Consider the following 72,089-nt stretch of genomic DNA (forward strand, 5'->3'; position numbering starts at 1 on the left):
ATATTATGAATGGTAGTATGCGTTAACTGTCAATTGTGGTAGAAACATATGCATATTATGTTTGAATCATGTATCTGAATGTAACGTGCCAAAATAGGAACACACACACACATTATCTATTTCATTAATTGATAGTGCATTATAACGCGAGGTACACGGGCAACTACAAAACTCGCGCATGCCATGTCGATGGTGGTTATAAGGCATCATCAGCTTACATGTTTTACAAAAATGTTAAGAAAAGCATGTAAAACACATGTTACACACGTGTAATACACGAATGTCGGGTTCGGCCAGGATTTTATAATTGTGATGTTTTAAAAGAAACATAAAATATGATTTAGGACTGACACATATTTACATTCTGAACGGTGTATGGATAGGCACGTTTACGATGTTATGCACTATGAGGACGCACATGAAACGTACACTGACTAAGTGCAACACGAAGCATTAAAGGATGTATGGGAGTTTCACAAAACGTATAAGTAACACAACACGCGTGTGAAAAATGAAAAATATACGCGCACATAAACAAACTGTATAGATGTCAGACTACACGCGTGTAACACATGTATAAAACTAAACAACACGAATGTACATGTCAACGCGTAAATGTTAATACATCGCATGCACATTACGAACACACGAAAAACGAATGGACCATGTCTATGTATGTAAACAAATGTGCAGATGTCGGACTACACGCGTGTAACATGCGTATAAATCGAACGACACGAATATATGTGTCAAATTGTGTGTAAATGTTATACATCGCGTACACATTACGAACATACGATAAAGAGCGAAACATATTTATCTATGCAATGCACATGCGCAATCTTCAAAACACAAAACGCAACACTAAAATAACACGCACATGTATTACATTCGTTTAGTTTTTTTTTCAAAACGGTCAATGTACATGTATTAATAACAAAATGTTATAAAGCATAATACGCAACCAAATGTACTATGCGCTTATTGAGTATATGTAATGATGTTACGCGCATACATAATGAAAAAAAACAAGCACGAAGTCAGGAAGAAGCCATACGGGCTGACCGCTTGACATAACGTTTAACCACATGATCAGACGTTAACCCTATCGCAGAGGTATCATGTTCAGACACATCAGCAGCGGGAGCCTAAACGAGTTGAAAACCCATAATTATCATCATATGTGTTAAACATGCGTTTAACATATTCTCATGTTTCAAACTCTACATGCATAACAGATATGAATTCTTTATGCACATCAGGTTTCCAATATGTTGTGCCATTTGGCGTCAAGTAAACAGTGATCGACATGCCTCCAGCAATATTAAACATAAAAAAAACAAATTTAAAATATGTATACATTATCAAAAAATATAAAAAATTACAAAACACATGAAGTACGTGTTATATGTTAGCACGCATATCAAACGTTGTTGCACACTTATCAAATCGTTAAAAAGCGATTGGAACACGCATAGGAAAATTAGTGTTTAATACACACACATTATTATAATACATAATGTGTGTGCAGCACTGGCACACGTATCAGATCGTCCAAAGCGTGTAGAGCATGTGTAACAGGATCGTGTTAAATTCATATAAGATATTTGAATGTACAACTGCATATAATTTATAAACATTATTAGAATGTGTGTAATAATATACATTATTATAAGCTATTATGCACAGACTATGTGCACCACACGTATCATACACGTTAATGGACATCACGATAAGTACATGTAACAGATAATCAGTCGGTATATTTAGCATAATTAAACGTAACAAAAGCATTATCATATAGTTTGCACAGTGTGCGTGCGGCACGCGTATAAGAACAGTTAGCACGAGCAGGACATGTCACACCCCGACCAATGAAGGCGGAAACGTCGAGGCGCAACATGATTGCTCATTGCACAATGACACTATAAAGTTACAATATTTAAACAACTCATTTAAATCCATATCATCATAAATAACACGACAATTGTTCATACAAAATGCCAAATAGATAGATAAACAAATAACTTGTTCTTTCATTTTCTAATATCCTAAAGCCAAGATGATAAGTTTCTTCAAGTAATCCAATCAAGCTAACATCAAACCTGTAACATTGCATAAAATAGAGTTTGTTAACACAAAGGTTGGTGAGCAATTTTCATAGTTTTGGACAATAAGTATATAGTATGAAATCCACAACTAGTATATGAAAACAATAAATAATAGCAACAATTTAAATAATAAAACCGTCAATAAGAATAAATTGACGAACCGTCAATAAGAATACATTGACGACAATAATGAAATCGTCAATAAGAATACATTGACGACACCTTTTCTATATGGGGATACCATATATACTCGGAATTAACGTATGATCATACTTTGATGAGGCTACCCGCCTTAGCATTCAAGAATTTGCACATAATCATGTAAAGCATATAACACCAAATCGAGCATTTATTTAAGTAAACATATACAATAAGTGTTGTGGTTTAAGACTCAAGTATAAATCATTTGAATTTGAATAAGTATGCAATGCCACCACAAAAACGAAAGATGGGAAAACGGGGGGGGGGGGGGTGAAAAAGTACTCACATTAACAAGTAACTTGAAAGATAGTGTCGTGAATAATCGGAGAGATCGGTTTAACGAGCAAGACCTATATTAAACGGGTCTTGTGTTAGTAGGTAGTCTTTGAAGGGTTTAAAATAAAATACATGACAAATAAAGTAAATAAATAAAGTTTAGGATTTAAAATGTAAATATTTGAGAAATTAAATAAACGAGTTTTGTTAAATAAGTTTACTCGAAACCGGGTCTCGGTATTCTATTCATTAGTTTTTTTTCTTTTTTTACTCAACCTATGTTAAGTAATAATGTGGGTTAAAATGCAATATTGCAAAACCCTTGGTTATAAGAATACCAAAACGAGGTTTAAACGAGTGTTCGGGTTTGTCGGTTCGAGACTTGATAATTGACCAAGCTCAAAGTTAACTTCTCAAAATAATAAATGTTATGAGATAACTCAATAAAATCAAAATAGACTTAACCAAGTATGTAGTTCTATTGTGAAGAACCTTAACATTCGTTAAGCGAGTATACGATTTTATCGGTCCGAACTTGTTATAAGATCAAGTTGGTTACCGACATGCCAAGTATGTTTAGAAATTAACTAAAATTGATTTAAAATATAATCTTGAAGAAAAATATTAGTCTTGGTGGCTAAAAACACCCACTTGTGTGTCTTAAGCGAGTGAACTCGGTTTAGTTCGGTTTTTGCTTCGGTCCTTGACTCGGAATAAGACCAAGGAACTTGTAAAATAACTTATAAATAATAATACTCAAGTTTTACATTCAAAAAGTTAACAATAAAGCTTTTAAACGAAAGTTCGGTTTTTGGTTCGGTTCTCAACTCAGGATGAAACCGAGGCTAGTCACCACATACCCAATACCATGGAACTTGACAAATATGAACAATAAACTAAAATATGCAGAAGTTAAGCAAATATAACAAGTTATATGGTTAGATTTGTTAAATATATAAACAAGGACCATAAAGTCCTCCATGTAACCTTGCCTTACTAGCCCGACATTTCAACCTGCTGAGACCGGAGAAATGAAAGACCGAAGGTAAACAAAGAGTGTATATTATGTATATGTTGTAACATCAAGCTTTAAGTATCGAGAAGTTAGTTAAAATGAAAGATTAGCTTAGTTTGACCTTGAGAGTCAAACTATGAAGAACAACCTTAGAATTCAAGAATTTGAGAGAGAAATGAGGAAATAAGCAAACACAAATGAAGAAGATGGGTGTGTATATATAGGGTAAGTTGAATGGGTCTTTCATAAAGGGTGTTTAATGAAAATGGGTTGGTTATAGACCCAAGAAAGCACAAACTACAAATGGGTCTTTCAAGTCTTCATTTTGGTAGTTTTAGTCCATAGAGTTTGTTTTGAGCATTTTGGGAGCATTTTAAGAACTGAAAAGGGTGTTTTTTTTAGATCCAACAACTATAAAACAGATATATAACATAAAATTCATCATTTTGATAATATCGAAAAGTTCAGGATACATAACGGGTCGGGTGTGACATTCGTCAATTTCGGGTCTTGTTTGTATTCGTTTTTGTATTTGTTTATTATGTAAACCGACCCGATTTGTAAACCGAAGCTTATGTTATAATCAAAATGATGGATTTATGTTACAATATTGTTTCACACTTGTTGGGTCTTGAATTCATCCTATTTTTATTTTTATTTATTTATTTATTTATTTATTTATTTTTTTGTTGTTTTGTGTTTTTGTCTTGATCCATTTTGCATGAAAACTCTTGTGTCTCACACCCATATTTGACCACCAACATTACCCTATATATACACCACCTTTCTTCTTCATTTTCCCTTGCTACAACTCCAAAAAAAAAAAACTCTCTCAAACATCAAAAATTCAAGGTTATATTCTTAAGTGTTCTTGAAGGATTTTCGTCTTTCATCTTAATTATTTTATGTAGCCTTATTAATATTTGTTTATGGTTGTGCAACATATATATAATATACACCCTTTGTTTACCTTTGGTAGTTACTTCTCCGATTCCGGTCGGTGAGGTTTCGGACCCCATAAGGCAAGGCTTCATGGAGTACTTCGTGTCCTTGATATATATACATCTATATCACTTGTTCATACATATTAATCTTGCTTATTTTAGTTTGTTGGTCATGTTTACAAGTTCCATGGTTATGGGTTTTTAAAAGTCTATGCTTCGGTTTAACCGTAAATAGCTCTAAACCGTAAACCGAACTTTGTTACTAGTTTTGTTTGTTTAAACATACTTAGTGTTAGATCTAAGTTTCTAAAATCATTTTTACAAATTCTATGGTTATGGGTTTGTAGAATCTTACCTCGGTCTTAACCCGAAACACGATCCGAACCGAAAACCGAACTTTTGTTTAAAGACTTTATTGTTAACTTTTGGTATTTTTTTTATTTGTACATTATTATACAAGTTCTTTAGTGTTTGGACATGTGGAAACCATCTATGAACTTGTTGTGAGATGGAAACCGAACCAAACCGATTCTTGCTCGCTTAAGACACACAAGTGTGTTTTTTTTAGCCATCAAGACTTGTATATTTCTTTAAAAATAGTTACAAATTGATTTTTAAATATTTTCTTAAGTACTTGGAAATGTTGGATCCAACTTGATCTCATAACAAAGTTTGGACCAACAAAACCGAACACTCACTTAACGTGCGTTGTTAGTTCTGAAACAATGGAACTACTTACTTGGTTAAGTCTTATTAAATTTTACTGAGTTATCTCATAACATTCAATATTTTGGAAAGTTGACTTTGGGTTTGACCAATTATCAAGACCCGAACCGACAACCCGAACACTCGATAAAAAAAAACCGTTTAGTATCTTTATTCCAAAGGGATTTGCATTTTTGCATTTTATCCACCTTATTACTTAACATAGGTTGAGTAAATATTAAGGTTAGATACTTTAACCCGGTTTCGAGCAAACTTACATTTTTAAAGGGTTATTATTATAAATTCTTAAATAGTTACATTTTAAAACCTTGAACTTTAATTATTTACATTTCTCAACATTTATTTTGTTTAAATACCTTCAAGACAACCTTTCTAAATTCAAGACTTCTTTTTTTTAGGCATTGTGCGTTAAACTCGTCGTTCTGACAAATCTCCAAATTATCATCTTTCAAGTTTACTATTTGAAGGTGAGTACTTCATACCCTATTTTCCATCTTTTATTTTGGGGGTGACATTTCATACTTATTCAACAAAATGCTTTATATTTGAATCTTAAACCACAAACGTAGTTGTATACTTTACCTAAATAATTGCCCGATTTGGTGTTCTATGTGTGACAATCGTCAATTTCAGGTTAACTCCGTTAACTCCGTTAACTCAACTCCGTCAATTCAAACTTAAAGGTCACTGAATCTATAACGCACACCTCATTACATTTAAACTATGGTTTAAATGACGCTTAACACTTACTACATGTGTAGTCTTTCGGGAATTGCACCGAAACGCAAACGAGTTGACGCTAACCATTGGTGAATAAACGAAAACCGTCAAAACAATAATTATGTGATAATTATGTGCTAGGCTTATGTGTTATGTGATAACATGTTATATAACGTTAACTCAATGTGCAAACTAAGTTAATTAAGTTAGAAAAGTAACATTTGGAAGTGGAGGGACCTAGATGTAACATGATTATTATTAATAATATTATAAAACCCTAGCCTCTCTTTCTCTTCTCTCCCTCTAGACCGATCGGCCCTCCCTCCTATCCCTTTGGCAGCCGTCGACTTCATACACACACATACAATCAAGATTTTTCAAGTTTAATCGAAGATTAAGGTGCTAGGAAGGTATAAACAACTATCCTATGTATTTTACATGCTTAATTTTGAGTTTGAATGGGTTAATTATAAACCCTAAAATCTGGAAATTTCATATATTGTGTTCATATGATCTTTGTTTGATTTGATGATGTATTGATGATGATTTGATAACTAGAATTGATATTGTTACATGTTAATTGTTGTGTCTTTGATTTGAGTTCAAACAAAAACCCTAATCATGTATGTAATGTGTAATTGATGTGCATGGATAGTGATTATGATGTTTAGAATGTTATATGAATGATTTGTGGTCCATAGATAGTTAAATTGTTGAGTTTGGATGCAAACAGTTTCTGGACAGACTGTGTTGTTGATTTTTGATTGACTATAACGGGGTGCAAATGTGAAAATTGGTTGAGATTATTGATACTACAGTAAACTAGATTGAGTCTAGTTTCTATAGAATATAAATTTGCAATTTTTGGACGTGTAAAAGTTAACCTTTATGATTTTACAAAAACGTTGTGCAAAGCTGAGTTGTTAGACCTGCTGTTAGGTTGTTTTGTAAATGTTATATCTCATGAAATACGAGACCAATTGGGTTGGTTCCACTTCTGAAAGTTGACTTGTTGAGTTAGGAACCTAACCCAAGTGGTCTTGCATTTATTGGATTTTTCGTTTAACGGAAATTTCAAATAACATTCTGTTGCGCATGAATTTGACTGTTATGAGTTTGCTGTAATGATTTGATTATTGGGAGAAACCTATGTGGAATAAAAATATAATAAAATATGTTCTGGAAACCTAGGACATATATGCTTTTGTGATGATTTTTGGTAAATTAATTGTGATGCTATGATCGGTGGGATAGACTAGTTTTTCAAGTAGAAATTCTGTCGTTAAGAAACTAGTTGCTGAATTTTGTGAAAGTTGCATGAAACAACGTGATTGCTAATTTATTATCGTGTTTTGACCAAATTGCCCTTGAGGGGAATAATTGCTAATTGATTGTCATGATTTGACCAAATTGCCCTCGTGGGGAATAATTGCTAGTTAATTGTTATGTGTTGACCAAATTACCCTTACGGGGAGTAATTGCTAGTGATGTACATTATGAATACATGACACGTAAATAATTGCTCACACATGTAACGTATCACAAATACACTTGTTAAAGTCACACACGATTCACAAACGAAACACGAAACATGTTGTGTGCATAGGTATTATGTGCCGGGTCTAGAGACTCGATAATATTCCGACACTTAGAAAAATCTCTTTGTTGTTTTAGAACGCTAGAGAGAGTTTTTCTGTGACGCGCATCTTGGTGAATTATTTTGGGAATACTTCGCAAACAGTGAGTTTCACTTACCCCTTTAAACTGTTTTAAACGCTTTTCACTTGGGGGAGATAACATACTCCGATAAACGCATTTAAGATTTTGTTAGTAAATTATATATCACTTGCAAAGGCTAAGTGGCAAACGAAACATTTGAAGTCCTACACATCGAACCGGTTAATATTTGGAATAGCGAGTCACTGTTGAGTAGTACTACTGGGTTTGACAAACCCCACCCAACGCTAAACTCGACTGGAGGTCGAGCGGGTGTAATTTTGGCTAACACGTACCATGGTCTGGATGACCTGGTGACAAGGCACTTGATAAACAGTCAGCTTCGGTGTCGAACACTTAGCAATACTTGCTTTATAGGCTAGCTACCTATAGATATATAATTGATTTAACATTATCTGGTAACGCAAACGCAAAACGCTTAACGCAAAACGCTGAACGCAAAACGCTAAACGCTTTATTTTATACAAACTTGTGAACTCACCAACCCCGTGTTGACACTTTTAGTATGTTATTCTCAGGTAGCCGAGGCGGGCGCGCGGTATAGGATCATGTATGGTTTTTGAACATTCTGATATGCAAACATGTTTTAACTATTATTACTTGGGTTTTTAAGTCGTCCTGCGTGACGCAACATTGGTTTCTATGGTTTTACGCTTCCGCATTTAATTACTCGTAAACGTTTTCATGGTTTTAAAACTTTGTTTTTATGGTTTGATTATAACTGATGATTCTGATCCTGTTAGTTCACACCCTCTGACGGTAAAACTCCGTTAGTGGATTTTGAGGGTGTGACACTATGCTTATATGCCTATGTGTTTATCGCTTTTGGTTGGTGGAACTATAAAATCCTAGACTATTTGGCATCCCCTTATAGCAAGGTGTCGTTAACGTAATGCAATTAACGATAATTATAAAATCCTAGACTATCTGGCATCCCCTTATAGCTAGGTCTCGCTAATGTGTTTAGCGATATCTATTTATCCAAATTACCACTTTTATTTATCGTTTCGTATACAAGTTTTGTGGCTATCTTTATTATATACTAATATGATTAAACTTATGAATTGCTCACCGACCTTTGTATTGACAAACTTTATTTTATGAAATGTTGCAGGTTTGCATCTTGGTTGATTTATGATTGTGAAGAAAACGACATCAAAGACCTTAGGATATTAGTAAAAATGAACAATATCAATTTGCCATATTTTGTGATATCTTGTTTATGGTTATTTTATGGATAATTGTTATGTGATATTTTCGATGTTGTGAAATGTAATGAGTTTATTAAATACTGTCACTTTAATTAGTGTCATGTGCTTATGGACAATCGTTACACCTCGGCATGTTCCGCCGCCTTTGGTCGGGGTGTGACATCGGGTTTACATTAAGAATACAAGTATAAAATAACCCGAAATTAACAAATGTCACAATATCCCATACTTTAGGAAATTTCGTCCTGAAATTAAGATGTTGTAAAAAAATGTGGATATTTCTCCTTCATCGAGTCTTCTCATTCCCATGTAAACTCCGCGCCACGCCGTGATTCCCATCGAACTTTAACTAACTTGATGCGACTTCGCTTGGTTTTCTTTTCGTTGCGGTTCATGATTTCAACGAGTCGTTTAACCATGATCATTGATTCATTGACATGTACTTCATCGAGAGGTATATGGAGATTACCTTCGGCTAAGCACTTCTTGAGATTTGAAACATGAATGGTCGGATGAACACCGGTGAGTTCTTCCAGTAGTTCGAGGCGGTAGGCTACTTTTCCGACTCGCTCAATAATCTTGAATGGGCCTACGAAACGGGGAGCTAGTTTTCCTTTCTTTCCAAAACGAAACTCCTTTCCAAGGGGATACCTTGAGAAGGACGAGATCGTCGACATTGAATTCGATCTGTTTTCGCCATTTGTCGGCGTAGCTCTTTTGTCGACTTCTAGCGGTAAGTAGGTTATTGCGGATTTGGTCGATACGGTCGGTGGCTTCTTGGACTATTTCGGGTCCGGTAATTTGAGCTTCACCGATTTCATTCCAACTAATCGGGGAACGACATTTGCGACCGTAGAGAGCTTCGAAAGGAGGCATACCGATGCTAGAATGGAAACTGTTATTGTAATAGAATTCAATATAAGGAATGTGAGAATCCCAATTCCTACCGAAATCGAGTACACACGTTCGAAGCATGTCCTCAAGTGTTTGAATCGTACGCTCGGATTGTCCATCTATTTGAGGATGATAAGCGGTGTTAAGATCAAGACGAGTTACCAAGGTTTCTTGAAGTGATCGCCAAAAATGAGACGTGAATTGAGCATCGCGATCGGAGATGATAGTCAAAGGTAAACCGTGGCGACACACAATTTCGTGAACGTGGATTTGGGCAAGTTGCTTAACGGAGTATTTTTCTCGAATTGGAATAAAGTGAGCGGACTTGGTTAATCGGTCAATAATCACCCAAATGCTATCATTAGCTTTTTTAGTAGTGGGTAGTTTCATTATAAAGTCCATAGCAATGTCTTCCCATTTCCATATGGGAATCGGTGGTTGCTCGAGTAACCCAAAGGGTTTTTGATGTTCGGCTTTGACTTTAGAGCAAGTAAGACATTTCGAAACGTACGTTGCTACGTCTTTTTTCATACCCGGCCACCAAAAGGTAGAACAAAGATCAAAATACATTTTATCCGCATCGGGATGAACAGAATATCGTGACTTGTGAGCTTCGTCGAGTATGCAAGTACAAAGGTCATCGCGATAGGGAACCCATAAACGATTGAGATAATACAATAAGCCATCGGGTTTTGTTTCGAGTTGAAGCTCGGCTCCACATGACATTTCGTCGTACATGTTGCCTTCGTCAACGGAGGTACGTTGGGCTTGATAGATTTTGGCTTGGAGATCGGTTTGAACGGTGACGCTAAAAAGCATGAAGGATTTGACATTAACCTTTCGACTAAGGGCATCGGCCACGACATTCGCTTTACCGGGATGGTAGCGAATTTCACAATCGTAGTCACTAAGTAACTCAGCCCATCGTCGTTGTCTCATATTGAGATCATTTTGATCAAAAATGTGTTGAAGGCTTTTGTGATCGGTAAAAGCCACACATTTCGTTCCGTAAAGGTAATGTTTCCAAATTTTGAGTGCGAAAACGACGGCACCAAGTTCAAGATCGTGAGTCGTGTAGTTATTCTCGTTGACCTTGAGTTGCCTTGAAGCATACGGGATAACTTGACCTCGTTGCATGAGAACGCAACCGAGACCTTGATGAGAAGTATCGCAAAATACTACAAAGTCTTCGTTTCCATCGGGAAGGGTTAGAACGGGAGCATTGAAAAGCATGTGTTTAAGAGTATTAAAGGCGTCTTCTTGTTTGGATCCCCATTCATAAGGCTTTCCTTTGTGAGTTAGGGAAGTGAGGGGTAAAGAGATCTTAGAAAAATTTTGGATGAAACGCCGATAATATCCGGCCAAACCGAGAAAGATCGAATTTCCGTGGGTGTAGTCGGAGTCTTCCAATCTTTGACGGCTTCAATTTTTGCGGGATCAACATGAATACCCTTGTCGTTGACGATGTGTCCCAAAAATTGAACTTTCTCTAGCCAAAATTCACATTTTAAGAATTTGGGGTAAAGTCGTTCGTTTCTTAAGACTTCAAGAATGGAACGCAAGTGATACTCATGTTTGGCCTTGGTTTTGGAAAAGATGAGGATGTCATTAATAAAGACAATGATGAATTTATCTAGAAACGGTTTGCAAACGCAGTTCATGAGATCCATAAATACCGCGGGTGCGTTGGTTAAACCGAAAGGCATGACTAGAAATTCGAAATGTCCATATCGAGTACGGAATGCGGTTTTTGGGATATCTTCTTCGCAAATACACAATTGGTGATATCCCGATCGAAGATCGATTTTTGAGAAACACGTTGCAACTTGAAGTTGATCGAAGAGGTTATCGATTCGTGGCAAAGGATAACGATTTTTAATAGTAAGTTTGTTAAGCTCACGATAATCGATGCACATACGAAACAAACCATCTTTCTTTTTCACGAAGAGGAAGGGAGCTCCCCAAGGAGAAGAGCTTGGACGAATAAAGCCTTTGTCGGAAAGTTCTTCGATTTGGTTTGATAACTCTTGCATTTCCGACGGGGCTAAACGGTAAGGAGCTTTGGCTACGGGCATTGCTCCAGGCACAAAATCGATTCGGAATTCTACCAGGCGAATGGGTGGAAGACCGGTGATGTCTTCGGGAAAGACATCGAGGAAGTCACAGACGATAGAGATGTCTTGGATTTTTCTTTCCTTAAGGTCTTTAACCACCACTTGAGCTAGGAACGGAACATACGTTTGGCGCAAATATTTTTGGGATTAAGAGTATGACATAAGGTTGTGCCTTTTAGGAGTAGTCTTGCCATGGACCTTGAGTGTTTTACCGTTTACAAGCGGGATTCGAATGATTTTATCGTAACAAATGACTTCGGCACGGTGCAAAGATAACCAATCCATGCCTACTATGACATCGAAACTTCCCATTTGCATCGGGATAAGATCGATCGAAAATTTTCGCTTACAAAGAGTTAGAATACAATCACGAATGACCGAGATGATTGTGATGGAATTTCCGTTGGCGACTTCGACGAAAAAAGGTCTAGAGAGTTTAGTGCGAGGTACGGAAAGTATAGACTCAAATTTTAATGAAATAAAACTCCTATCAGCACCAGTGTCAAATAAAATTGAAGCCAAATATCCGTTCACTAAAAACATACCATTCACAACGTCGTTTACGACTTGAGCTTGATTGGCGTTTATCATGAAAGCACGCCCTTGGTTACCGGGATTTCCTTGTGGTTCTTGGGGTGGAGGAGGTGCTTGGATGGCTTGAATTGGTTGGATCAGAGGTGCATTTAGTTGTGGGATTTCAGGTTGGTAGGTTTGGACTTGGTAAGCTTGGGTTTGGTAATAAGGCACGGTTACGGCTTGGGCTTGGTTTACGTAAACGAGTCGGGGACAATTTTTGCGGAAATGGTTAGGGTCTCCACAATTATATCAAGTTCTGGGTTGTTGTGGGTTTTGCGTGATTTGCGGGTTGTTTCTTGGTGGAGCGGGATGTCCACGAGGTGTGTTTCGACATGTGGTATTAAAGTGACCATAACGGTTGCAAATGATGCAATGACGACAAGTCATGTTTGAGGGATGGTGAAATTGACATTTGTTGCATAATGGATGAGGACCAGTGTAGGGTTTTCGGTTTGGAGGAGCTTGAGATTGTTGTTGGGTTTGTTGTGGGTGGATGACGGCATAGTTTCGGTGATTGGGCTTGAATTTCTTCTTGGCTTGGTGGGATGAGTTGGAGTAATTTATGGCTTGAGGAGGTGGATCAACTTTGATTTGAGGGGTTGGTTCGGGTTTACTCTTGTCACACTTTTTCTTGTTCAAAAGTGTACCCGCCTTGACATGGTTTTCAGAGAGGGCTCCGGCTAGCGTAATAGCGTCTTCAAGGTTTTCCGGTTTACTACTTAATGTAACCCAAAGTGTACATCTTATTGCATTGAATTATCCTCATATTTGTGTTAAACTCTGGGATTGACAATCCTCGATTTTTACCAACGTTTAGGCTCTACCAACGCCGGAGTTTACCGACCGACACCACCCATTCGTCGAACTCAATTTTTATATTTTTCCCGTTTTTTTAGCTAAGGTACCTTAATGAACGTAACCGAAACCAGTATCGAGTTATCGCCTCAATGCTCGAGACCAACAATGTTTGAGCTTTAGCACCGCTCTAATTTATCGACCAAATAAATGTCGTTTTAAATATTTTTTTTATATGTTAATTTGACGAATTTATTTTTTGGATTTTAACGCTCGTGTTTTACCAACGATGTCTACAGTAATGAATGTAACTGATACCGTTCGGATCAACTCACCGTCATAAGGCTCGAGTTTTACCAACACCCAGGTTTTAACGCTACTGCCTACTATACATATAACTAGTGTTTTACCTAGCGCGTTGCACCGGCTCACTAGCTGTCCCGGTGCAATGAACCGGGTAAAACACAAGTTTATACCATGTAGCAAGAACCTTTTAACTGCCAATGACTAGATACATTCTTTTGGCAAGGTGTAGTTGGCGGCAAATAGGGGCGAAATGGGTGAGAACACCCCCCTCCCTGGTTCGATAAGAGGGGCGGGGGGCAACATGTATTTGTCGTCGGGTTGTGTGATGAACATGATGACATGGCGATCAGGTATTGGAGGGTGGGACGATTTGTGGGCTGCAACACCACCCTCGTCTACATATTGCCTCCCTTACCACGTACCATTTTGTAGCCCCTTCACTTTACATAGTGTTACAACCTTTCGTACTGTTAGACTAGTTATACTCTTTTGTATGTATTAATTCATATGCATATACATAATTATATAACATGTTGCCTTAAACATCATAACACGGCTTTTTTTACCTTTTTATTCTTTGATTACATGCGATTCTTACCTATCCTTAAAATTGGTTAGAGAGGACGGAGCATCTATATGGGTAGGGTGCATGGCTTCTAAACTATATGGCAACATCGTTCCACCCCATGTAGGTAAGGTACATGGCTTCATTTCATGACAAAGGTTTGTCACATAAAATTGATTAATTGTTGACCATTGAAGAATTAAAATGAATTAAGAAAGTTCTAGAATACTTGTGGGTAGGTAGTGCCAGTAATTTTATGATGTAAGTAATTAAGAATATAAATGAAGTGATGGTACATGATTGACTGATACATAAAGAATATTCGTGAGTGCCCCCGTCCACTATTAAGTACATCAAAAATTTTATAATCTTTTAAACAAGATAAAGATGAAAACTTTTGCATGACACTATTCCAGAAGTCTTCGTGATAGGTCCACCCTTGGAAATTACATTAACATTTATGATTTTTGTCTAATGATTATGTTTTAACAAGGCCGGTTCATATTCGAACGAATATGAAGGCCTAAATCGAAATAAGATTTTGGGGCCTTTTCATGACAATTGTTAAGAAAAAAAAATTGCTTATTAAACGTTTTGAACTCATAACCTATACTTTAGTAACAACCAAGTGTACCACAACACCAATACATTACTTTGAGTTTACTTTACCCATTATAATATATCTATATATAATGTTTTTTTTGGACTTGAGGGCCTTAATTAAGTGTAAGCCTAAAGCCCTATCCCACGAGCCACCCGTGTGTTTTAATATATTGGATTGCTAATAATATCACAAGTTATGTATCAAAACAGAAACAACACCAACATGAGGGACTTTAGTGAAACTTACACATCAATAAATATCACCTCCTTAATTTATTCAGTTCAACTTAAAAGCAAGTAGCCGTTTCAAAACGGAAGTGATGATGATGATTGCGATGTGTTTTGGTGTTGCAGCGGCGTTGGTGGTGGTGGTGGTGGTGGCGGTGTGCGGGTGGAGATTCTTGAAGTGGGTTTGGTTACGGCCGAAGGCGATAGAGAAGAGCCTTAGGGAGCTAGGGTTGGACGGAACCTGTTACCGGTTGTTGTTCGGAGACTTGAAAGAGATGGTGAACATGACAAATCAGGCCAAACTCAAACCCATCAAACTCACCGACAGTCTTGTTCCACGAGTCATGCCGTTTCTCTATACCTCTGCAAACACTTACGGTACCCTTTCCTTTTCACTTTGGTTTGATAATTCGGGTTACAATTAATTTAGTCAAATATGAGTATTCTTAAAGTGAACCATTAAACTTTAGGAAAATTGGATTTTAATTGGTCGATAATAATCCCAACTTTGTTTATTTCCATCAATGGTTCTAAATTTAAAAAATTTGGTTCTCAATATCCCCCGTTAAAAAAAACTAACGGCGTTAAGTTTTTTCCAAATTTAAAACTGATATTTTAGTGCTTTTGATCGGAAGAAAGATACGACGCTCGAAACGATACTCCAAAGAGCTTAATTTTTGTTAATTTTGAATTCAAACACCCGATTTGAAGCACTAATCAAGCCATTTGAAGTATCATTTCGAGCTAAGTTTTACGCTAATCGACTCGTATCCTCCTTCCAATCAAAAGCCCTAATAAATCAGTTTGAATTTCGGAAAAAACTTAGCGCCGTTAGGTTTTTTTTAACGGAGGACCATTGAGAGCCAACTTTTTTAAATTTGGGACCACTGGTAGGAATAAACAAAGTTGAGATTATTATTGACCAATAACACAAAGTTAGAATTATTAAATTCCAATTTTCCTAAAATTTATTATATTACAAACATTAATTAACATATGAAACTTAAAAATAGCTAGAATAATTATATCAATTAACATATGAGTGTTTTTGTTTTGGTGTTGTTTTCGGGTGGTGTTTTATTTTTCTTGTTTTTTTTTTATTCGGTGGCTTGTGTTGATGTTTCTAGTGTATTGCTAGTTAAATAAGTTGGACCAAATGATTAACGCATCCGTACGTAGAAGCTACAATGGTGGAACATCATTAGGGCCGGGGTGGGCTTTGGCACTGACTTTGGGCTTTAGAATTAAGCTAAAAAACTGCTCATGTTCTTTTTTTTTTTTTAACAGTCACTTGGATAACAACTGATAGACACTGACTGACCAACCCAATCATACCATCTCACCCCATGAGGAAATCCACCATTGATAAGGAAAGGAAAAAACATTGGCCCAATCTAAACCCCCTACTTTTTGTCATAGGTAAAAAACTTAAACACAAGGCCTCTCTTTTTTCTAAAATTAAGTCTTTGACTATCTACTACGTACGTATTGTTTTTCATAACATATTTCTTAGTTTTTTAATTTGTTTTTTTTTGGTTCTTTATTACTTGGCTACGTTAGTTCTGTACCTCAACATGGACGAACCCCTATTTGTGTTGTCGCAGTTCGTCTACATTAAAGCATGACCTTTGAAATTAGCTTTTTCTTCTAGTCCCTGGCAATTAGTTTTTTAATTTGAGTGTTTTGACTAATAAATCTTTCATGATTTGAGTGGCTAGGCCGATTTGGGCTATGTTTTCTTAAACAGACTATATAAAAAGATAGTTTTATAAAGGGTACAACTCAAAGAGTGTCCAAAGTGTATTTTTATATATAGTGTGTGATGGTAAGTGATAATTTGTTGATCTGGTTTTGATATTTTCAATGCTGAAAATAGTAAAGAATTGCCTTTGCAATAGAATGTCAAATGATTTTCCTGCAAATAACTTAGTGGTTTACATAGAAAGAGAAATTGTTGAAATCAATACTTGATGAAATTAAAGACCTTAAATGTTGTCGAGCTGAGTTATAATTCTTCTTCCTTGTCGTTTATTTGTAAGAACTAGTTATTTTCTTTAGATTCGTTTCTACTAAAGATCAAGCTTCAAGAAAATTACAATGTTTAATTTCCATTTAGTTGAAAATTTATTCGCATAAGTCAAAATATGAATTAGATGTTGTTGTGTGGTTTGGTATATCTATCTTCTAACATATAACCATGCACCAATTTATCTATGTACACATGTAATTGTTGTTGTTGTTATATAGGTAACACATTCTTTACCTGGATGGGACCACGACCTGTAGTGCACTTAACAAAACCTCCATTAATAAAACAAATACTGGCTGATTATAATCAATTTCAAAAGCAAAGAGGAGGTAATCCGTTTGCAAAGATGCTAGCAAAAGGAGTTGTAGATGCGGAAGCAGATCAATGGGTCAAACATAGAAAGATCATCAACCCTGCATTTCATGTTGAGAAACTAAAGGTTCCATTTATGCGCTGTTTATGTTTTGATATTTAAACTAATTGAAAACTGGCCTTTGATCGATTTCAATGTGTATTTCTTGTTGTAGCTTATGCTACCAGCCTTTCACCTTAGTTGCAGTGAGATGATTAGCAAATGGGAAGGGATGACAAAAGGAAGATCATGTGAAGTTGATGTTTATCCTCATCTCCAAACAATGACTAGTGATGTTATTTCACGTACGGCATTTGGTAGCAGCTATGAGGAAGGAAGAAGGATATTTGAGCTTCAACAAGAACAAGCAAAGCTACTTATACAAGCAACACAATCAATCTATATTCCAGGATCCCGGTGAGAATTTTTCCCATTAATCGTATGTTTTATTACGGTGCACTATTTTCTTTTGTGTAAGAAAAACTTGTCCAAAAGTAACAGTCACTCGTGGTAAAAAAGGTATGGGGTTAAGTTGTGCTTGGGCCAAACTGGCATCAATTTGGTTAGGTGCAAAATGATTTGAAATGGATGATTTTAGAAAAAAAGAAGTATCCAATAACTAAATTCGCTTTTGTGGCAGCTAACAGTGGTGGTAGTCTAAATTGACCTGCTATGTATTTTTAGTAGACCTGAATTAACTAATAAACATTATTTTTTTTTACCTGAATCAACCAATTTCTTGAAGAATAGATCATAATTGCTAATAATATTGATTTTACATATGTATGATTCATAGATTTTTGCCTACAAAAAGAAACAGAAGGATGAAGGAGATATACCGAGAAGTGAAAAGTTCGATAAAGAAAATTATTAATAAACGATTAGAGAAAAGTGGAGAAAAAGAAGATTTGCTGGGCTTATTGTTATATTCAAATGACAAAGAAATCAGTCAACAAGGGAACGATAGTTTTGGACTTAGTATTGATGAAGTCATTGAAGAGTGCAAACTCTTCTACTTTGCAGGGCAAGAAACTACTGCAAATTTGCTTACTTGGACCATGGTTTTGTTGGGTCAGCACAAGAATTGGCAGGATCGCGCTAGAGATGAAGTTCTAAAGGTGTTTGGGGACTGAAGGCCAGATGTAGACGGATTAAATCATTTAAAAATCGTAAGTCTTTTTTGTCCTTTGTCGAGACCTGACACGATGGATATGAAGAGTTTTTATATGTAAAGTTACCGGCTAAAGTTTACAACTTCATTTATTAACTACCTATTACCTAACCAATAACAAAAACACAAGTAAACCTGCTTTGATTCCAAACTATTTCTCTTGGTTTGCAGATTAATATGATCTTGCATGAGGTACTTAGGTTATACCCGCCCGGTTTGGTTTTAGCACGGATGATTCATGAAGAAGTTAAAATAGGAAACTTAACATTACCATCGGGATCGATGCTTATGCTGCACATGATGCTTTTACATTACGATGCTGATATATGGGGTGATGATGCAAACGAGTTTAACCCAGAAAGATTTGCTGAAGGCGTGGCAAATGCAACCATGGGTCAAGCTTCATATTTTCCATTCGGAGGGGGGCCACGTATATGCGTTGGACAAAATTTTGCTATGTTGGAAGCAAAACTCGCACTCGCTATGATTCTAAGACGCTTCTCCTTTGAGCTCTCGCCATCATACTCACATGCTCCACATGTCATTTTCACCTTGCAACCTCAATATGGTGCTCAATTGATTTTGAGTGAGGTTTGATGATTATTATGGCCAAAACTAGTTGCATATGTGTTTATTGTTAAATATGTACTACCGTTTGAGTGAGTTTTGATATTATTATTGTGGCTAAAACTAGTTAATAATTAATTAAATGATAAGTCTTCAATCTTTACATTAATTCATTTCATTCATTCAACACGGCACAATAATTCAAGTAAATAGTAAGTTGACAAATGCTTGAATTGACATATTCTAAAATCCAAATTAAGTGATAAGTCTTCAATCTTTATAATCAACCTAAAAATAAACCTTTAGCATGCATAAAAATAGATTTGATCAGCACGAATGTTGGTGAGCAATACAATAGTTTTGTTATATATATATAATGAGGCAAAAATCAAAATTCACATGTGTAAATAGAACATCACAACAACCATTGTAAAAGTGTAAAGTAAATAACTAAGGCTCCTTTCTAATTGGTAATAACCAAAATACTTAGATAAATAAATGAGGCCTTATTCTATTAGCACAAAGCTAAAATAGTTAGGGGAGCGTATGATAATACTTAGTGAGGATAAGGATGAGGCCAACCCATAAACAATAATTAAACACTTAAGCACACAATCATAATGAGGCATAAACAAGTGACCGAGCAATTATTCGTGTAAACACATAGTGAGGAATTGTAGATTTAGCATAGAGGTCTTAAAACTGTTAGTTTGAATATGGTGTGCATGCTACCCCTAAAAGTATATAAGCGTAAAAAGAGGGAGTGTAAGTACTCACTTGGAAATGAAGCAAGTGATGAAATAGACAAGCCGGTCCTTAGGCGGGCAAATTGGAAGGTTCGACTTCTAACAAGCGAGTCTGAAAAATAAACGAGTTTAGGATTGGGAATGTGACGAGAGGTAAATAATAAATAAAAGTAAATAACTAAACTTGAATTCAAATTTGGGTTTAATTTGTAAAATGAGAATATATAAGTATGTATAAAATCATAAAAGCGAAGAATCGGAAAACTACGGAGCTAACTATGTAATTTAGATGGTTTCAATGGATATTTATAACTCTAATTGAGTATTGGGTTCGGTTCGTTGCATGCTGCAAGAATCCAAAAGAGAAACCACTAACTTTATAAGTTAAGCGAGTGCTCGGTTTAATTGGTCCGACACTCGACATAGTTGAGTTTAGTTCCGATTTATCCAAAGTGTGAAAACAGGAAATAAATTCATGTAAATCAACTTCTAAGTGAAACCCATGTCTTAACCGAATACAACTTAGTGTAGACGTCAAAACGGGTTTAACAAGTGTTCTGTTCCGTTGGCCCGGAACATGATAATTGACCAAGCCTGTTTCCAGTCTACCTTTAACAGTTATAAAACATTATCTAAGAATGGTAAAGCAAACAATAAATCAAATCTGAGGTGTGAAAACAAATAAAAGGATTTTAATTAGTTTTGGTCAGAATCTGTCCTTGATTTGAATAATCCTTAAAAATATAAATAAATTTCTAATAATTATAAAAATCATCAGTCTACTGAATTAGGACTTTATGAACATCTTTCATTTAGAAACTTCAATTGGTACATATCTGTGTACTAAAACTAAAACAGTTATTGTGAAGCCATACGAATAAATTAAAATGAAATTAAATAACCGTTGAACCACAACTCAATGAAGTTCATCATAGGTTTTGGCCTTGCACCATTCGAATTCGTTATAACTAAGTTATGGCCCAATCTTTGATAACCAAACTTCTGTTCATAACTAAAACGTCATTAGAACCAAAGTTCTTGGTGTTTTGAAATGGTTTTGATGAAGAATAATTTTGCCACTCATTATTTGATGTTAGTACATCTTTACGATCTTATTACACAAATACTCATGGTCCAATAATCAACAAACAAAATCAAATAAAAATCAAAAACTTTAAACGAGTAAAAATCCCAAATTTGACCAAAATAGTCTTGTAACACTAAAATGTTTAAACGGAAGGTGAAACCCCTTAATCAAATAAAATTGAAGAAAGGAAATTATTCCTATAATGTTATAAGAAATAAATTAACATAAAACACAACAAAAATATACCTGAATCATATTGAAAAGCAAGCAAAGGTTTCGTTTGACTCTTAAAGTCAACTTAGGCAAGAACACTTTAATTTGCTTTCATAAATCCGAAAATTATAGAGAAATGAATAGCTAAGCATTTGGAAAATGTGGAGAAATGTTGGTATTTATAGGCAATGCGGAGGGGACAAGTTTTCATGGATGGTTGGGCATTAAACCATCTTACAACCACTTTTATATTTAATGTGGGTGGTTGGTTTTTAAAATAAATAAAATGAAATAATTAATTAAATAAATTAATAATAAATTTCAAACCAAAAAATAGTGTTATGAACGAGTAGGGCTTAAGCCCCAACACTTTCTAGTTGAACCAACGCTTGCTTCACTCTTCTCTCTCTTCTTGCGGCTTCCTGGCCTCCTCTTGTTTAATCCCATAGGGGCGCTCTCCTTTACTTCACGGCTGCCTCCTTTTTATTGTTTTGCATTCTTTTTAAATAGACTCTTCATGACCTTCTGCGTTATACTTATACCCATGAAATTCGTTTTTAGTTGGGCTGACCACTTAATTCTTTTTCAGCCCAAACGCATGTCAGGTCCATCTTTTCCTTTAAACCCATGAATTATCTAGCCACAAGTCACAACCGACACAACGTATTAAATTTATGGAATCGTGTCTCGTTCTTCCATCTCTCAATTTGTTTATTTGGCTGCATAACATGCATCACATAAATGAAGTAATAAGTAAATCAAATAAATTAATTCATTAAACCAAATCACTTCAATTAATAATGAGTTCAACGATATATATATATACACACACACACTAGATTTTATCCCCCGCATTACGGGGGTTGTTATACATTATTCGTTTTAAATATTATATATGTATATTTGGATTTTAATTTTATTTATTGTAAGAAAGTTAATAATTAATATACTTGAGGTTTGATGATGAAATGGTTTCACAAATAAATGATATGTTATAATCCGGTTTAAAAGTTATCTGGGTTTGGTGATACCCATTACCCGTTTATTTTCTTTATTATAAAATTGTTTTTTAATTATAAATAATATCTTTTTTTAAAATAAAATAGGATAATAATTTTTAGTATATTTCTATTTTATAGGATTTTCATATCAAATATTTGATGAGATTATTTTTTAATATAATGAGATGTTATAACCCGTTTAAGAGCTATTTGGTTTGGTGAGACCTTTACCCGTGAATTCTAGTCAAAAGCGTGAGAAGCCACAAATAAAACAATCTGATGGCTTGAGAGAAGGTTATTTTATATTTTTCGTTTTCTAATATTTATTTTTTGGATTTTAATTTTCTTTATTGTAAGAAAGTTAATAATATACTTAGGGTTTGATGATGAAAGAGTTTCATAAATAAATGATATGTTATTACCCATTTAAAAGCTATCTGGATTTGGAGACCCATGACCCGCTTATGTTTTTTACTATAAAATTGTTTATTAACTATAAATAATATCTTTTTTCTTTTTAAATTGGATATTAAATTTTAGTATATCCCCATTTTATAGGATTTTCATATCAAATAATTGGTAAGATTAATTTTTAATTTAATGAGATTTTATAACTCGTTTAAGAGCTATCTGGTTTTGGTAAAACCCATACCCATGAATTTGGGTTAAATCAATGAGAGACCTCCATTTAAAAATCAAGAAATCTGATGACTTTCATAAAAGGGGGGAGCAACCACATCACGACACATAGAATTTTAGGGGTTTCGTTTATATACATTATAGATATATATTTTTTAGTAAGTTCCACATTAAACTCTTGATATATTAATAAAATCTTTAACATACAAAAATTAAGTAAATATAAAATTTGTTTAAAGTTTCAATTGTCGATCGCAAGAGTAGTAAAAATACTATTTAAGCTCATTGTCTCTTAAAACCTTAAAAACTCAAACATAAACCAGGAATGATATTCAATAAAAACCTGATTCAAAAGTGCTTAAAAGTGTAAGAAATATTTATATAATAATATGTATATTTTAGACCACATCACCCTTATACACATACCAAAGAATCCCGCCCTTGCCTTGTCCATTCCGGAATGGCACAACTCCATGAACAACGAGTATCATGCCCTTATTAAAAATGACACTTGGGAGCAATCCCTCGTCAACCGCGGATGAATATAACTCGTAGCATGTGGTTGTTTAAGCATAAATTTAATGTGGGTGGCACGCTTGAGCGATACAAAATAAGCCTGTTTGGCTTGTCATAGTCGCTCTCAACACGTTGGTATTGATTGTGGGTTGGGAAATGTTTAGTAAGGTTGTCAAATGGCTATGCTTCAAACTGTCTTATCGATTCCTTTATCACGGTCATGGTCAATCCACCAGTTAGATGCCACTAATGCCTTCTTACGTGGCACCTTGAATGAGGCTGTATATATGTATCAACCAATGGGTTTTCGTGAAAAAAACTACCGAAACCACGTATGTCTCTTGAAGAAATCATTGCATGGACAGAAACAAGCTCCTAGGGCGTTGTATCAATGAGTCATATATTATGTTTTAAGGTTGGGATTTCGGCAAAACGGGTGTGTCAGCTCGTTATTTATTCTTTTTAAAGGCAATGATTTTGCATATCTTCTTCTGTACATAGATGATATTCTTCTTACAACCTCCTCGAATGCTCTACGTAAAGAAGTGCTATTGCACGTGGCCACCGAGTTTGCCAAGAAAGATCTTGGTCAGCTCAGTTACTTTCTCGGTATTTCGATTACAAGAACGGGTGACGCTATGTTCTTAACTCAGAGTTCGTTTGCCTAAGACATCATAAAACGGGCTAACCTGTAGTCATGTAAGCCTGCTGCAACCTCGGTTGACACAAACGGTAAATTAGGCTCCACCTCTGGTAAACCCTTTGAAGATCCCACTCTTTACCGGAGTATAGCCGAGACACTACAATTAATCTTTAACTTTTATGTGCCCCGATATAAACTATGCGGTACAATAAATTTGCATTCACATGCATGCTTTTATTTATCTCTCCTACACTCACATCTAAACCATTCTCTGCATTATAAAAACATACTCACATAATATGATGGATAGCAAGTGAATGATTAATAATAGATATTAAAAAAGAGTCGAGGTAAATAAACTAATGGAGTGTAAAAGTATATATAATTAAAATATATAACGGAATGGTAGCAAAATGTCATTTTGCAACGACCACATGCGTGAGCCCACACACGCATCTAGTGGGACTCAGTCTTTGTCCATTTTGTTTGAAACCGTAGCTACATTGCAACCACATAATCTGAGATTTGGGCCAACCGACCTATTGCAAACGTTATCTTTCAAGTCATGTGACGGTTGTGAGTTGAGAACATTAAGGGGTAGCGGCGTAACTTGTTGCCCGCTTGCCTTCTGTTTCGATGTAATCTAAACTTTTTTTTAATAAGATTTTAAAACAAAATTTTTAAATTAAATATAGTTGTGAGGTGAGGCATACGTACTTACAATGATATTTTATTTCGTGCAGTATACATGTTTCTAACTTGTATGTGTGTGTATATGCCGTTAAAATTTATATAGCACCACCAATAGTTCTCACCTATCCAATTGATAAGTATATAAAATTTTGCAAGTCACTGTTCTAGAAGTCTTCATGGTAGGGTCCACCCATGTAACTTGCAATTAACATTTAGGCTGCGTGCTATGGTGGGGGGCTTCGAAGCCCCTGCACAGTGTCACGTCAGCGTCATGTGGGCACTGGGGGCATCGAAGCCTTAGGGCATAATGCCCCTCTATGGTGAGGGGGCTTCGAAGCCCAACTTTTTTTCTTTTTTTTTATTTATAAAACAAAAAAACCAATACAATAATATATAATGCAATAATAAAAAAAATACAATAATACTAAAATACAAAATAAATTAAATAAAAAAAACATATAAAAAAATTAAAGCTATTTTTAGTCGTCGTCCTTGCCGTCATCTTGCTTATTACTCCAAAGATGTTCAACCAAATCCGATCGAAGGCTGAAATTCGTTTCCTTTTTTCGTGTTTTTAGTAAATTAGCAAGTTTCTCATATTCGTTTAGTGTACAGATCGGCTCTGGCTCATCGTTGTACTTGCCTTGGCAAATTGCTCTACCCGAGTCCTCCAATATCATATTATGCAAGATAAAGCAAGTGTACATTATGTTTCTTAACTTATCCATTTGTAGAAAACGAGCCGGTTGTCTAATGATAGACCAATGTTTCTTTAATACACCGAATGCCCTTTTGATGTCTTTTCTTGCCGACTCGTGTTTTTTCTTGAAATACTGATGTTTTTCGTCAGTCAGGCACGTAAAGCTAAGAACCAATGTGGCCCACTCCGGATAAATACCGTCGACTAGATAATATCCTTATTCGTAGTTGACATCGTTCATGGAAAATGAGATGTCGGGTGAGACTCCGTCTGTGAGGCGGTAAAAAATAGGGGACACATTAATCACAGCTACATCATTGTTTGCATCGGGCATCCCAAAAAACGCATGTCATATCCAAAGATCAAATGATGCAGCCGCCTTGCCAAGCAGCATGATCACCCCGATGATATTGACCTTGCCAAGTAACAGGACAGGCTTCCCATTCCCAATGCATGCAATCGAGGCTACCAAGCATCCCAGGAAAACCGTGTCGTTGATGATGCACCTCGTATTTTTTGTACGTCGCTTTGAGTCGGCTTCCTCAAATATTTTTTATGATATAGTTGTGGAATACCTAAGTTTAACAAATTTTATGAAATTCATGCTTAAAATGTTACGGTTTAGAAATAAATAATTAGAATATTAATACTCACATTCGTAGAATGTGTGAAGCGCTTCACGAGCCACTGTCTCCGACATCTGTAAGTACTCTTCCATGGCGTCGCTTGCCGTCCCGTACGCTAGTTGACGAATTGCCACAGTGCATTTTTGCATTGTTGAATATACCGCCAGTTGCTGGAAGAATGCATAAACGCTTTCTAAATCACCAACTATTCGTAAAAATAGTTCGCGACTCATCCGAAAACGGCGCCGAAATCGTTCCGAATCAAAAATCGCGTCCGGCGAAAAATATTCTTTCATCAACCGGTCATGCGCACCTACGCGGTCCCGTTGAAGATGAGGCCGTCTTTTTAGTGGTTGTGAGCTTTCGCAATGCTGGACTACGAGTTGGGAAGCCTCTAGAACGGCACTAAATATCGCTCCATCCTTTGAATTCGAATTGGAAATATCGTCGATATCGGGCTGGAAGTCGGGTGTGAAAGATGAGTCGAAAGACATATTTGGGGAGAAAGTTTTATAAAGTTTAAATAGGAGAATGGGATGTTCGTAGAGATTGGGTGAATGGTATATATATATATATATGTATTTTATATTATTTAATTTTTTTTAAACAGTATTATAGCCATTGGTGGTTGGTCCCCCCCACCTCACCTCCCTTTCGCGCCCAGCTTCCCCTCCACCGCTACCCCTCTGCGCCCCACCCAACCGCGCCCCACAGCGGTGCTTGAAGCCCATCACGCCCCTCCCCCCCTTCCGCACCCCATAGCGTTCAGTCTTATGATTTTTGTTGGATGATCATGCTTTAACTTATTGGAAGGAAAAAAAAGGCGCCATCCAACCGCGCCCTAAATATTACGTTGTCTATTTCATCAATGGCGCCATCACCATCACCTCCATCTCTGTGACGGCGTTTTTGAAGAGTTTGTTGATGGAATTTGATGAAAAATTGATTGTCCCCATACCATTCTAGCCGTTAGGTAACGGCTATTACATAAAATTTTTAAATTAGAAATTATATATAACCTTCTCCATATTAAAAAATAATCTCAAACTTATACCAAAAATTTCCCGTCTTCTCCAAACTTCTACCATTCTATTTCAAAGTTTTAAGTTTTCAAAAAAATGAACTCTCACTCCGGCTCATCATCCTCCGACTATTATCACGTCAACTCTTTATCAGTATCATATATGGAGGACGAAGCGATAATTGCTTCGGTTCGGGCAGCGGCTCAATTGTTATTCAAGGCATGCCAACGTAAACAACTGCTTGCTAGACGACCTCTACTTCAACGGGGTTGTCAGGCTGCTCATAACCTTTAGGTGAAAGATTATTTTTCTGAAGACCATATTTATGATTTGGAACATTTTCATCGCCATTTCGGAAGAGCCAACGGTTATTCCTACGTATTTCCAGGGACCTAGAATGCGAGTTTAGATATTTCCAACAAAAGGAGGATGATCGACGTGAACTATGATTTTCAACTTTGCAGAAATGCACAGCCGCAACTCGTCAATTACCATACAGGATATCGAGTGACGCGATGAGTATTTAAAAATGTCTGAAAAGATGGCTCTGAAAAGTCCTCAATTATTTTGTGAAGGTATTATTATTTTAATATTTAATACTATAAATGTTATTCTATTGCTGTTGTTGATATTGTTATTATAAATAAAATTTTGATATTAAACATATATTTATTATTTTATTACTATTATTATTCATATATATTATTGTTAATATTACTAGGTGTTATTGATCTTCACGAAAATAAATATTTGAGAAGTTCTGTATTCGACGACATACAAAAAATATATGAGGTTCATCGATCGGTACATGGTTTTTCGGGAATGCTTGGTAACCTTGACCGCACAATTGCGATTGGGCTGCATGTCCAACGGCTTGGCAGTGTCAATATCACCGGGGTGATCATGATGGTCCAACGCTGATACTTCAAGCTTCAAGCTATTGCATCATATGATTTATGGATTTGGCATGCATATTTTGGTATGGTCGGCGCAAACAATGATATCGTTGTGTTGAATTCATCTCCTTTATTTGACGATGTCATAGAGAGAGTTGCACCGGGGACATCATTCTATGCAAACGATGTCGAGTACGAGTACGGGTACTACCTAGTTGACGGTATTTACCCAGAGTGGGCTACGTTGATGGGTAGTTTTTTCATGCCCGGACAATGACAAACGTCTATATTTCAAGAAAAAAAATGAATCGGCAAGAAATGATATGGAACGGGCATTCAATGTACTAAAGAAACAATGGAGCATAATTGCTCAACCGGCGTGTTTACTCCGCAAGGATAGGTTAGTAAACATTATGTATACTTGCATCATCTTACATTATATGATAATTGAGGACTCGGGCCAAGGAGCTTGACAAGACGACTACGATGATGTGGGATCATCGATCATACTACTAGTGAGAGACTTTGTAACTTGTTATACAAAACAAAGAGAAACATTCAAATCTTTGATCGGATTTGATAGAACATTTGTGGTTGAACAAAAATAATTACAACATCTGTTCTTGGACTTGTCATCGCTTGGATATTTAGGTTATGATTTTATTTGCTCAAAATCATTCACAAGCTACCAAATTATATTTGTTCTTATTGGCGTGGCTAATTCAAAGCCTTAGACACATCATCAGTAAAAAAAATTACTATTAAAGAAAAAAAACTTAAGTAAAAAACTCGTTACAATAATCTCAGTTGATCACACACTCAAAACATTTGCTCAAGCCTTATATTATGGGTGGAGGTATGTGTTTGGGTTCGGATTCGGCTGAACCCAATCTTTTTTCAGTTTTATACAAAAGTAGAAAAATAACCCAATTGCAAAGTAATACAGAAGTCAAAAAATAATTATAAAGTAGCCCAAAAAGACAATAGCCAAATTATGATATATAATACCTAAACAAATATTTAATAAAAACTTGGGAGAAAAAAAAAAGAAATGGCTAACGGGATAACTATTGGATAAATGACGATTATAAGAATGATGCTTGCATATGCTATATTGAAAATGAGTTGTATTTTTAAGTCGCGATTGAATATGTAATGAATTGTTTCAAAACATGAAAATTCGAAAGGAAAGTTTATAATATGTAATTTATTTTTTTATTTAAAACGACTTTGTATTTTATTGAATGTTGACGATGCGTTTTTGTTATGATAATGATATTCATTTTATTTATTTGAATATCAAATATTGAAAAATATCAAACTCATAGAAAAAGATTCCCGTCTCTGCCATAGCTTACAACTTGGAAACTAAACTAGCTTAACCCACTTGTCCTTTCATATTCACAAACTCGTGAATACATTTTCACAATTTATGTATCAAAACCGTAATAACACCAACATGAGGGACTTTAGTGAAACTTACACATCAATAAATATCACCTCCTTAATTTATCTAGTCCAACTATTACTATTACTGCTTAAAAGCAAGAAGCAGTTTCAATATGGAAGTGATGATGATGAATGCGGTGTGTTTTGGTGTTGCAGTGGCGTTGGTGGTGGCAATATGCGGGTGGAGATTCTTGAACTGGGTTTGGTTACGGCCGAAGGCGATAGAGAAGAGTCTTAGAGAGCAAGGGTTGAACGGAACTCGTTACCGGTTGTTGTTCTGAGACTTGAAAGAGATAGACCACATGACAAATCAGGCTAAACTTAAACCCATCAAACTATGCGACAGTCTTGTTCCACGAGTCATACCGTTTTACTATACCTCTGCAAACACTTATGGTAAGGGCCAGCTTTCTTTCCAACGTTCCCATTCCCTTTCCATTTTGTATTGATAATTAAAAATATATAACTAGTGAAGTAGTGATTGCTTCATGCGCATTGAGCGAAGAATTCGGTCGGTAATACACCAGCGTTGTAGCGGTGAGTCGACGTGAATTTGATCGGTATCAATTATGATCATTACGTAGCATAATTAAGCCCAAAAAATAAATTCTTCAAATAACATATAAAAAAAGTTCAAAATATTTAAAACTACGTTTGTTCGGTCGGTAAAACACTAGTGTTGGTAAACCCGGGTGTTGTCGATAAACCTGAGCATTAGTAAAACCCTTGTTTTGGTCAAGATCAAACTTAGAATGTGAGGTAGTGTGTTCTTCACAAAATAGACAAGTAATTGCGGTAAAGTAAATGGTTGACACGAGATATAGCGAGGATAAACCCCTGATCCTGGTGAGGATCGCCTGAAAAAAACCTCGGGAGGGAAAAATTATCCGACTGCCTCAGATTTATTATATAATGGTGATTACAGGTCGAGAGCTGATTGCAATGGTGTCTAAGTTACAGTAGTGCAAGTGTTTTGAGTGGAAAAGTGTTGTGTCCCTAACCATGGCAATAGCCTCTATTTATAATAAAGAAAAATAAATAATATCCCGGAAATCTCACCCAGTATCCCGAAAATCTCGCTCTTCAACTTGGGCAGCAGTCATGACTGTTAACATTGATATTCAGGCGTCTTTCCTAAGTTAGTTCCCGGGTCTTCAACATAACATCCTTCCATAATAGTACACACATTCCAATATTACCTTTGTTATTAATGGAAACAAGGGTAACTGCCTCCGAGAATCCAGCCTGATTAATAGGACTTTAACTTGGTCAACACTTCTAGCATTTCCACACGTTTTTCTTCGGTTTGTTTCGCGAGCCTTTTTGGTTAGTTAAATCACCAATGCTCACCTGCAATAATAAGTCAAAGCCAAGATCGAAATAAACCGTTAGTACTCAGGGATCCGGCTGATATCGGGGATCCTGGAGCGTCAAGGATCCTGGGTCATAAAATTGACCCATAACAACCCGAACGTTATGGTGGCGAGTCAACGTGAATTTGGTTGGTGTCTCATGTTCAATACATGTGTAAAACTCGAGCGTTGATAAAATTCGAACGTCGATAAAACCCGAGTGTTACGACGGCGTGCTAACGTGAATTCGATTTGTATCAGTTACGCTTGTTATAGTATAAACAAAACTAAAAAAGAACTTTGCAAAAAAAACCCCTAAATTGGTCAACCAAGCATAGTTAAGTGAACCAATAGAAATCTTGCGACATCGAGCTTTGCTTTTTGTATTTTTTGTATAATGTATATAATAATATTTTTAAGTGGTGATATGTGTGGAGTGTTGCTCCCATCAATCACGTATTTCCCTATTCTTTTCATGTTTTTTGAATGTTACTCTTGTAGTCTTGTTTATAAATTAAATAAAGATTTTAAGTGTTGATGGGCTTTCTTGTTATTTGTTCGTATACTATATCTAATATGAAGGGTGTTGATGGGCTTTCTTGTTATTTGTTCATATATTATTATATCAAACTAGTATCACATCCCAACCTAAGACGGAAATGTCCGGACGCAAATTAATTGCTCACAGCTCACAAGGCACTAGCATAACAATATTAGTGATATTATCAAATTATTTTATTAAATTTAAATCAAGTACATAACTCGAAAGAAATATACAAATAGAATCCAAGACAATCATAATTCTTGTTTAATATAATAACCAAAAAGTAAAATAAACTATGTTCTTTAATGACTTCAACCATTCAAGACAAATATCCTACAATATGCATAAATAAGGGTTGTCAACAACACATGTTGAGTTAGTAATCATCATATTTTGATGTAATAATATAATATATAGAAAATAAGCAAGGCAATATTGTAAGTATCAACAATTAAACAATGAGCACGTAATTGGTGTCGGTTGACTATTGCCTTGCGAATTGCGCTTTGGCTAGCATATGATAGACCTCAAATGAAAGACTTTAATGACAGACCTCTCCAAGTGCGATAAAATAAACAAATAAGCAAGTAAGCGTGTGGCATATAAGCATTCAATTATTAAACATACAATAATCATGATTTGTTAGTTGTGTATAATAATTAATATGTAATATGAAAATAATATTTGGTACGCATAAAGCCCCCCCTTAGTAATTAGGTGAGATAGAGATAACAAGAAAGAATTAAACGACGCTCGAGTCTTTAACACGTTGACTGATCCAACATGAATGAACTTGTAAATTTGATACAGTAAAGTAGAATTAAAAACGAGAACATGGCTGCTGGGATCAAGTCAAACGGATGAATAAAACTCAAGATATTAGATTTTTAACATTAAGCGCGCTGGTACTGTTCAGAATCCGAACTTTGAATCGGGAGTCAGGTTCTGATCAGTACACTCAAAATATCAAAACAAACGTAAAATTCTTCTGTCCCAAAAGCTAGTTTTGAATAAAAGGTATAGTAATTGAAAAGGTACCAAAATTGACTTTTATAAACCTAAATGAGTCAGAATCAAATGGACCACCGAAACTCTCTCAATCAGTGAAATTGATTGAGGGAATTTGTTAATTATATGAAAAAAAAAATGTTTTACTAAAAGACAACTTACCCGGAAAAATAAAGAAACGATAAGAAAATACAAGTCAATGGTCTTAAAGCTTGAAAGTCAAACCATATAATGAAGTTTCTTGAAGAAAAGCATCATGAACACCATATGAATGAAAATTTAAGATGGAGGTTGAGTTTATAGAAGTTTTTTAGGGTTTATGGCATGCCTTGATTAAATATTAAGAGTTAAAACTTGTTTATCAGGTAAACAACTCGATTAGGAAACGAAATAATGAATTGATGATGAAATCGGGTGTTTTAACTAACAAAATTCATTTTTATTAGTTAGGGAGTGAATTTGGACACGTTATAATATCATGGGAAAGGTAAACATACAAAGGAAGACAAAAATGGAAAGTATGAGAAAGATTTGTGATCACACAAAAAACCCCTCAACAAAAAATTCAAAAACAATAATAAAAAAATCATAACTCAAAAATAAATAAAAACAAACAAAAATTTAAAAACTCAAATGTTTCTCATACTTTGTCATTCTCGTTCCAAAAAACGACGAAAAGACACAATAACAAAAATGAACAAAAGACACTGTTATAAATAAATAAGACACAATGTATCGCAAAATATAACACAATGTCGAACAAATATAACACAATATCAAGAGAAAAAACACAATGGCAAGGAAAAAAAGGCACAATCAATCACAAAAATAATCCAAAAACACAATGATAAATAAAAGACACAATGATCTTTTCCCTCAACATTATGTCTTTTTTTTAGAATGAGAAAAACAATGAAAACATTTTTGTGTTTTTATTTTTTTCGTTTTTTACTACATTTTTAGTTATGATTTTTTTATTATTTTTTATTAATTTTTTTGTGTGGGTACAAATTATTCTCATCCTTCTCATTTTTGTCCACTTTTGTAGAATACTTGACCCATAATATTATATAACCTATCTTGAGGCTTAAGTCTAGGCATTTGGGTCAACATAGACATGATTTAGCATTAAAAATGAATTAAAGGTTCAAAACGAGTTTTTAATTGATTTGATGGGTCCCCCGTGCAGCACGTGGGAACAAGAGTGTTTCCTACGCGCGGCTTGGAGAGGGGGTATCTGACCAAAGTTTGTTTTTTTGACGATTTCAGCCCCTGTCGTCACACCCCAACCTACGGCGGAAATGTCGGGTGTGAACCGTTGGTTCACAGCTCACAATGTACTATCATATAATATAAATATGACAATAATCTATTAATTCATTTATTTCAAAATTTCAATTTAAGTTCACAAGTTCCAAACATGACAAATATAATCCAAAACAAATAAATAATCCCAAAACAAAATAATAGTGCAAATATTCTTTATTTTATTTTCTAAGGTCTTTCTATGCGTTCTTCACCTTAGCTTCAAATCAACTAGTAACCCGCATATGCGTAGAAAATAAACAATAGGTTTTGTCAACACGAGGTTGAGTGAAATAATCACCAATTTTTCTTGATATAATAATATATGAGAAATAAGCAAACAAAATAATGCGAGTAATATCAATCAAACCGTGAGCAATTAATGTGTCAGTTGACCATTGCCATGCGAATCGGGCGTTGGCTATTGTGACAGTCATATGATCATACTATAATGTGACTATGATGGACCTCTCCGAATTCGATAAAATAAACACTTAAACAAGTAGCAATTAGCATTTAATTGAATACACATAATATTATGTTTGCTAGTTATAAGTATATATATATATATAATATAAAAATATGAACTAAATACGCATATATCCCCCAAAAGTTATTAAAAATCAGTAAAATAAGAGGGGAATGATCTCTCACCTTATTTCGTAGGCGAGTTTGCAAGAAATAATAATAAAAAGATATTAAAATAAGTGAATCGTCCTTTAACGCGTTGTCTGAGATAAACCGAACAGACCTGAAACTTTGAGACAAATAACTAAAATTATAACCGAGAACATAGCCGCTGTAATCGATCCAAAAGGATGTCTAGAACTCCGGTTATGATATATTTAGCTTTTAAGTGAGCTGGTACTGACCAGAATCCAAACAGCGAGTTGGTCAGTAGCCTTAAAATCTCAAAATAAAAATAAAAGTCTTCTGGACCGAAAGTCAGTTCCGACCAGAAGCGATAGAAAACGATTGATCAAAGTTGTTGACCAATATGGCCTTAAATGGGTTGGAGTCAAATTGACCCGTCAGTTCCCCTCAATCTAAAAAATTGATTAAGGTTTATTGACTATTGAGCAATAATGAACAACTTATCAGTAAACAACTTACCCGGAAAACACTTGAATCAATGAGAAAGCGGAGTCAAAGGTCGGTAAGAAAGCAAAGTCAACGCAAACACCAAGTCTAGGATGGTTTTCTTGGGGCTTAAATCAAGCGATTCGGTCTAAAAATAACCGATTTTGCATTAAAATACGAACTAGGAACTAAAATAACAAAGAGATATGGTGCAGACCCTTGGCCACGCCACGCGACCATCTCACCCTCCTTGGCCGCTTGGCGCGGCGTGGTCAAGGTGGGGGAGGTTTCACGTTTTGGCACTTTTAGTCTTTGTGCTTTATAAGATGTTAATTTTTGGCATTTTAAGAGTTTTTAAGCACTAAATGACTAGTTTGAATAACATAAAGGGTACAAAATGAAAATACATCCATGAATACTTATAAATCCTTGACTTTATTAATGACAAAGATCCGAATTACGTTCGCAAGTCGATAAAACAAATATGAATACGATTACAAAAGATCTGAAATGTTACAATATCCCTTACTTTTGGGAATTTCGTCCTGAAATTAGAGAATTAACTTTAGCGAACAGATGGGGATTCCCAACAAACCATAGCAACAGTATATGACTTCGTTTAGTGACTTTATCCTTGTGGTCCATAATCTCAACGTGTCTTTCAAAAAAATGCATGGTCTCATCAATACGAACTTCATCGAGAGATATTTGAAGATTACCCTCGGCTAGACACTTCTTCAGATTCGCTACATGAACCACCGGGTGAACGCTTGAGAGTTCTGTAGGAAAATTTAAGCTTATAAGCAACATGACCAATTCTATCGAGGATTTCAAAAGGACCAACGAAACGAGGAGATAACTTTCATTTCTTTCCAAATCTAACCACTCCTTTCCACGGAGAAACTTTAAGAAGAACTCGATCACCAACATTGAACTCTAGAGGTTTCCTTCTTTTATCTGCATAACTCTTTTGATGACAACGAGCGGCAAGAAGATTATGACGGATTTGAGCAATACGGTTGGTCATTTCTTGAACTAACTCAGGACCAGTAATTTTAGATTCCCCGACTTCGTTTCAACAAATCAGAGAGCGACACTTGCGACCATAAAGGGCTTGGAAAGGTGCCATTCCAATACTAGAATGAAAACTGTTATTATACGAGAACTCGATGAGCGGTACGAACCGCAACAATCTCCCACTTGAAGGCTTTGCACGAACCCAAGCCAACAATCTCCCACTTGAACTAACCCAAGACCAAAGCCTTCACAAACCCAGCAATCTCCCACTTGAAGGCTTTGCACGAACCGCAACAGCCACCCAAATAAAACCTTGTACCAAGTAACTCCAGTAATCTTTAATAACATAATTCCACCAAGCCTTTAGTTCTAAGAACAAGCTAAAACTTCAACAACGGAAGTTCTCCAAGCCTTCAGTTCCCCATAAACAAGCTAATATTTCAACAATCCAATCCACCTAATTGCAGCGGCCGGCCTTTGCATAATTTTCCCAAAAGGCCCATTGAAGCACCCTAGCTCCAATACGGTCATCACAGACCTAATCATGGAAAAACCAGCCAATGATTCATCTTCAATCTCAACTGGCGCCTACTTACTCACACAACCGGCTCCAGAGACTTCTAGAAGAATGAACACTTTTCTAATAGAGCAAGCACCAATGAGATAATTTTCATTTGAAATTTCGGTCTCAAAACCCCAACGTCATTGTGTAACTATACCTGAAACTCCCTATGCTCCCACTGTTACCAAATCACCGTCAAATTTTAAACCTCCGAATACACTTAATATGACATCCATGTGGCTTTAGGATTCATGCTTGCTATATGAACCCACTTAGCTCTACCCGATGCAACGAGCCAAGACTTTTACCAGAAAACTCTTCAATAATAGAGTCCTGATGCTTCATTGAAGTAAGTAACAAGAAAATGTAACACAACATAATCTCCAACCCAAGAGTCTTCACTGCCTTCCAGTGAGTCCCAATGCATCACTATTGACACATTCTCAGAAGCAGAATTTACCATCTATGGACATCGACTCTATAGAATGTCCCATACCTTCATGCAGCCCCACTAAGTCAAAATATGCTTAGCTCCCACTGTCTTTGTTATCCCAACCCATGCCAAAACAACACTCATGAGTTGAATCTCCACTCATACTTCCCTGGCATAAAGCCTCACCCAATACAAGTACAAAGATCCCTCACATGTCGAAACACTAATCACCACCGAACAAGAATAGTTTCACAGCTCTAGACCAGCTAATAGGCAAACGGTTATAATGGTAGTTGAGCTTTCAACGAAAAGAAAACGGTACCAAGGGTTCTATGACCGTGCACACGATCAGTTAACTCAAACCCTAACCAAAAGATCATCCAAATGAGCAATAGATCACATGACTTGTCATCTTTTTTTTCACTTACGTCGTCACCAGCACACCCATTGGTTCCATTTTCTCAAGATTTATCCCACGTCAGTACCACATCCAAGTTCCTTTTGACAAACCAGCCAACCGAAACCATAACCGATGAACATTCCGATCATAACTATCCCGCCTTCAACTCAGGCTAATCATTTGCAGACAAATATGAACCCGAACCCAACTGAACCTCACAAAACACGGTTAAAATAATCACGATTGATAACCACGGTCAAACCCGGACTCGAAAACAAAACCTTATGAATCCAAGCGTCTTAAACTTGTACTTGCGTAGCAAAATAGTCGATGACAATGCCCGTCTACTCAAACTCCATGGAACACAAAAGACAAAAGATACCCTATTTTTTTCTTATCAAACAAAAAAATAAACAGAGATATAACATTTTCTTTTGTTTTTGTCACGAAACAATGACGCCAAATGTAAAATAAAAAAGAACATGTCTTTTGAATGCACAAGGACCAATTTCCATGATTCCATGACCAACAGCAACTAGTAATTAACCCAAAAATTATGGCCCACCTGGGTTTATTACGGCACCTTTTGATCAAAATATATAGGGAAAGAAGCCGAAGCATTCTGGACTTCCATCTTATAACAAAACACGCTTGCAGCACAGTAGCACGCCACGAGAATCACCCAATACCAGACTTCGCTGTACATCTGACTTTAATCGCACCGACTACCTCCTGTCTCGATTTTTCGGTCACACCTTTGGCAAAAACAGTCAGCAATCATCCCCCGACCCCCGTTATGGAACAAACCCAGCCCGGTTAACGAAGACAACATTAAAGGATCTCAGTCAAAATACCTCGGTTCCAAGAGTTATTTATGTGTCGGCTAAGAACGCCGACCACTAACCCTAACTGAACACTATAACGACTTTTGATATTTGACCTTTTTCATTCACGACACTGAAAAAACTAACTAACCACCTCTCTCTCAGACACATATTCCTGCTCCAAAAAAGTTTCTTTGATCGATTCAACCACCAAAACCCTTAACCAATCTGACTTCAATCATCAAATGCAAAATACAAACCAAAATCAAACTGCGAATCATTTTTTTTCGTGCATGAACCGAGTGTTCAACGAGCCAAAGCTCTGATACCACCTGTTAGGAACAAAGCAGTGCAGCGGAACAACACACAAATGAGTATACTCGTTTATCACGCAGATTTAAGAAAATAATAACGATAAACGACACAAATTTTACGTGGTTTGGTTCCAGCTGGGGACCTACATCCGCGAGCTGCTACTAGGTTATTTCATTATTAAGGTGCAAAGATTACAATTGATAGCAAGGGTATATATAGACATAAAACTAGGGTTAAAGGCTTAACTAACAAAAACCAATAACGGGCCCGAGCCCTTATTCTCCTTGTCTCTAATTTAAGCCCAAGCCCAAAGCCTTTACAAACCCTACAAACTTAAGCTTTTACATGTGGTTTATCTACTCTAACGGTAAAGATCAAACTTTTTTAAAAATACAATGCTTAATTCCCTATTAATTGAAAATTTTGTCACATAAGTACTGCGAAATACAAACTAGATATTGTGTAGTTTAGTATATCTATCTTTGAATATATATCATGCACTAATTTATATATATGCACATGTAATTCTTGTTGTTATATAGGTTGCACATTCTTTACGTGGATGGGACCACGACCTGTGGTGCACTTAACAAAACCTTTATTAATAAAACAAATATTGGCTAATTATAATCAATTTCAAAAGCCAAAAGGAGGGAATCCATTAGCAAGGATACTTGCAAAAGGAGTTGTACATACAAACGGGGATCAATGGGTCAAACATAGAAAGATCATCAACCCTGCATTTCATGTTGAGAAACTAAAGGTTCCATCTATGCGTTGTTTATGTTTAGATATTTAAACTAATGGAAGACCAACCTTTGATTCTAATGCATTTTTTTGTTGTAGATTATGTTACCAGCCTTTCACATTAGTTGTAGTGAGATGATTAACAAATGGGAAGGGATGACAAAAGGAAGATCATGTGAAGTTGATGTTTATCCTTATCTCCAAACAATGACCACTGATGTTATTTCACGTACGGCGTTTGGTAGCAGCTACGAGGAAGGAAGAAGAATATTTGAGTTTCAGCGATAACTAGCAAAGCTAGTTATGAAACCCAGACAGTCTATGTATATTCCAGGATCTCGGTGAGTATATATTGTTAATCCTAATGAAAGGAAGAAATTTTCTCTACCCAATTGGGAGAGATTTGCAAACATTATATAATACAATTTGTTACAATTACATAACGAAATAATCAAATTAATTAATACAATAATATAGACAAGAGCAATTTGAGGAACTGATATCAATCATTGGGATTGATATATGGTTGACTATTATCCCCCTTCAAGTGAGACGTGGGTGAACAACACAAAGTAATTCCCGAAAGTGTTCAAATTGAGGTCTCGGTAAACTTTTGGTGAATATATCAGCTAATTGAAGCTTGGTCGGAACAAAGCGAGTATGAAGCTTGCCAAACATAACTAGCTCACAGACAAAGTGGTAATACAAGTCAATGTGTTTAGCCAGTTTATAAGAGATGGGATTTTGACTCATAAATAGAGCATTGCGGTTATTATAGGGCAAAGTCGGTATGTCTGGTGGAAGAGCATGAAGTTCACGTAACAAGTTAGCGATCCAAACGATTTTAGTGGCAGCATTAGCCATAGCTCTATATTCCGAATCGCAACGTGACCTAGAGACAGTGGGTTGCTTCTTTGCACTCCAAGAAACAAGATCCCTAAAAAAACTGAATAACCATAAGTTGACCGTCGTGTTTCAATACACCAAGCCCATTTGGTATCTGAATAACCAAAAATAGTGGTATTCTTAGGATGGCAAAAAACAAGACCATGTGAGATTGTCCCCTTTACATAGCGTCGTATTCGTTTGACAAGTTGAAAATATTGGTCAGTAGGAGCATGTAGAAATTGGGATGCCTGATTAACCGCATACGCAAGCTTGGGTCGAGTAATTGTTAAGTATTGTAAAGCACCAACAATCGATCCATAGAAAGTAGGTTCAAAATAGGGAGACCCAACAGATGTGAATGAATCAGTAGTGGCGAGGGGTGTGGGCGCAAGTTTGGTGTTGAGTAGTCCGGAACGATTTAGAATGTCACATGCATATTTCATTTGGCTAAGGAACAATCCATATGTCGTGTGAATAACCTCTAGTTCCAAAATAACTTAGTGAACTCAAGTCTTTTATGGCAAATTCATTATGCAAACGGTTGATGAAGTTGGCAATAATGACAGGTTTATTACCGGTAAGAATGAGATCATCCACATAAATGAGAAGATACATAAGACAATCTCCTTGATGAAAAACAAACAATGACGTGTCAGCCAGACTACACGTAAACCCGTAAGAAAAATGAAATGAACTTAACCGTTGAAACCAAGTGCTTGGTGCTTATTTTAAACTGTAAAAAGCCATATTGAGTTTGCACACATGATTGAGAAAGCATGAATCAACAAAGCCCAGTGGTTGTTCAATATAAACAGTTTATGCGAGAGACCCATTTAAAAAGGCATTGTTCACATCTAGTTAATGTAAATGCCAATTGTTTATAACACCCAAAGACAAAACAATTCGAATGGTTGAGGCTTTCACGATCGGGCTGAAAGTATGAGAAAAGTCCAGGACCGGAATTTGGGTGAAGCCTTGGGCAACTAGGCGTGCTTTATGTGGATCAATCGAACCGTCCGAGTGGTATTTGGTGCGAAAAACCCACTTGGAACAAACTCTGTTAGCCGTTGGTGGTTGAGGTACTAAGCTCCAAGTGTTGTTGCTAATCAATTTCTTCATGCATTGCATGCATCCAATGTGGACTTTTGGAGGTGGAGCGAAACCCTTTAGGATCAGAAGCGTCGAGGAGGGTCACATGAAGGGTGTGATGTGTAGCAAGAGCGAGCATGGCATAACGTTTGGGATTGGGTTTGAATATACCAACTTTGGATCGGGTAATCATCGGATGGGCCGAAGATGATGGAAGCAGGGTTGAGGACGGGTCTGAGTTGATGAGGGGAGCATGGGATCTGAGGATGAGGGTGATGGGGTAACGTACGGTGTTGAGGGAGGTGTGGCAGCGTGTGAGGATGTTGGTGGAGGGTCGGTGGTAGCATTGGGGTGGTGGGAGGGGCATCCGCTGATATAATAGTTTCAATAACAGAGGGTGTGTGGGATGGTGCATGTACATGCAAATCATGTTTGCATAAAGTGCATGAGTAGGGGCGAGCATTTTGATTGGACCAACCCGAACCGTGATTTACCCGACCTAGACCGAAACCCAAAAAATCACATATACAAGAACCGACGATTGGTCCGTTTGGTTCAGTTTAGGTACCGGGTACCATGGGTCTCGGTCATTCGGGTACCGGGTACCATGATTTAGGTTTCAAAGTTATTTTGATTTCCAAAGTTACTTTCATATTTAATTAAATATCTTTTTAATCGATAAGCAGTTTCGCCTACCAATAATATAAGCAAATTAGTATCTTCTACCCTTTCTTTGTTATAACTTCTTTCTCAACTCTCATACCATTATCTCCAATGATGACCATTCACTGGTTTTCTCTCTCATACATCTCCGGTGATCATATATTCAGACATCCAAGCACTTCTCCAACCACCATAGATCCACTACCATCATCCCTATGAGCTGCAAATGTAGGCCTTACATGCTTACCTGGATTATAGATTATATGTTTGGTCGGGTTCAGTTTTTTATGATTTTCAGGGTAATTGACCCGAACCCGAAAATGTAAATATATGGGAACCGAATACTGCCCTATGCCATAAATCGGTCTAGGTTTTAGTCAAATTTCAGTCCAATATTCGGGTAATTTCGGGTTGACCTGATTTCTGCACACCCCTATGCATGAGGAGGGAGTGGGATCAATGGGTTTTAAGGAATAACGGGGTTTGAGGATGAATTTTGAGTGGGAGTGTTGGTATAATGGGAAGAATCCTCTTAATAAGTTAAAAGGGGTAATTTGGTCAAGTCTAAAGAGGAAGGGTTGAGTTCATAGGGAAACGAGGTATGATCAAAGCGAGCACGACGGATGATGTACATGCGCGAGGTTTGAGGGTCTAAGCATTTTATCCTTTGTATTGAGTGGCATAATCCATGAAAATACAAGGAATGCTACGAGGAGCTAATTTACGTGATGTGTAATCGCGAAGATATGGGTATACACGACATCCAAAAACCCGAAAATTGGTGTATGTTGGTAATATAGAAAAAACTTTCAAAGGTTGACTTATTTTCCAACACATCGGATGGAAAACGGTTGATAATATATGTAGCGGTGCTAAAAGCCTCAACCCAATAAGTAGCTGGGATGCGAACATGAAATAACATAGCTAGGCCTGTTTCAACTATGTGGCGATGATTCCTTTCGACTCTTCATTTTGAGGCGAGGTGTAGGTGCAAGACGAACGATGAAAGGTGCCATTATCATCAAATATTTTACGAACTTCATTAACGAATTTTGTACCACCATCACCTTGAAAAACCTTAACTTTCCTTGAAAATTGTGTTTGTACAAAACGCAAGAAAGTTATAGAACGGAGTATAAACCGTCCTTTGTTTTAAGTGGATAAAGCCAAGAAAACCGCGAATGCTCATCAATAAACACAACATAACACTTATAATGGGTGAAGGACCCAACAAATCACAATGAATAAGGTCCAAGAGGTTTGATACCCATTTTGCATTCAAATTAAAAGGCATTTTATGAGCCTTTGCAAGTAGACAAGAGGAACAATTATTAGGTTTAGGCAAAATAGAAGTAAATGACAAACAACCAAGTCTTTTTAAAACAAACATACTATCAAAGGTAACATGGCCTAAACGATAATGTCGTAGGTCAAACGAGGCTTTATTGGAAGAAACAGAAGCAACAAAAGCAAGATTGCTATCCGGGAGCATGTAGAGACCATTTTCACACCGACCTTGGGCTAGAGGTTGACTTGTTTTCCGGTCCTGAATAGTAAAAAAGGGATGGGAAAGTAAGACATCAATGGGATAATCGATGGTTAATTGACTAACGGATAAAAGATTCTTGGTTTAATTAGGAACAACCAAGACATCTTTTAATGATAAATGTTTGTTAATGTATAAGTGACCCGTATAAGAAATCGGTAATAAATTTCCATTACCAAAGGCGACTTTAGAGTTATCAGTATAAGGAGCGGTGGCATGGAGGGCACCCATGGATTTGGTCATGTAAGTAGTGGCTCTGGAGTCAACTACCCAATCTGGAGCTCCTGTAGTGACATGACATCGTGCCTGAAAAGCTTGTGCAATAGCCTCATTAGTATTAGGAGCCAAAGCAAAGGACGGTAGATAGGGATGGCGACGGACGGGTTCGGGCCAGGTATTGCTAATCCCATACCTGTACCCGGTTATAAAATTCAATCCCATACCCGGCCCATTACCCGTCGGGTATCGGGTATACCCATTAGATTGTTAGAAAAATTTCGTTAGGATTTATAATTAGATTTTTTTACCATTATAGTTATCTTATATATTTTTTTGTTTATATATGAACTATTACAAACTAAAATATAACATATTACATCTATATAAAAATTATCATAAATAAATAATAGTACTATAACTTTTGTATAACTTTATGTATAAACTTGATAACATATAAAACATAAATAATACTTTTTAATGCATATCTAAATACAAAAGGTTAAGAAAAATAAAATTAATAACAAAAAAATTTCGCGTTTTTATTTCGTGTATATAATTCGGGTAAATGGGTATGTCTTTTCGGGTAATCGGGCCGGGTATCACCAAATCCCATACCCGGCCCGTACCTGCGAAAAATTTTCAAATCTAATCCCATACCCGGCCTAATACCCATCGGGCTTCGGGTATACCTGTTCGAATGCTTCGGGTTTTGGGTATACTCGTCGGGTTCGGGTTATTTTGCCATCCCTAACGGTAGACTCGGACATTTATCGGCACAAAGCCCGTTGTTTCGGCATACTTGACATTTAGGAGGGCGACGACGACCAGGGGAAATTGTTGAGGACCAGTATGAGAACTTGAGCCATGGGAAAATTGGTCTAAGAACTTGTTTTTATTCATTGGTGAACCTGAGCCACGGAACCGTTGTTGATTTGCCGTGAAAGCAACCGGCGCAGGAGATGGTGGGTGAAGAGTTTGTAGAAATTAAAGGAAAGCAGAGAAATGTTGGTACGAACAGTAGGGAAATATTCTCAATGGTATATCCAAGTTTACATACGAACCAACGGTTCTTCTCGATGTCTTTGGAGGAATGACCGATAACGGACAACTGGTCACATATAGCCTTGAATTTACGAGCAAACTCACTAATGGTACCCGAGCCTTTGGTCTATTGCCTAGGTTATCAAGTAAAATATGCATCCTTTCACCACACATGTTGCAATAGGCAGCCTTGAGGGCCAACCAGATTTCGCGAGCAAATTTGAGACCGAGTACTTCGGCCACGGCCTATTGTATAATTGCGTACCTGGATGATGAATTCAATCAATGATGTAAACCTGTAATATTGATTTCAATTTTGGTTTCTTGAACAATTGCCTGGATTAATCTCTGAATCGTGAATCACTTTCAGATAAACCTATTTGCGGGTTACACGCAATGATTTATCGGATAAGACAGAGATTTCTGTTGATGGAATTGGACTTTGATGATTATGTGTGATGATGAAGAACCACAGATGTAACATCCCGAAATTTCAAAGGTAATATTAATTACATTACTTATTAATAGATGGGAAGTTTACTCGGGTTATCAGGGAATAAATAAAAGAATAGGAGTTGGTATGGGTCGGGCTAATGTCGGGTAATGGAAGTGGGTTATGGACTTGGGTTAATTGAGATAGGTTAAATGAGAATGGGATTTCAGGGATATAAATACCCCCAAAATCCCAAAATATCTCATTTTCTCACCAAACTCCCTAACACACACTCCTTACACCCTCAAAACACACACATTCTAACCGATCAAGATTCGGAGCCGAGACCCGAGGTTTTGTTGATAGATTTGCGTTGGTAAGGTAAGAACATATCCTCCAAAGCTAATATTACTGAAAATGGTTAGGATTGGATGGGTTAACCGGACCCGAAACCCAAACTGCCCAAATCGGACCCCTAAAACGTCGATTTTAGGCCGATTTGATGGTTGGGATTTGTAGGCGCCGACCATACGATTCCGTGGGTACCAAAATCGAGTTATTTGGCTAAGAAACGAAGGAGTTATGGGCAAACAGATCTGCAGCGCGACAACTTCGCCTTCATCTGGGCAACTTCGCCTTCAAGCGATGAACTTCGCCTGCAAGCTAAGTTCGCCTGATGAACTTCGCCTGCAAGCCAAGTTCGCCTGATAAGTTCGCCTGAAGCCAAGTTCGCCTGATGGCAACTTCGCCTAAATGGTAACTTCGCCTAAAAGCCAAGTTCGCCTAAGGTTTAACTTCGCCTGAAGCCAAGTTCGCCTAAGGTTTAACTTCGCCTGAAGCCAAGTTCGCCTGAGGTTTAACTTCGCCTAAAAGCCAAGTTCGCCTGAGGTTTAACTTCGCCTGAAGCCAAGTTCGCCTAAGGTTTAACTTCGCCTGAAGCCAAGTTCGCCTAAGGTTTAACTTCGCCTGAAGCTAAGTTCGCCCGAAGGGTTAACTTCGCCTAAAGCCAAGTTTGATTAGAAAATAAATTATAAAGCGATTAGTTAAAGTAAGCTAATACTAGGCCACCAGATTAGGTCAGGCGAGTATTGATACGTGTAACTTGTACAGTTAGCCGAGCTCAGTTAAAGAAGGGATTTACAGCTACCAGAGAAAGAAGCAGAATTCAGGTGAGTTTCTAGCCCCATTCCTTGTTATGTTTTCGGGGCTGTGTGCATACTCGATGTGTTGTTAATACATTTATCCTAAGTGATAAGTGTATGTCATATGTGAAATGTGTGATAGATATGAATGATTGTTTGTCGGTACGCGAACGATCTTCGGATAATGCGCGTACTGTCAGGTTAAAAATAAAGGTACGAATATTATATATCGTAGATGTATGAATGTTCAAATGAATACTTGTCGGGGCGTGAACGATCTTCGGATATTGCACGTAACGACAAGGGGTATGGTTGTTAATGAATGAGGTAAAGAATGCCTAGAGTGTTCTTATGTTATAATGTAAGTATGTGTGTATAGGTACACGAATGGTATGTGATATGTGTGATATGTATGAATGATTGCTTGATGGTACGTGAACGATCTTCGGATATTGTACGTACTGTCAGGTTGTAACGTTATAAATATGGTAAGTATGATATGTATGTTTATGTATATGAACGTAATAAAGTTAATAAAAGAAGGAAATGACGGTTGTATGGTTGTATGGTTACGAAAAGGGTACCGAGCCCTAATAATACTCGAGGTAGGATGTATGGTTGTATGGTAATGAAGAGGGAATCGAACCCTACTAATATTCGAAAACCAAGGGACCAGACCCTTATAATATCTGTGATGTTAAGGACCAGACCCTTATAATATCTGTGATGTTAGGGACCAGACCCTTATAATATCTGTGATGTTAGGGACCAGACCCTTATAATATCTGTGATGTTAGGGACCAGACCCTTATAATATCTGTGATGTTAGGGACCAGACCCTTATAATATCTGTGATGATAGGGACCAGACCCTTATAATATCTGTGATGTTAGGGACCAGACCCTTATAATATCTGTGATGATAGGGACCAGACCCTTATAATATCTGTGATGTTAGGGAATCGAACCCTTCTAATATTCGAAAACTAGGGACCAGACCCTTATAATATCTGTGAGGTTATAGGGCGAAAGGCTCTTTAAAATGTATGATTATGAATGTAAAGAAAGTATGTAAGTAAGAAAGAAAGTATGTAAGTAAGAATGATGGTATGAGTACTTATGTGTGTATGAAAGAAAGTTATGAGGTTAAGTACGTATGTATGTAAGAAGGTATTGCATGATATTGTATGATTAACTAGAACTCACTCAGCGTAGCTGACTTTTAGTATGCACGCAGGTGAGCTGTTTATAGAGTTAGCATGAGGATGACACACGGCATGGATTGAACGGCTGGCATCTGAAGAAAGAAGTAAAGATGTTTTAAATATAAAGTTTTGTGTTATGGTATCAAAGAAAAGATTTAATGTTTGGTAACAAATGATTGATGTTTTATATTCCGCGAAAAGTTTTAATAAACTCTGATTTGAAGAACTGTGTTTATGAGTAAATCCGACGCTAAAGTAGGGTCACCGGGTTCGGGGCCTTACAAGTTGGTATCAGAGCATAAGTTCGAGAGATTTAAGCATCCTACATGCTTAGACTCGAACAGAAAATGGGATTTAAGTAAGAAAGGAAAGAAGATGCCAGTTCAAGAATGCCATGTGTCGCTCAAGCAAGATCAGTAAAGGTAAAGTGTATGATTAAATGATATATGTTAATGAGAAAGAAAGGATATGTGAACGATAGGGATAGGAATAATTGATTGTTTGATTTGACTAACTGCTTAAGTAGAACCAGCACAAATAGACTCATAAAGGGAAGTGTATAGGACACGGAAAGCAATGTGATCAGCTAGTCACAGCTGGCCACTGTTATTACCTGTTAGCCTTGCTATCCTTGTACTAGATAGTTCCTTGAGTGATGATGTTTGTGTTTTCCCTTAGAATACTAATGGCTGGAGCAAAAAGGTTTGTTGGTAAGGGAGGTCACACTGGACGTCCTCTTGGAATACGCGTTGTCCGAGAACCTTCTGAAGAACTAGTTACTACCACGAAAAAGGATAAAAGTGAAACTTTGCAAGGACCAAGCAGCAATGAAGGGTATCAGCTGGATCCTGTTACTCAATTTGCCATTTCTTACGCTGTGGCTGCTGCAGAGAAGAAATTTCGTACTGACAAGTCTGCCGAAAACCATGCAAGGGCCACTGAGAAGGCAGGAGGAGACGGAAAGAAGGGTGATGATTATAAGGGAGGAGCGGAAAGGAACCAAAGGATCTGTAGATGTCGTGGAGTATGCGGGGAAGAAGATACTAAGGTCGCGGGAAGGGAAACATGCAAAGTGTGCGGGAAGATGCACCTAGGAGAATGCAAGGCTGGTCCAAATCAGTGCTACCGATGTGGGAAGAAGGGACACATAACTCGTGATTGCACCGAGAACCAGAAATGTTATAAGTGTGGTAAGTCGAGTCACTTAGCTAGGGATTGTGGGGGAGCAAGAACGGTGGGGGAAAAGAAGAAAAAGAACCCAACTCCAGAACCAGAGGAAGCCGATGAGGTGGATCCACGCAAAAAGAAGGCAAGGCAAGAGGGGTTCACTGCTTGTGAAAAATGTGGGAAGAGACACCCCGGAGAGTGCAGAAAGGGATTAGGTGTTTGCTACAGGTGTGGAAGAGCAGGACATTCCTCTGGGGAATGTGATGATTACCATAGGTGTCACAACTGTGGAGGACGTGGGCACCTAGCAAGGGATTGCAAGAAGCCAAAGGAAGGACATGAAGGAGAAAAGAATGAGAAGAAATGGGCTACCTCTGCTAAGCGGTCTGGCGAGATGGTGACAACAACTGATGAGAGGAAGGCCAAGGTTGGGAACAAGGATGCGTGTAAGACATGTGGGCGAGTGCACCAGGAGAATGTAAGACTGGGACAGACAGGTGCTATCGGTGTGGAAAGAGTGGGCATTATTCTCGAGAATGCCCTGATCGTCCAAAGTGCTTCAATTGCGGAAAAGCTGACCACATGGCTAGGGATTGCAAGGAATCAGGGGCGGTAGGTGCGAAAGGATGAAGACTTTGGGAAACTGCAGAGAGGAACACCTGATGAAGGAATAATTGCTCATGCAATGGTTTATTTAAATTACTTTTGCTTAAGAACTTGTTTTGTGTTAAGGTTTAAAACTTATGTTTATCTGGGGCGTGTAATTATTTTGAGTTTGGTTAAGAATGATTATTATGTTATGGTGAAATGTTGTTTTAGACAATAGTGTTAAAAGTACTAATCGAAACCCTTAGAAGGATGAGATGAGTCTTGGTGCATCGAGGGTCTCATGGACAAGCTACCTTAAATAGCTAAAACACATGACCACCATTCGATGGCTGTAAAGTCGGAAGTAGGAAGGGTAACTCAGAAAGCGAAAGCAATTCTATAAAACGTGTATATGTAAGAAGTTTTCCTTTTATAGGGAATAAGTTAGGTTTCGGGGACGAAACCTCTTTAAGGAGGGAAGACTTGTAACATCCCGAAATTTCAAAGGTAATATTAATTACATTACTTATTAATAGATGGGAAGTTTACTCGGGTTATCAGGGAATAAATAAAAGAATAGGAGTTGGTATGGGTCGGGCTAATGTCGGGTAATGGAAGTGGGTTATGGACTTGGGTTAATTGAGATAGGTTAAATGAGAATGGGATTTCAGGGATATAAATACCCCCAAAATCCCAAAATATCTCATTTTCTCACCAAACTCCCTAACACACACTCCTTACACCCTCAAAACACACACATTCTAACCGATCAAGATTCGGAGCCGAGACCCGAGGTTTTGTTGATAGATTTGCGTTGGTAAGGTAAGAACATATCCTCCAAAGCTAATATTACTGAAAATGGTTAGGATTGGATGGGTTAACCGGACCCGAAACCCAAACTGCCCAAATCGGACCCCTAAAACGTCGATTTTAGGCCGATTTGATGGTTGGGATTTGTAGGCGCCGACCATACGATTCCGTGGGTACCAAAATCGAGTTATTTGGCTAAGAAACGAAGGAGTTATGGGCAAACAGATCTGCAGCGCGACAACTTCGCCTTCATCTGGGCAACTTCGCCTTCAAGCGATGAACTTCGCCTGCAAGCTAAGTTCGCCTGATGAACTTCGCCTGCAAGCCAAGTTCGCCTGATAAGTTCGCCTGAAGCCAAGTTCGCCTGATGGCAACTTCGCCTAAATGGTAACTTCGCCTAAAAGCCAAGTTCGCCTAAGGTTTAACTTCGCCTGAAGCCAAGTTCGCCTAAGGTTTAACTTCGCCTGAAGCCAAGTTCGCCTGAGGTTTAACTTCGCCTAAAAGCCAAGTTCGCCTGAGGTTTAACTTCGCCTGAAGCCAAGTTCGCCTAAGGTTTAACTTCGCCTGAAGCCAAGTTCGCCTAAGGTTTAACTTCGCCTGAAGCTAAGTTCGCCCGAAGGGTTAACTTCGCCTAAAGCCAAGTTTGATTAGAAAATAAATTATAAAGCGATTAGTTAAAGTAAGCTAATACTAGGCCACCAGATTAGGTCAGGCGAGTATTGATACGTGTAACTTGTACAGTTAGCCGAGCTCAGTTAAAGAAGGGATTTACAGCTACCAGAGAAAGAAGCAGAATTCAGGTGAGTTTCTAGCCCCATTCCTTGTTATGTTTTCGGGGCTGTGTGCATACTCGATGTGTTGTTAATACATTTATCCTAAGTGATAAGTGTATGTCATATGTGAAATGTGTGATAGATATGAATGATTGTTTGTCGGTACGCGAACGATCTTCGGATAATGCGCGTACTGTCAGGTTAAAAATAAAGGTACGAATATTATATATCGTAGATGTATGAATGTTCAAATGAATACTTGTCGGGGCGTGAACGATCTTCGGATATTGCACGTAACGACAAGGGGTATGGTTGTTAATGAATGAGGTAAAGAATGCCTAGAGTGTTCTTATGTTATAATGTAAGTATGTGTGTATAGGTACACGAATGGTATGTGATATGTGTGATATGTATGAATGATTGCTTGATGGTACGTGAACGATCTTCGGATATTGTACGTACTGTCAGGTTGTAACGTTATAATATGGTAAGTATGATATGTATGTTTATGTATATGAACGTAATAAAGTTAATAAAAGAAGGAAATGACGGTTGTATGGTTGTATGGTTACGAAAAGGGTACCGAGCCCTAATAATACTCGAGGTAGGATGTATGGTTGTATGGTAATGAAGAGGGAATCGAACCCTACTAATATTCGAAAACCAAGGGACCAGACCCTTATAATATCTGTGATGTTAAGGACCAGACCCTTATAATATCTGTGATGTTAGGGACCAGACCCTTATAATATCTGTGATGTTAGGGACCAGACCCTTATAATATCTGTGATGTTAGGGACCAGACCCTTATAATATCTGTGATGTTAGGGACCAGACCCTTATAATATCTGTGATGATAGGGACCAGACCCTTATAATATCTGTGATGTTAGGGACCAGACCCTTATAATATCTGTGATGATAGGGACCAGACCCTTATAATATCTGTGATGTTAGGGAATCGAACCCTTCTAATATTCGAAAACTAGGGACCAGACCCTTATAATATCTGTGAGGTTTATAGGGCGAAAGGCTCTTTAAAACGTATGATTATGAATGTAAAGAAAGTATGTAAGTAAGAAAGAAAGTATGTAAGTAAGAATGATGGTATGAGTACTTATGTGTGTATGAAAGAAAGTTATGAGGTTAAGGTACGTATGTATGTAAGAAGGTATTGCATGATATTGTATGATTAACTAGAACTCACTCAGCGTAGCTGACTTTTAGTATGCACGCAGGTGAGCTGTTTATAGAGTTAGCATGAGGATGACACACGGCATGGATTGAACGGCTGGCATCTGAAGAAAGAAGTAAAGATGTTTTAAATATAAAGTTTTGTGTTATGGTATCAAAGAAAAGATTTAATGTTTGGTAACAAATGATTGATGTTTTATATTCCGCGAAAAGTTTTAATAAACTCTGATTTGAAGAACTGTGTTATGAGTAAATCCGACGCTAAAGTAGGGTCACCGGGTTCGGGGCCTTACACTTGCTATGAATGTGGCAGTACAGAACGTTTCAAGAGAAATTGCCCAAAGTTGAACCAAAGTGTCGTTGAAAGACGAACCTCATGACAAGCATCAACCTCTGATCAAGCAAGGAGCCGTGCTTTTGTGAGTAATTTGAATAAAAGCCACGTCATGATCCAAAGGTGGTATTAAATATGTTGTGGTTTTAAATCAATAGGCACCAGTGATATTTTTTACGGTCGTCGATAGTAGTTAATTCCTGTTAATCTCCTACCCTTTGGAAAGATACCGATTAGTGAAACTATAGAACCCTATACTGTAGAATCGCTAACGGTAAATCCCTAATGGTTAACTAAATTGTTCGGAATTGTCCTATTATTCTGAACGATTAACCTTTCCTTATTGACCTACGACCAGTAAAGTAAAGAAGTTTTGACGTAATAGTTAGCATGGATTGGCTAACTCAACATGAAGCTGAAATCAAATATGAAAAGAAGATGATTAGAAGATCTCCTCGGACGATGAAGCGAATTGATACAGAGAAAAAGTGTACGGTATTATGTTACCCACTTTAATCTCATCTTGAGATGTTATAATATTTACGACAAGAAGACGTGGTGTATTTAACAAACGCGATTGCCAAAGTATTTAAAAGAAAACATATAGAAGATATCCCGATGGTACGCGAATTTCCACAAGTTTTCCCAGAAGTACTTCCTGGAATACCGCCAACCCGACAGGTCGAATTCAGAATCGATTTAATACCTCAAGCTGGCCCTGTTGCTAAAGCATCTTGCCGACTTGCACCAACTGAAATGCAAGAATTATTGGATAAGGTTTCATACGACCTAGTTAGTCACCATGGGGTGCACCAGTGTTGTTTGGGAAATGAAGGACGGAAGTGTTAGGATATGTATTGATTAGGGAGAATTGAATAAAGTGACGATCAGGAATAGGTATTCACTTCTTCGAAGTAAATGATCTATTTAACCAATTGCAAGGGGCGATTTATTTTTAGAAAATTGATCTTAGATATAGTTATCACCAAATGAAAAATCCAAGAGGAGGACGTTGCAACAACAGCGTTTCGGACTCGTTACGGCCATTATGAATTCTTAGTTATGCCTCTCGGGCTAACAAATGCGCCGGCAGTGTTCATGGACCTCATGAACCGAGTCTATAAAATTTATTTTGACAAATTTGTCATAGCATTCATTGATGATATTTTGATATATTTGCAACGTAAAGAAGAGCACGAACGACGGTTAAGAAAATTGTGGAAGTGTTAAAGAAAGAGGAGCTATACGCGAAGTTTTCGAAATGTGATTTTGAATAAAGAAGGCATAATCCCTTGGTCATGTTGTAAAGCAGCAAAGATTTCACAAAGATCCAAATAAGATAGAAACCATTAAAATTTGTGCCAAGCGCCGATTTTAAGTCTCCCCCGATGGAGACGATGGTTTTGTCGTGTATTGTGACGCATCGCGTAAAGGGTTAGGATGCGTGTTGACGCAGTATAATAAGGTTATAGCTATGCTTCCCGACAGTTAAAAGTACACGAGAAAAACTACACTATTCACGACTTAGAACTGGGAGCGGTTATCTTCGCACTTAAAATGTGGAGACATTATCTCTACGATACGAAGTGCACCATCTTCACCGATCATAAAAGTTTGCAGCACATATTCGATCAGGAAGAACTGAATATGAGGCAACGAAGATGGGTCGAGTTGTTAAGCGATTATGACTGTGACATCCGTTATCACCCCGGCAAGGCTAACGTCGTAGCCGATGCTTTGAGTAGGAAAGGTCGGGTTAAGCCATTGCGAGTGCGAGCGCTAGGGATGATAGTCCAGTCGAACTTTTCGGACCTGATTCGAGTCGCTCAACGTGAGGAGTTGAAAGAGGAACAGCGAAAAGGAGGAACTTTACGGCAATGAGAAGAATTTTGAACAGCGCGTGGACGAAATTCTCTACTTCAAAAATCGGGTTTGGATCCCGACCCTCCATGACCTTCGTGAATTAATCATGGACAAAGCGCATAGATCGAAATAATCCATACATCCGGGATCGGAATAGACTATTGATGATACGAATATCTGAAAGGATTGTATTAATGGCCGAGTTTGGAGAAAGATATGGTTACGTATGTTGGTGAATATTTAAGTTATGCAAGAGATAAGGCTGCACGCCGAAAACCCTAGCGAACGCTACAACGACAGAAAAATTCGCCAATGATAGTGGGAATAAATTACAAAGGATTTCGGGACGCAAATTCCCAAGATATATCAAAGGCATGATGTAAATTGGGTAATCGCAGATCGATTAACCAATCCTCGCATTTCATCCCAATCTATGATGATTACCACAATGAATTCTCGCCCAAATTCATGATGGTGAAATGGTATCTCATCGTGGAATACCATTTTCAATTATCTCAGATAGAAATGGGCATCCTACTTCCATTATTGGAAGGCGGGGAAGGAAGCATCGAGAGCTTGAAGCTTTCTATGGGTGAAGTAATTATCACCAATTTGTTAAATTGAAATTGGGCGTCACTCAAGCCATAAGATTTGAATTGATTCGAGAAACAACCAATCGGATTTATAATATTTAGGATAAGTTGAAAGCAGCGCGAGATTGGCAAAGGATTTATGCCAACGTTCAAAAGAAACCATTGTCACTGGAAAGAGGTGACAAGGCATTTTAAGGCATCACCTTAGAGAGAGGTGATATGAGGTTTGGCAAAACCGAAAATAGCTTCTTAATATACTGGACCTCATGAGACTATCTCCATGATTGGTCATTTAGTTTATCGATTAAAGTACTCCAGGGGCTAAGTACTATACATGATGTTTTGCCATGTATACGGATTGAAAAGTACCTAAGCGATGAGGCAACGAAAGTACTAGTAATGGAGGTACTATAGAAGTCATACTTGATATCATAAATAATTCCGTAGAGATAGTAGACGGGAAAACTAAACAGTTTGGACACACCAAGCTTTATTGATTAAGATTAAGTGAAATTTACAGCGAGGACCAGATTATACCTGGTAACGCGAGGGTGTATTCTGAAGGAAAAACCCCACATTTCCCTCGGAAAGGGATAGTGAGCGTGTAAAATTTCGAGGACGAAATTTCTTAACGGGGGGAGAATGTAACGATTCCGACGAAACCCGGTATACCCTAACCAGTAGATAATAAGTTACGTCATATTTTTATGTCGGATACATGAATTACCATAGTAATTATACGAGGATACAGGATTCACTATATTGATTGTACGTGAATATATAATTCATCGTATTGATTATGCGATTAATCGATTGATAGTTATTGAAAACCCGAACGAATTGAGGGTTCAATTATAGACGATATCTATGATATTTAGTGATGTTACGAAGCATTAATGCTTCGGGATAAGTAAAGTACGGCACAGAAAAAGAATTTCGATTTAATGGTACGTCGGTACGTTAAACGAAACCTTTAATACCAAACCGAGCAAGAGATGATCGATCAAGCCGAAAAAGATGCGGCGAATAATTAATGATATGATGTTTTAAGTTAATAAATGTCATGGTTTAAGTTTTTAAAGTTTTTAAATCGGTTTTATATAAATTTCATTTTTAAGCCGAAAAAACGACCGTTTTAGCCTCGTTTTAAGCCGAATTATGTTGGAATTACGTATGCCCCGAGACACATACTTATACTAATGTGGCTAACTGTGTTTGATCCAAGTCGGGTCATACCCAATAACAAGCTAGACAACACCAAATGTATTCTTTTAATAATTTGATCATTTAAACGAATACCGAACACTACATGTATAGAAATTGGTTTTCTAAACAAACACACTTGAGATTCAAATAAATTATTTGGATAATTTGTTTATATAAACTAATTATTTAATTGGTTAAATAATTAAATAGATGTATGTACATTTTAAAAATGAGTTTTATAAAATGAATGGAGATGTTTTAAATGTTAAAACACAAAACAAAAAAAAAAAAAAAAAAAAAAAAGGAAAAAAAACAAAACAAAACCGGCCACCCATGTGGGGGTGGTGGTTTTACCCAATTAAAAACAAGATGCTCTTTGTAACTTGTCTTGGGTTCCTTTTTTAATCCTCCATTCCCCATACATGCAATTGTGTCTTGTTCTTTGATATTTTTCAAGTGTATTCAAGCTTCAAAACTCTCTCTTCCTCTCTAATATACTCACTGGCAGCAGCAGCAGAAAAAGGGAGTTTTGTGAGCTAGTTCAAGTGTTCAAAAATCCTAGCAACTAGTTGGTGTTGTTGCTCAAAGCTTGGGGTATACAAAGCTTGAGGGTTTCTCTTTGCAACCTTGCCATTTGAAGACATCATCATCTTCATCCACCTACATCTTCTTCTAAAGGTAGAAGAGGTACATTTTACATTTTGTGAGCATTTCGTTCTTGTAATATTGATCCTTGTTCTTTGGGTTTTAGTTTTAACATAATGGTATGTTCATAACAAGTTTTAAAATCTAAGCTTCCGTTGCGTTTTCATGTTAATATGGTTAACTTGAACTTTGATAATCTTGTATAAAACCCAACAATGGGCATCAAGAGCCGGTTACAAGGACTTATGCTTCTTACATGTTCATTAGATTTCGGTTTTTTCATGGGTGAAAAAGGGGTCCGAAATTTTGGTGGATTTTACCCCTCATGGATTTGTAAGATCTTGACATGCATGGAAAGATCTTAGGAAACCATTATTAACATTTGGATGTTGAAAATAAAATAAAAAAAAATAATAAAAATTTGGGCCGTAGCCTCTTGGGGGGGGGGGGGCGATTTTATTTGGTGATTTTGGGCATTGGTTGCTTAGGTTGCATGCTTAGAACATTTGGTATGTTTGGATGTGTCATAACCGAAACCTAGACCTTGGATGTGTTGATTGTTGTTTGTGTATGTTGATTATGTTTATTATTCAATATGGTTGTAATAATTCATAATCTTAGGCTTGTGTAATTTATTTATTCATAAGTTGGTTTGTAATAAATAGATTAGTTGCATTTTCTTTTTTTTTAGAAAAATATGTATTAGGATACATTTTGTAAAAATTGAAGATGCAAGAATTGGTGGATTTGGGCCTTGGACCGAAATTTTGGGCTTGTTGGGCCTCACCGGCCCATCATGGGATTCAAGCCCATTAGGCCCATAAATTTCACTCTTGGGCCCAAGAAGACTTTTGGAAGTTTGGAGCCCATTAACAAGCCCAACAAGAACACAACAACTTGGAAAGGATACTTGAAGCATTTGGATGCAAGGTCAAGTGGGAGTCAACATTCCATCCTTGTGTCATGTTTTGTCCCTTAGGTGTGACTTATGACCTATACTTGTTTCGGCTAACAAGTATGGTCAAACTTAGCGGTTCTCGGTTATGACTATATTTTGCATATGTATGCTTGGTTGTTTGTTTTACTTTATGTAATGTGTGGTTGATAGATATTAGGATATCCAAACCGTCACATAGGAACGACAACAAGCATAAAACGGGTTCTAATATATATTTGGTAATATCGCGTCAATTAGTTTAATTAAATGGGTTTATTAAAACTAAGCGATTACTCACATATAATAAAATTGGTTTTATTATAACTTGAACCTTGAAAATTGGTTTTCAAAATCGCCATATTACTAAATGCATGTTAGGATATGGCATAATGTTTTTCAAACTAGAATATTGGAAAACTTAAAAATCCCTTTTTCATAATTACCAAGGAAACAAGTCTAACACCATCCTTTTGTATGACACTTAACGTATTAGGGAACTTTAAATGGGATAAAGGTCACCTAACCATTTTGAGCAAACTAATATACTTAGGGTAATATTAACATATTTGTGGGATAAAGGTCACCTAACCACTTGTATGTTAATCTTACATGTTTATACAAGTAGGACGACTTGAATTGGAAACCATGTGATAAAGGTCACCTAAGCATGGGGTCCAATGGTGTTGATGGGATAAACATGCCAACACGATATAAGGATTTCGAATGGTCCCATACCTCTAGAAGTTGCAAAGGGTTGCAATTGTCAAGATTGACTACCTTGTTAAATCAAATAACGGGATAAAGGTCACCTAACCAAAATTTGATTTATCGTTGGATTCTAGAATTTAATTATTATTTTAAAATTTGGAATAAAAGGGTATTAATAATTAAATTATTTATAATACTAAAATAAAACTTTGTTAAATTTTGTAGATGGCCGCTAACAATGCAAACACCTCTACCCATAACACCCGTAACCTATCCTTAAGAACCATCCTTGAAAAGGATCGTCTAAACCATAATAACTTTATGGATTGGTATCGCAACTTGAGAATAGTTCTCAAGCAAGAAGAGATATCATATGTCTTAGACGATCCCATTCCCGATGAGCCTAACGTGGAAGATGAGGAGGCGTATAACAATTGGGTCAAGTACACCAAAGATTCGGTGCAAGCCTCTTGCCTCATGTTAGGGACTATGATTCCCGAAATCCAAAAGGATTTCGAGCATCATGGGGCATACGACATGATAACTCAATTGAAGGAAATGTTCCTTCAACAAGCTAGAGCGGAACGTTTCGAAACGGTTCGAGCGTTTCATGCATGTCGTATGGAGGAAACCCAAAGCGTCTCATCTTATGTCCTAAAGATGAAAAGCTACATTGAAAAGCTTCGTAGGTTGAATTGTCCCGTATCTAATGAGTTGGCTACGGATTTGATCCTCAACTCTTTGACCAAAAGGTTTGAAACCTTTGTCATGAATTATAACATGAATGGATGGGACAAAAGCATTGGTGAGCTTCACGCAATGCTAAGAACGGCCGAAGCGGGAATGGGTAAAAGGGTTTTACCCGTTCTAACAATCAATGAAGGAAAAAGGGGACATAACTCCAACCCCAAAGCAAGTGTTGCTAAGGGCAAGGGCCACGTCCAAGGAAAGGGAAAGAGGAAAGCCATCACGCCCACCAAACCGAAGGAAAAGAAGCAAAAGGTTGCGGCGCAAGATCCATGCTTTGAGTGTGGAGAGATAGGTCATTGGAAAAGGAATTGTCCGACCTATCTCAATGCGTTAAAAGATAAGAGGGATGCGGGGCATACCTCAGGTATTATCTTTACTATACATATTGAACTAAATGTTATTTCTTCAAATACATGGGTACTTGATACCGGATGTGGAACTCACATTTGCAATTTGTTGCAGGGGTTCAAAAGAAGTAAACAACTCAACAAAGGGGACATTAGTCTCTTTATGGGCAATGGAGCAAGAGTTGAAGTCCAAGCCCAAGGAGACTACATATTAAAGCTTCCAAGTGGTTTGGAAGTAATTTTGAAGAATGTTTTGTATGCTCCTAAGTTAAGGAGAAACATTATTTCCGTGTCTCTTTTAAAACAATGTGGCTTTGATCTTAAATTTATAAATTGTGATATTCATGTTTTGATGAATGGCATGTTTTATTTTAAAGCTATACCCATGAATGGTATATATGAAATAGATCAAAGTGGTATGTCACATAGTAGTTCAATGTACAATGTCAACACCAAGAAACTCAAGAAGGACTTGGGTGATTCCTATCTTTGGCATTGTCGCCTTGGACATATAAGCAAGAATCGCATGCAAACTCTTCGCAAGAGTGGTATTCTAGAAACAAATGAGTATGATTCATTTGATGTATGTGAATCTTGTTTACAAGGCAAAATGACAAAGCAACCCTTTAATAAAACTTTTGAAAGGTCAAAAGAATTATTGGGTATCATACATTCGGATGTATGTGGTCCTTTTAGACCAATGACTAGGAATGGTGAAAGATACTTCATTACCTTTATTGACGATTATAGTCGATATGGTTATGTGTACTTAATGAAACACAAAGATGAAGCTTTTGAAATGTTCAAAGACTTCAAAACTGAAGTAGAAAGACAACTCAAGACCACAATCAAAGTACTTCGTAGTGATAGAGGAGGTGAATACCTAAGTGGTGTTTTTCAAGATCATCTTAAGAGTTGTGGAATTATTTCACAACTTACTCCACCTGGAACACCACAACATAATGGTGTGTCTGAAAGGAGAAATCGTACCCTATTAGATATGGTTCGATCGATGATGGCTAGAAGCACTTTACCTCTATCATTTTGGGGCTATGCTTTACTTTCCGCTGTTCGCATATTGAATATGGCTCCAACCAAGAAAGTGGAGAAGACACCTTTTGAAGTATGGCATGGAAAGGCTCCATCGCTATCATTCTTAAGAGTTTGGGGTTGTGAAGCTTATGTAAAGCAATACACCCCAAACAAATTAGAAGTCCGATCCACTAAGTGTATCTTTATAGGTTATCCTAAAGATGATTTAGGATATTACTTTTACGATCCTAGTGAGCAAAATGTTATTATTGCTCGAAAGGGTAAGTTCTTGGAAACTAAGTTCCTTGAGGAAGGAACTAATAATAGAACAGTGAAATTTGATGAGGATCAAGAATCACAAGATGATACACAATTGGTTGATACTAGCACTCAACAAGAGGTTGTTGAAAGTGATCAAGTGGTTGATCAAAACACACAAAACGTTCGCAGATCTGGTAGAGTTAGCAATCCACCCGAAAGATATGGATTTTTTGTAGAAGGTTGCTACGTGGTAGATTCGGATGAACCAACCACATACCGTGATGCAATGTCCAAGAATGATTGTGACAAATGGCTTGAAGCCATGAACGTTGAGATGCAATCCATGTATGACAACCAAGTTTGGGAATTGGTTGAACCACCACTCAACTCCAAAGCTGTTGGAAGTAAGTGGGTTTTCAAAAGGAAAACTGATATGCATGGAAACTTGGATACTTATAAAGCAAGACTTGTAGCTAAGGGTTTCACTCAAACTCAAGGGGTTGATTATGATGAAACTTTTTCGCCTGTGGCAATGCTTATGTCTATTAGGATATTATTTGCCATAGCTGCACATTATGATTATGAAATTTGGCAAATGGATGTCAAGACCGCTTTCCTAAATGGATATCTTGAGGAAGATGTCTATATGGTTCAGCCTGAAGGTTTTGTCGATCCAAAACATCCTAATAAAGTATGCAAGTTAAAGAAATCAATCTATGGATTGAAACAAGCATCTAGAACTTGGAATCATCGTTTTGATGAAGAAATCAAAAGTTTTGGGTTCATCAAAAACGCTGATGAGGCTTGTGTGTATAAGAAGGCTAGTGGGAGTATAATTACCTTCTTAGTATTGTATGTCGATGACATCCTACTATTTGGAAATGACATTCCAACCATGGAAAGCGTTAAGGCTTGGCTTGGAAGTAGATTTTCCATCAAGGATCTTGGTGAAGCTGCCTATATTTTGGGAATAAAGATCTATAGGGATAGGTCAAGGCGCTTGATAGGTTTGAACCAAAGTACATACATTGATAAGATCTTGAAAAGGTTCAAGATGGAAAACTCCAAGAAAGGTTTTGTACCTATTCAAAGAGGGACCATATTGAGTTCAGCTCAATGTCCAAACTCAAAGGGTGAGCAAGAGATGATGAAACAAATCCCATATGCTTCTGCTATAGGATCCATCATGTATGCGATGATATGTACTAGACCGGATGTGTCATGCGCTTTGAGCATGACAAGCAGATACCAACAGAATCCAGGAAACAGTCATTGGATGGCTGTTAAGAGCATATTGAAATACCTTAGGAGAACTAAGGATATGTTTCTGATATATGGATCTGGTGAGGAGGAACTCGCTATAAAAGGTTACACGGATGCGAGCTTCCAAACTGATCGAGATGATTCTCGATCACAATCTGGGTATGTGTTCACTCTTAATGGAGGAGCTGTCTCTTGGAAGAGCTCAAAACAGGAAGTGGTAGCATTGTCCACTACAGAATCAGAATACATCGCCGCTTCATTGGCAGCTCAGGAAGCTGCATGGTTGAAGAAATTCATTACTGATCTAGGGTGGTCTCTTCCATTCAAGACCCCCTAGAAATCTTTTGTGACAACGAGGGTGCGATTGCACAAATCAAGGAACCTCGTTCACACCAAAAGACAAGGCACATAGAGCGGAGATTCAACTACATAAGGGATGAAGTTGAAAAAGGAAAGATATGTATTCGCAAAGTTGGAACTGATCAAAATCTTGCGGATCCATTCACGAAGCTCCTAGAAAGACCGAAACATGAGCGTCATGCGAGTGGCTTAGGACTTCGATATTCTAGTAATTGGATTTGATCTATTTTGTATTAAAGTTTAAAAGACTTTTGTAATTTAACTCTTTTATATGATTATGGAATCTTGAGTTAAATTCTAATTTTGCATGTTTAATCCATGAATAAGTTATCTTATTCTAAAAGTCCGTAGTCGATCACATTTGTGGGAACAAATATGAAGCAAGACTATTATGAACTAGGATTGGTGGATATTCATAAGGAATGAATATGGAGCATAGGTTTGCTGCCAAAGTTCATAGATATTTGTGGGATACAAATATTGGACTGACCCGCTCTCAATATTACTACATGGAGTCGATTGACTTGATCATTAGTAATCTTGAGTAAAGGAGAATTTCATATTATCCTTAGACCTGAGATGTATATTGGGTCTTGATTTTCACCAAGTATTACACTTTGACTCTCCCCTTCGCTATTCGTAAAAGATGGTACATAAGGATGAGCTCAGGTGGAGTATAAAAGTGATAGTGAGAGGCGTATACAGTCAAGATGGAATTTGTTCCTCTTATGTGTTGAGAGTTTAGATGTCTAAGGCCTGATAAAGTTGAATTGTAAAGAGAATGATCGCCTATGTCTCTTAGATCCAACATGACATCTAGTAACAAAGGGATATAATGATAGATTCACCTAAATCATATCAAGTAAGGAACTTGAAGGGATGATGTTATTGAATGGCACTTCGTCAAACACATTAGGGGTGGTGAACTGTTGTTAGGCGGTATTCACCACTTGCATTAATTTTCTATGTATCTCGTGCAAGTGGGAGATTGTTGGAATTACGTATGCCCGAGACACATACTTATACTAATGTGGCTAACTGTGTTTGATCCAAGTCGGGTCATACCCAATAACAAGCTAGACAACACCAAATGTATTCTTTTAATAATTTGATCATTTAAACGAATACCGAACACTACATGTATAGAAAATTGGTTTTCTAAACAAACACACTTGAGGATTCAAATAAATTATTTGGATAATTTGTTTATATAAACTAATTATTTAATTGGTTAAATAATTAAATAGATGTATGTACATTTTATAAAAATGAGTTTTATAAAATGAATGGAGATGTTTTAAATGTTAAAACACAAAAAAAAAAAAAAAAAAAAAGGAAAAAAAACAAAACAAAACCGGCCACCCATGTGGGGGTGGTGGTTTTACCCAATTAAAAACAAGATGCTCTTTGTAACTTGTCTTGGGTTCCTTTTTTAATCCTCCATTCCCCATACATGCAATTGTGTCTTGTTCTTTGATATTTTTCAAGTGTATTCAAGCTTCAAAACTCTCTCTTCCTCTCTAATATACTCACGGCAGCAGCAGCAGAAAAAAGGGAGTTTTGTGAGCTAGTTCAAGTGTTCAAAAATCCTAGCAACTAGTTGGTGTTGTTGCTCAAAGCTTGGGGTATACAAAGCTTGAGGGTTTCTCTTTGCAACCTTGCCATTTGAAGACATCATCATCTTCATCCACCTACATCTTCTTCTAAAGGTAGAAGAGGTACATTTTACATTTTGTGAGCATTTCGTTCTTGTAATATTGATCCTTGTTCTTTGGGTTTTAGTTTTAACATAATGGTATGTTCATAACAAGTTTTAAAATCTAAGCTTCCGTTGCGTTTTCATGTTAAATATGGTTAACTTGAACTTTGATAATCTTGTATAAAACCCAACAAATTAAACATTTAACCGAAAAACGAACTGAACCAGATTATCCAAAACATTATCCGGATTACGAGAATCCAAATATGTGGCCTAAAATGAAGAGGTGGGTCCCACCCCACCCCCTCAATATTGCCGATCGGATTCAATGGGTTAATCCCATTCCTTTTTTCTTTTTTCACACAAACAATTCAAAAATCCATCAATTCTCTCAACAATTTCATCCAAAAACCGAGAGTTCTAGCAAGAAAAACAAGGTAATGATCTAGTTATTCACGTGTTCATCTTCGGTTCTTGAGTTTAATTGCAAGAAAATGAGGTTTCGAAGATGAAAACCGATTCTTGCATGATCAAGTGATGTATACGGGTTATACAAGGGTTCTTGGTCCAAGAAAGGAGTTAAACGAACCAAGAACGAATTTTTACGGTTAAATCTTTGTTTTTAAAGCAATAACCGAAACTATAGTGTAAGAGGCTTGATCGTGAGTGTAACTTGCTTGGTATTGTGGTATGTTGTTTGTAGGCTCTGTGTTTGGTGGTTGATAAGGCGGAAAGACGAGTTTGTAGCTTGTAGTGGCGGAAAACGAAAGGTATATTCGGTTTATGTTCGGTGTATGTGTTTTGGGACAGATTGTTGACGGTTTAGAGTTAGGTCATGAAATTTTACAGGAATGTTCTACACATGAAAATAAGAGTTCTGTGAATTTTTGGTAATTTTTGGATAAAGGATGAAGATTTGGTGAATTTAATGCTCAGTTTTGGCCAAAAATGGTGAAAAATAGTTAAATATCATGAAAAATTCTGGAAAATTTCAGATAAGCTTTTTATATCATGTATAAGTCACACACAAAATTTGAGGTCCGTTGGAGAAGTCTAAGTAGGCTTTTCGGTTAAACGAGTTCTAGGGATTTCTAGCTCGGTTTTAGTGAAAATGGCATGTAAAAGAAGATTTTGGTTCTGGAAAAATTACAGGGGACTATGTGGATGGCAGGGGACATCCAGGAAAAATTTGGGATTTTCTAAGATCGTTTGGTATTTACGACATATTTAGTGTTTAAATGGTGTTTAAAAATAGATAAATAAATTTTAAATATAGAAAATAATTCTGGAAATATTTTTATAAAATTCCACACTGTCAAAAAGTGATTTGTGCAAAATTTCAAGATCCGAGATCAAACGGATAATTATTTGTGCAAAAACAAACTTTTAAAGTTTAAAAAGCGTAAACCGGTAAAGTTCGCATAAGCGAGCTGACTGGTGAATAAAAATCCTAAAAATGAACTATCTTCTTATAATTGAGTTAAACAAGTAAAAATAAATCATCCGAAAATAATTCGGATGATTTGAGTAATTTTTGTCCGATTTAACAGTTTCCGGTGCGCTAAAGACGGAAACGGGTCCCGCGGCCAATCGGGGCGTCTAAACCGAGCTCAAATTTCACAACTTTACTTAAACCATTAGCCAACGACTATTTTCGGGTCGTGTGTGACCAAACTCATTTTTGAAACGTGAAAAACAAACTAATAGTAATTGTGACCATAGAACTCTAAACCATATCACAATCTGAGTCCGTAGAAGTGTTTCTGGGTTAACATTGCCCCCGGAATGGGTACAGTACTGGGTGGACAGTGTCCCCAGATGTACCGGTTGTTACGGTTAAAGATTATATAAACAATATTTGTATAATAACGATCGTAGGGATCATATTACAGATTGGACGTGTTAATTGATAATGATTGTTGTTACCTGCTTGCATGTGCTAAGGTGAGTTTCACGAGCCCCTTTTTCTGAACTGTTTTTACATATTTTCTCGGGGTGGAAGCATGTTACTACTGAAATGTTTAAATACATACTGAACGCATGGATTTGCGTGGATTTATATATATTTTATTGTACGGAATCGTACGGAAATGTACTAAGATGGTAATTGTCTGAGTTGCTAACATTCTAAGGCCCCGGAACACGAGTGATTAACTGAAAGCCGGTAGAGTGTGGATAGTACTATTGGTCTGACAAACCCAACTGGTCCGGCATGGAATTGCTGATGTTTCCCAGCCAGTTGCACATGTCTATTTTGGGTGTTATATATATTTTGCTATGTAATGTTAGACATAGCGGTTTGGGGCAGTTCCGTGGGCGGGGGATATGCCACGGGTCCGTGGGCGGGGGATATGCCACGGGGGTTGTGTGTGATAGTCAGAGGTTTCACTTGTGGGCTCAGCATAATTATATCGATAATAATATTATTTTAAGATAATGATTTATCATGGTTTACTCGAATTGTGAAACTCACCAACTATTCGTAGTTGACCCGTTTTCTCACATGCTTTTCAGGTACAATTAAGATGAAGTGATTGCTTACGTGCTAAGTGCTTGATGTGTGTAAGATTTGCGTGCAGGATGTTAGGATACATTATAACAAATAGAATTGTGTATCGTATTGTATGATGTGTGTATCACCTAGATGGTAATGAAATACAAGATAATGTAATTTGAAGTATATTAATGTATTCAGTTTTCTTTATAAACAATGTGGTTGATATTAGAGGTGTCTGTTGCATCCCGTTTACGTTTCCGCTGCGGTTGCGGGGTGTTACACCTTGTGTTTAAAAGACTTCGGATTCTCTGTGGCTGAAATTTCTCCATCTTGAATGTATTTTTTGATTGGGAGTATCCAGGATCCTTGGTTGTTTGAGGATGATGGATCCCAAAGTACGCTTTTTTGTCAGTTGTTATCTCCCAAACTTCTTGTTCTCCTATTGCTGGTGAGAATATATGAATGATTGGGATCTTCATGTCTTCTGGAATCTTCAAAGATGAGGCTAAATTTGCCAAGGCATCTGCCCCAGCATTCTCTTCCCTTGGTACCTGTACAATGCTAAACAATTCGAAAGATTTTTTGAAACAACAACCACATTAGCCAACCATCGAGGATACTTAACCTCTCTGATCATACCGGCCTTATGAAGTTTTTCAAATTCTTATTGTATGATCGCGTTCCTCTCAGGAGCTAATTTTCTTCGCTTCTGATGGATGGGTTTAATATCAGAATCAAGGCCCAACTTATGAGTAATTACCTCCTTTGAAATACCTGTCATCTCTGAATGTCTGAAGGCAAATGTAGATTTTCTTCGCTTGAGAAAGGATACAATATCCTCCTCGATCTCATTAGGGATACTGGATCCTAGGAAAACTTTCACGTCTGGATCCTCGGGATCCAATGATACTTCTTTTAGGCCCCTCTCTCGAGCTTCCAGTACATTCCTAGGATTTTGCTGCAATTGCTATGCTATCGTCTTTTTAGCTGTCGGCTTCATGGATGAAGAATAATAATTCTTGGCTTCCACTTGGTCACTATCTATCCTTACTACTCCCCAAGGAGTTGGTAGTTTGATGCACTGATGGTAAGTAGAGGCTACAGCCTTCATCCCATGTAGCCAAGGCCTGCCAAGAATAACAATGCAAGAACAAAGATTGTCAATAACACAAAACTTTTGGTAAGAGTTTAACCATTCGATGTATATTGGGAGATTGATGTCACCCAATGTTTTATTGGTTCACCACTGAAACCCGCTAGCACCGATGTTCTCGGGATGATTTCCGAGTCTGGGATGTTCATTTTCTGCAGCACGTCATGTTGGATGATGTTAGCAATAAATAAAGTTACAATTAAACCGTCGTGGTGAAGATCCTGGATACTGGTTTTATCTTCTTCATCAAAGAAGATTCTTTTATCAGTTGTTAAAGTAGTAGATATAACCGGTCGTTCCCCGTTATCCAACTTGGTCTCCTTGGCGAGCCTCTTAGCTGCGGCGAAGGAAGTGCCGCATATGTCTGAGCCTCCAGAGATGAAGTTGATCACTTGAGCATCTGGTGGGGGCGGAGTTGCTTTTTGAGGAACCTCTTCAGGATCCTGGATCCTGGACTTTTTTATTCCCACGAGCTCCTTAAAGTGGCCCTTGCTCAGGAGGTATCCAATTTCCCTCCTTAAACCAATGCAATCGTGCGTCTTGTTGCCAAAATCCTCATGGAATGCACACCACTTGGACTTGTCTTTGAAGGATGTTGTTTTCTCAATTTTCTGAGGCCACCTTGCTTTCTCTCCAAGATTCTTCATGGCACAAATCAAACCATGAGTATCAACAGAAAAGCAATATTCAGAAATACTTGGGTAGTCCTCATCATCATCTCCTTCTTCAACTGCCCGGACGTTTTGGTTGTTGAACTTGGCGTACAACTTTGAGTTGTTATTTCTGAACGAGGATCCTTGTTTCTGGTTAGGTGAATCTTGTTTTGTAGGAATCCCTAACCGTTCTTGGATCTTCTTGTCATCCTCTAGCCTTATAAATCTGAATGCCCTGTTTCTGACTTCATCTAAATTCCTGAATGGAGTCATCAGAAGATCGTCATAACATGGGGAGCCCCTTTGAAGTCCCATCTTGAACGCTTCAACAGCCGTAGCCATGTCAAGATTAGGGATCTCTAGGGCCTCCCTACCAAACCTTGTAACAAAATCCCTTAGGAATTCATCATAAGGTTGGACAACTCTATATAAATCACTAGTTAACTTCTCAAATTTCCTACTACAAGAAAACTGGTTGTTGAACAAGTTAACTAAATATGAAAAAGAAGTAACAGAAAAAGGAGGAAGACTTAGCAGCCATTTAAGTGCAGATCCTGTTAGTGTGGATCCGAAACCCTTGCATAGACAAGCTTCCTTGAGTCTTTCAGGAATTGAATTGATCTCCATCCTTTTCCTATACTGAGTCACGTGCTCCTCCGGATCAGTGGTCCCATCATACACCTTCATGTTGGGTAATTGAAAGCATTTTGGGATCTCCGCATCGCATATCGGTGGAGCAAATCTGGACAACTTATGGCTCCCTTCTGGTATTTCAGGAATTGGACGGACCACTCCTGGCACGCTGGAAATCATATCCTTAAGCTTCTAGAGTTACCTAGCCATAACCTGATTGATACCTGTATCCTGCATAGAGCCAAGGTTAGTGTCTAAGGATATGTGATTATAGGCGTTACCTCTTGGTTGGTTGAACGTTGGCATCCCAGAAGTGTAGTTAAGATAAGAGGCATCTAATACAGTAGCAGGTCCACTAGAGGCAATGGTCTGCATGACGATGATGTCCCCTTCATGGACCTCTGAAGACCTTTGATGGTGAATTCCTGAGGATCCTTGATTCTGCCAGAAGGATCCTTGAGGTTGGGAGCTGAAGGATCCTTGAGGATACAATCCAAAGGATCCTGGTTGAAGGATGGATGATCCTTGTTGAAGGAACGAGGATCCTTGAGTTTGCTGACCCATGGACCCTTGTTGAAGGATAGATGATCCTGGCTGGACGAACGAGGATCCTTGAGTTTGTTGACCCATGGACCCCCTGTTGAAGGATAGATGATCCTGGCTGAAAGAACGAGGATCCTGGCTGAAAGAACGAGGATCCTTGAGTTTGTTGACCCACGGACCCTGGTTGAAGGATGGATGATCCTTGCTGAAGGATCGAGGATCCTTGAGTATGTTGAGCCACGGATCCTGGAGTAGTGAAATCCAGCACCCTAGGCATCAAGGGAGTCTGATCCTCCGTTGGCCTCTTTCTTTTCTTGAGATCTTCAATTTCACGTAGGATCCTTTGGTTGGTTTTGTTCTGCTGCTCCATGTATGCCTTAACCTGTGAAAACATAGCAGAAACATCATTATTAGATTTGACCACGGAATGGCAGTAGTGGTTTTTGAGCTCTAGAAGACTGGAATTTGTGTCTTGTTTCCAGCCGCGGTGGTCCTTGGAGCTGCTGCTAGCGGAGGAGGCATCGGTGGTAAGGTTCTTGACGAGAGAGGAACCGAAGATGGCATTTTTGATGAAGCAGAGGTTGATTGAGAGGCCATTGATGGTGACATGGGTATGAAAGGTTGAATATTGATAAGGTATTTTCTGGATTATAGCACCAATTGCCCCACGGTAGGCGCCAAATTGTTTTGGATAAAAATCAGCTAAGGATAATGTATCCAAATTCGTAATTGTGAGGTCTAGTGCTATGATGATAATAATGAATATGTAAACGAAATAATGATGAACACAAGGATTTGTTACGAGGAAAATCCCTTGATCTTGGTCGGATCGCCGGCACAAAAACCCCGGGTGATGACAAATCGTCTATCACCACTTTATTAATCAAAAAACCGGGTTACAATGGTGGAGATTATGATCAGTGATACAATATTTTCTATGTGTGTGTGTATTGCTGATTTCGTAGAGAGTAGAGTGTGTTGTTATGTTTTCCTAACTGATCATAGCCTCAATATATACATAAAGATAATAACTCAATGGAGTTATGAATAATAAATACTATTAACTAATAATCCCTAAAAATCCGTCATTGTCTTCAATATAAACGTAACAGCCACTTTGACCACATGCTCCATCACTCGGGCTGCGAAATAGGGGTAGACCAGGTCTCTTAGCCGTTACATCTGTCAAATATAATGTTATACACTGGAAACAATCGTTAGTAAATAATAAGTACTGAGGATCCTTGATCCTGACGGGATCTGACTAAGGATAACTGATCCAAGAACATATGTCAGGATAACTTATCCACAGTGTCAAATTTCTGTGCACTAACACATGATATACCTTTATTGCAGTTCTGGTTTAGTGAGATTTTGGCAAGATACAAAAGCTCTTTTGCTTGATAAGATATATGTTATCAAGCTTTTAGGTACTTTATTTACATATTTTATTTCTATACTATCATTGTAGTTACTTTACTAACTAGCCTGCATCAAACGGTTTTACTTAGTTGAATTGCATACAATTTTGTGATTGGTGCATCATATTCGTATAGGGGAGAAACCAAGCATGGGCACAATGGAAAGTTGAAATTCTTGGCATGAACTCTGGGTATTTACATTAGTGTATTGAATGTTTCATGATTTTTTCCTATTTTGATTCATTTAACAATCTTTTTTTATAGAACTGCACGAGGTGGGCCCTCGGATGGAGTAGAAACCAAAAGATCAAGACGTCCATCTTAATCCAGGTTATAAAATGTGAATATCAGTTATGAGACCTGTTTACATCCCTATCGAGGTAAATAGTTTATTAAGATTGTATTAAAAAATGATCTTGAAACAAACAAGCCAAACTTGAGCTTTAGCTCTCGTAAGTTAAGCGAACTGAGCTTGAGCTCTCGTAAGTTAAGCGAGATGAGCATGATCTTGATTCATTTAACTTCACATAGCTCAAGCTCTTCTCGTGAGTAAGTTTTCAAGCTTGAGCTCGCTCGAGGGCTATGCTTGTTAATTATTGATTAATTAATTATTTGACCCCAAACTGCCCCTTGATTAAAATCTTACAAAAATTTGCTAATACCTTATATTACCTGACAAACAAATGAATGGTTAATGGTTTTTAGACTCAACCGCTAAAATTGAATTATATGTATCTTCGGTAAACAACATGTTCGTGTTCCTTCGTTTAAATATATAAAATTAACAGTAGCTAATATCTAATAAAAGAACATTATCAGACGGACGTAATAAACAAATTACTGAATGTCTACGAACACAATGCAGCCTATGTTCATGTTCGTTCGTCAAGCTTACCGAGCTAAAGTCTTTGTTTATGTTCGTTAGTGTCCGGTTACGTTAGTGTCTGTTAGTGTCTAGTTACGTTTGTTTGTATTTGTTAGTGTCACTTCGTGTTCGTTTGCTTTTGTCTACAAAATTAGTGAACACGCGCGAAGGGACACGGACAAGCTCAATCTATATTAACAAACGAACACGGGTAGGCATATAATGTTGATGAGAAGATATGTTAATAATCATGCTAAACTGTCAGCATGTGGAGCTAATTAATTGTTTGTTCTTTGTTTTTTTTATTGTATGATGTAGAACTTCCGGCCGTCCGGGAGTTCGCTACAAGAGACATGAAGGCGATTGTTTACATAATGGTGAATATTGACTTTTTCTTTGACTTTATGAACACTCATTTTATTTCGTACTTTCATCGAAAATTATATACGCTAACTTTAAATGTGACAGGTGGTTTAAAAATTTAACCGGAATAAAAGACTTAAAAATCTGAAATAAAAAAGAAACTAAAAACAGAAAAAATTCTAAACCGACCCGAAACCAAAACCAAAAATCCAATAAACTAAAAATGAACTGAAGCGAAACTAAAAATC

General features: G+C 37.2%; 1 long non-coding RNA gene and 1 pseudogene across 2 annotated transcripts; both read left to right on the plus strand.

Moving 5' to 3' along the window:
- The first annotated feature begins 15,114 nt into the window (after nucleotides 1-15,114).
- On the plus strand, nucleotides 15,115-19,226 carry LOC143553134 (cytochrome P450 CYP72A219-like; annotated as a pseudogene). Its single transcript, XR_013138778.1, has 5 exons — nucleotides 15,115-15,400; nucleotides 17,270-17,490; nucleotides 17,579-17,820; nucleotides 18,200-18,572; nucleotides 18,746-19,226. The product of XR_013138778.1 is annotated as a cytochrome P450 CYP72A219-like (transcript).
- A 10,292-nt stretch (nucleotides 19,227-29,518) lies between these two features.
- LOC143553135 (uncharacterized) lies at nucleotides 29,519-39,126 on the plus strand. Its single transcript, XR_013138779.1, has 3 exons — nucleotides 29,519-29,768; nucleotides 38,755-38,975; nucleotides 39,059-39,126. It is a non-coding gene; the product is annotated as an uncharacterized LOC143553135 (long non-coding RNA).
- Nucleotides 39,127-72,089: the final 32,963 nt, after the last annotated feature.

The sequence above is a fragment of the Bidens hawaiensis genome, unplaced genomic scaffold, assembly GCF_021521415.1.
Source record: "Bidens hawaiensis isolate Kalapana, Puna unplaced genomic scaffold, B.hawaiensis_p1.1 tig00017153_1, whole genome shotgun sequence".
Lineage (NCBI taxonomy): Eukaryota > Viridiplantae > Streptophyta > Magnoliopsida > Asterales > Asteraceae > Bidens > Bidens hawaiensis.